The sequence below is a fragment of the Ipomoea nil genome, unplaced genomic scaffold (genome assembly GCF_001879475.1).
Source record: "Ipomoea nil cultivar Tokyo-kokei standard unplaced genomic scaffold, Asagao_1.1 scaffold0211, whole genome shotgun sequence".
Lineage (NCBI taxonomy): Eukaryota > Viridiplantae > Streptophyta > Magnoliopsida > Solanales > Convolvulaceae > Ipomoea > Ipomoea nil.
Window position 1 is genome coordinate 446,492 of NW_017616639.1, and position 72,089 is coordinate 518,580.

The 72,089-nt window shown below is 37.5% G+C and overlaps 5 protein-coding genes and 1 pseudogene across 6 annotated transcripts; 1 reads left to right on the top strand and 5 right to left on the bottom strand.

The window, feature by feature from the left end:
• LOC109192514 overlaps positions 1 to 317 on the bottom strand; it is a 6,231-nt pseudogene extending 5,914 nt beyond the window's left edge.
• An 18,807-nt stretch (positions 318 to 19,124) lies between these two features.
• LOC109192406 (seipin-2-like) lies at positions 19,125 to 22,258 on the top strand. The gene is made up of 2 exons (XM_019343035.1): positions 19,125 to 20,381; positions 21,417 to 22,258. The coding sequence occupies exons 1-2, from the start codon at positions 19,176 to 19,178 to the stop codon at positions 21,900 to 21,902; spliced, it is 1,692 nt and encodes a 563-aa protein (XP_019198580.1). The 5' UTR covers positions 19,125 to 19,175; the 3' UTR covers positions 21,903 to 22,258.
• Positions 22,259 to 22,645: 387 nt separating this feature from the next.
• LOC109192413 (aquaporin NIP1-1-like) lies at positions 22,646 to 25,765 on the bottom strand. Its single transcript, XM_019343044.1, has 5 exons — positions 25,453 to 25,765; positions 25,131 to 25,352; positions 23,547 to 23,744; positions 23,399 to 23,460; positions 22,646 to 23,202 (listed from the first exon to the last, which is right to left on the bottom strand). The coding sequence occupies exons 1-5, from the start codon at positions 25,585 to 25,587 to the stop codon at positions 23,043 to 23,045; spliced, it is 777 nt and encodes a 258-aa protein (XP_019198589.1). The 5' UTR covers positions 25,588 to 25,765; the 3' UTR covers positions 22,646 to 23,042.
• Positions 25,766 to 39,572: 13,807 nt separating this feature from the next.
• On the bottom strand, positions 39,573 to 41,127 carry LOC109192419 (aquaporin NIP1-1-like). The gene is made up of 6 exons (XM_019343057.1): positions 41,008 to 41,127; positions 40,784 to 40,929; positions 40,467 to 40,688; positions 40,142 to 40,339; positions 39,990 to 40,051; positions 39,573 to 39,773 (listed from the first exon to the last, which is right to left on the bottom strand). Exons 2-6 carry the CDS (start codon positions 40,910 to 40,912, stop codon positions 39,614 to 39,616), a joined length of 771 nt encoding a protein of 256 aa, XP_019198602.1. The 5' UTR covers positions 40,913 to 40,929; positions 41,008 to 41,127; the 3' UTR covers positions 39,573 to 39,613.
• A 20,754-nt stretch (positions 41,128 to 61,881) lies between these two features.
• On the bottom strand, positions 61,882 to 67,034 carry LOC109192427 (uncharacterized protein At2g40430-like). 2 transcript variants are annotated; one of them, XM_019343077.1, is made up of 13 exons: positions 66,847 to 67,034; positions 65,331 to 65,505; positions 64,712 to 64,884; positions 64,561 to 64,609; positions 64,443 to 64,468; positions 64,233 to 64,313; positions 64,027 to 64,137; positions 63,833 to 63,915; positions 63,564 to 63,683; positions 63,350 to 63,472; positions 63,112 to 63,178; positions 62,764 to 62,843; positions 61,882 to 62,142 (listed from the first exon to the last, which is right to left on the bottom strand). In XM_019343077.1, exons 2-13 carry the CDS (start codon positions 65,497 to 65,499, stop codon positions 62,136 to 62,138), a joined length of 1,089 nt encoding a protein of 362 aa, XP_019198622.1. In that variant the 5' UTR covers positions 65,500 to 65,505; positions 66,847 to 67,034; the 3' UTR covers positions 61,882 to 62,135. The 2 variants fall into 2 exon arrangements, with proteins under 2 accessions (XP_019198622.1, XP_019198613.1); XM_019343068.1 differs by having other exon boundaries at positions 66,818 to 67,034.
• A 2,190-nt stretch (positions 67,035 to 69,224) lies between these two features.
• Positions 69,225 to 70,544, bottom strand: LOC109192521 (protein FAR1-RELATED SEQUENCE 12-like). The gene is made up of 3 exons (XM_019343204.1): positions 70,487 to 70,544; positions 69,993 to 70,070; positions 69,225 to 69,901 (listed from the first exon to the last, which is right to left on the bottom strand). The coding sequence occupies exons 1-3, from the start codon at positions 70,542 to 70,544 to the stop codon at positions 69,225 to 69,227; spliced, it is 813 nt and encodes a 270-aa protein (XP_019198749.1).
• Between the last annotated feature and the right edge of the window lie 1,545 nt (positions 70,545 to 72,089).

The following is a 72,089-nucleotide window of genomic DNA, read 5'->3' on the forward strand; positions in this document are numbered from 1 at the left end:
AAAAATAAATTAAAATTAAATAAAAACGTTAGTGATTTTTTTCATCTATACTTCAACTAATTTCTTCCAGGAAAAGATCGAAATTCTTAAAAATAAAATAAAAACAGAAAGATGATGAAGAACTAACCTTGTCTTCCTTTCTTACTCTGTGCTTCATATTGGCCAGTCCACCGGTGCCTGAAACCGGCCGGCCCTCAAAACATTACAACAATAAAAATGTGTGCGGAAGAAAAAAAATAAATTAAAAAATATGTAGATAAAAACTGGCAAGACGGACCACCGAGTAGGTCGGCGACGGAGAGAGCTCCGCCGCCGGAAATCGCCGAAGGCGATAAAGAAGAACGGGAGAGTGTCTCCATCTGAGCGTAGATCTGATGAAAAGATATAATATATTGGATTTACAGAAGTTAATAAACCCAGTATTATACCTCTCTTCCATCTGAGCATAGATCTGATGGCCGGATCTTACAGAAGCTAATAAACCAGCGGTGAAGAGAGGAGAGGACATCCGTCTGAGATCTCTGATTCACGAGGCGGAAAAGAAGAGAGGAGCGGAGAGAAGCTATGGAATGAGACTGAGATCTTCGCGATCTGATTTTTAAAAAATTTATTGTTACTTTTCGCGACGCGCCCAGGTTACCGTTGTCGCGTATAGTAATACGAGTATATTATTATTATTATTTTAATTTTAACTAGTATGATGTATGGATAAATTTTTGCTATTATGAATTTAAATTTAAATTAAAAAATAAAAATAAATAAATAAATGTTAAAATGGACAATATAATAATATATTTGAATTTTTATATATTTGATCAAATATCTATTTTCATAACGTATAATATTTAAAATTTATATTTTGTATGGTTGGCTTTTCGCAACACTTCTGGTTAGTAAGTGTAGTGAAAAGTCAACATATTCGCGGAAAGTAATCCCATTCTTTTTAATAAATCGTGACACTTTTTTAAAAAAAAGTGTAATGTTTTCTTATATATTTATTTACAGTTTCATTATTAAAAAGTATAGTGGAAAGTTATATTTATATGTTTATTTTTGTAATGGTGTCTAATAAGAGTTAACAAAGTTATGCTTATAACAAAAATTAAAAAATGTTGATCGGATTGTTTTGTTGAAAATGAATGATTCATATTATTTTGATTGTAGTATTTTGAGTTATATTTGTGTGACACCGTCTCACGAATCCTTACCCGTGAGATAGGTTGGATCGGGTCATGTCAATATACAAATGTAATATTTCAAATGTAATACTAATTAGGAATAAAATGTTTGTCACTTATAAGAGAGAATATAATACTTTTGAAGTAAAATGTAATACTTTTACATTTTGATGTAAAAGTATTACTTTTTTCATCAAAAGTATTATATCTTCCCTTGTAAGTAATTACACATAAAAAATCTTGAAAAGTCATTTTCTTAATTGCATTTAAAAAAAAAAATCTTGGTTAAGTTTTTTTTTTCCGTTTAATTAATTTTATTTTGATTATTTAGAACAAGACTCGATATTTTAATTATATATTTTTTGTGTTATTATTGATGATTTAAGTCATTATCGTATTAATATTTTATGTCAGTATTTTTATAATGATAAAATTATACATTACTTTACAAAATATTGTATTCCCTCGTCTCATTTTATGTGTCTAATTCAGATAAAGAGGCTTGATTGAAGTTATTTTAGTATTAGTATACAAAATTTATATATTTAGAAACTACACTAAAAGTACTATATTAAAAATAAGTAAAAAAAAAATAATAAAGAAAATAAACAAAGAAGAAAGAGTTAGTTTCACTAATGAATATTAAGTATGACAGATAAAATGGGACAGAGAGAGTGCTATTAATTTTTTATGAGACAAAATTATTTTTACATCATTAAAGTTCTATACCTATAGGAGATCGATAAGAGGACAACGGTGAGCATGGCAATGGCCGAGGGCAGTAGTGGCTAAGGGAGCGAGGGTGGTGGTGGCTCAGTGTGGTTGTGACTTCGTTGGAGAGGAGTGAAACCGGAGCTGGGGTTTCAGCTGTGGCTTCGTTGACGTGGGACGGTGGCGTTGTGAATGGGTGGAAGAGATGGAGAGGGAATGAGAATATAAGAGAGGGTCGTTGTTAAAATGTGATGAAATTATCCATTAGATCTGTTATTTGTGCGTCGATTTTTTTTTTTTTTCCAAAAAAGGGTCACAGAAAGATTTTTTATTTTATTTTATTTAGACTGCGTTTCCGCAACTCTGAAAGGATTGTGAAAAGTGGATACATTTTTTTAAAGAAAACACATCCTTTTTGTTTAAAAAGGGTCACATTTTTTTATGAAATTATTTACAAGTTCGCCATTGCAAAATTTTTTAACCATACACTACCATTTTTTTGAAAAAAGATGTGAATAGTCACTTTTATATATCTTCCGTTTTGTACTAGTGAAGGTTGATTCTAAAAAAGTAAAAAGATTACTTTACGGACAACCATCAAAATGTTCACTAGTATTGACAAAATAGTGAACTATCTCAATGATTGACGTCTATAGATAATATATAATAGAAACGTGATCGAGACTCTAAAAAATGTAAAACTCAAACGAAAGCATTTATTTTCAATTGACATTAATAATTTTCTAGAGCCCCCGTGCACCTCATGGCCTGCGAATTTTACTGTTCATCACATGGAGCTTAAGTTGACAATTGTCAAATAATTAAACAGTTACGATTAAGTCAAACACCATTAACTAGCAGTAAATACACAAGTGTCACGCTTTTCAGCCGTTAGAGCCATGTTTTCGATTAGAGATGTTGGACTCAAGTATGACTTATTCACCGCTTACCGCTACAAGTTATAATTAATAGCAAATGCACAATTTTATTTTCTGATACTAACAATTAATGCCATGGATGGTTGATTGACCTAGATCATCTGAGCCGACGTGAAACAACAATTTTTAGTTTTAGTAATATATATATATATATATATGTGTGTGTGTGTGTGTGTGTGTGTGTGTGTGTGTGTGTGTGTGTGTATGTGTGTGTGTGTGTGTGTGTGTGTGTGGGTGGTAGGGAATACCCCGACCGACATACTGTTATCCCGACCGCAATGCCTTCGTCCTTTTCTTCTTGTCTTTGCAGGTTACAGGTCGGGCTGCTTGTGAAGAACCCGGTCGGTTCCCGACCGAGCATTGCCCGATTGGCGTTGCCGACCGCCGAGTGGTAGCCCTTTAGCGTAAGAGCCGGTGAAAGACACGTGGCGACTCTACACGCTGACAGGCAGGGCACTCGGGGAGGCGACACGTGGTTGCTACGTGGGAAGCATGCCGGACGGCCAGATCTGTGTCTCCGGCTCCGCGGCTATAATTACCCGCGGTAGCGACAGTGTGAGGGACTTTTGGACGATCGATAGGTTGTTGTTAGAGGATCCCGACCGCAGTCAGTCGGTACTCAGATCAACCAGTTAGATTGTACTTAGAGCCTTCACTGTGATCAATAAGAGTTGTTTATTTGCTTTAATTGGTCTCGTGCTTATTTTAATTACCGCATTACGTGGCAATTAGTACTATCAATATATATATGTAGACCAATTTCTTGGGTCTAATTTAACTAATTTTGAAATAGTAAATTTGCTTCAAATATCACATTTCACCCTATATATTAGTTATTTTAGAATTGAATGTTATTAATTAAAAAAAATATTGATGGACTTAAAAGTTATGAAAAAATCTAGAGGGGTGAATTAGACATTTAAAAGTTAAAAAAAAAAAAAAAAAAAAAAAAAAAAAAAAAAAAAAAAAACCTTGATTGAAAAGATTTGATTAAATACTACCAAATGTCATTTCTGAGTTCTTCATCATCTTCAGTAACTAGGACTATTGAACCTTTAATTTGTGGTTCCACAGTAATGGAGGGTATAACTTGTTCCTCAACTATGGGTAGTGCAATGTTGGCTTCTTTCACTCTCACTTATTTTTCGAGTCCTTTCCTTCTTTGTCACAACTTGAGAGGTACTTGGGATAATTGAAACTTCATGTATTTCCCCCTTCACCTAGTCAACTGGTACTACAACTGTTGACGAGCTTCCAACTTCAACGACTTTGGGAGGTCTCACCATGGGCGCAAATTATATCGTGCACCGCGATGCATAATCGATTATGCACCGCACATCAAAACGACGTCGTTTTGTTAAATGAAAAGAAACAGCATTGGTTTTCCGTCGTTCCACACCATTCCGCAAAAAGTAACTCTGTTATTTAATTTCATTTTGTATACACTGCACTTTCAGTTCAACACAACTACAGTTTCATTTCGATATAACTACAGTTTTATTCGATATTTATAGACTCAAATATGTGAAAATGTTATTTAATTTTATTTTATATACACTATAGTTTTATTAAAACACAATTACATGATCATTTTGATATAATTACAGCTTCATTGTACAATATAGACTCAAATATGTGAAATGTTATTCAGTTTCATTTTATATACACTGCAGTTTCATTTCACTACAACTACAGTATCATTTTGATATTTGCAGTTTCATTTGATAATATAAAAATAATACGTGAGGCAGTGTCGATTTAGATGTACTATAGTGTCAGTTGGTGTTTAATACACCAAACATGCGGACTCCGTTAACGGTAACGACGGGCCGTTCTTTACTTAAAGAAACAACGTCATTTTATGTACCGCGATCTACGATATAACGACTGCACCATGGGCCATTAGGCCTTATAGTAATCTACTATAGATCTCCTTAGACCCTCATCCAACTCAAACTCCTCAATAGTGAGTTATTATTATTTTTTTTTGAAAGACAATAGTGAGTTATTATAGTTTAACTAAAAATAATCTCGTACTCCTTGAAGCTTCACCTTGCCTTTTTCTAACTTCTAATGCAACTTAGGCTCCGTTTGGAAAGTAGGAAAATGACTTCTGGAAAATGTTTTCGAGTCATTTTCCAGAAAACATTTTTCTTCTAGTGTTTGGCTACACAACGGAAAACTGTCTTAGCTTTGTGTGTTTGGTTCATTTTCCAGAAAATGAGTAGGAAAATGAAAAGAATTGAATATTTCAAAATTTTAATTGTTTGATACTTTTGATAAAATCCTTTTGTGAATAGCACTTTTTTGATATATATATATATATATATATATATATATATATATATATATATATATATATATATATATATATATATATATATATAACATTTTAAAATATGTAATTTTTTTTTTTAATTTTTAAATACGAAAAAATTAATATTATTTGTAGACTTTGTTTATTTTTTTGAACTTTGAATTCAAAAAAAAAAAAAAAAGACCGAGGACTGACCCGTGGGGCCCGCCAACCCGCATGGAGCAGGCTTTGGTTGCATGAACCCTAGCTTGCGGGTTTGGTGGGCCGACTCGCAAAAGCCTGCAAAAAATTAGGCTCGAAAAATTTTGCATGTGCATCCTTTGCCCGCAAAAAAGGAGAAGTCATTTTTCCCCAAAACATACATATTTTCCTTTGACTAATGCATCATTTTCCATTGACTAATGCATCATTTTCTATTTACCTTATTTTTCCTCCTCTTGCCAAACACTGAAAACTCGAAAAACATTTTTCGGAAGTCATTTTCTGAGTTTCCAAACGCACCCTTACTAAAGTATGCTTCGTTGATGATCAATATTCATGTGAAAGATTATGGTACAACGGTAGTGGGTGTTGTGTTGGATGGGATCCTCACACAATGATATTCTCCTTAGTGAATGTGCTATGTGTAATTGACCAGCGCGCAACTAAGTACAAGGGCGTAGGAGTGCTAGAAAACTAAGTCTAAAAAATTCATGAGAACACATTGAAAAATAGCAACACAATACAATGACAAGCAAATGCAAACCAATGTAAACAAGCAACACAAGACAATTGGTAAACAATAGCTATTACACTTAATAAAATAAAAAGGTTATGTTATTAATATTTAATAAAATAAAAATTTTGAAAAATAAATCTGAAGTAATAAAAATTACCTTATGCTCAACTTTTTAAAAATTGAGAGCAGAAAGAAGTCAATAGTTTTTAATTAAAAAAAAAAAGGAAAGTGAAAATAATGCATTTACCCTCTTTCTGGACATTTGAAAATTTGGAAAAAAATGTAATGACATTAGAATTTTTCACAAAATTGTAGAGTTTTAATATACACAAATTTGTCCCAACCTTGTTAAATTTACACATTATTGACTTTGCTTTATATCAGAAATAAAAATTGTGAATCCAAATTGATGATGCCATATTTGGTAAAATAGTCAGCCTATCAGCCAATTTTGACTTATTTGACCACTATTAATTATTTGACTTGGTTAAACAATCAAGAGTTAATTACCGAAATGGTCCCTTGACTATAGCGAAATTACCAATTTGGTCCTTGACTATTTTTTTGACCAATTAAGTCCCTCAACTTTAAAAATCTTAACCAATTTGGTCCTCCGTTTGTTTGACCGTTAGTCAACCGTTAACTTGGGACAAAATTGGTAATTCGCTATAGTCAAGGGACCATTTTGGTAATTAACTTTAAGGGTCGGCAATTCGGTTCAGTTTTTTCGAACCGAACCGTACCAAACTAGTTAGATTCGGTAATATACCGAACAATCGAACGGTAATAGATTCTTGTATACCGAACAACCGAATTGTTTGGTAAAAACTGAACCGAACCGAATACCGTTTGAACTTTGGATTGCTATTTTGTTATGTATTAGACTTTGGATATGGATTATGTAAACAACATAACACATAATATATAACTTTTGATAGCAAACCATAAAGAAATCAAATAAAACATTTACGAGAGATACCCGTGAGAATATGAGCTGAACGGCAGAGCAAGCAGCAAGTGACTTGGATTTATTTATTTATTTATTTATTTATTTATTATTATTATTATTATTATTATTATTATTATTATTATTATTATTATTATTATTATTATTATATATTTTTTTTTTAAAATCAAACGGTATTTGATTCAGTTCAATTTTTTACCGAACAATTCGGATCGGATCGAATCGAATTTTTTATCGAACCGTTCGGTATACAAGAATCCAATATTGATACTGCTAATTCTACGCAAGTAATAGAAAATAAACCCGAGACCAATTAAAGCAAGTAAAAGACTTTATTGATCACGGTAAAGGCCCTAAGTACAATCTACTTGGTTGCTCTGAGTACCGACTGACTGCGGTCGGGATTCTCTAATAACAACCTATCGATCGTCCAAAAGTCCCCTACACTGTAGCTACCGTGGGTATTTATAGCCGCTGCGCCGGGGACAAGAATCCGGTCATTCGGCATGTTCTCCACGTAGCCACCACGTGTCATCCTCCCGGGTGCCCTGTCTGTCGTCGTAAAGAGCTGCCACGTGTCCTTTGTCAGCTCTCTCGCCAAAGGGCTACCGCTCGGTGGTCGACACTACTGCTCGGGCAACTCCCGGTCAGATCCCGACCGGGTTCCTCGTATGAAGCCCGACCTGTTACCTGCAAAGACAAAGAGAGAAAAACAGAGGCAAATCGGTCGTGGTGAAGGTTATGTCGGTCGGGATATTCCCTACCAAAAGCCCCCCAGCCCAGGCCTTTTTGACCATCCGGGAAAAAACGGGACGGGATGAAGAAGCCCAAACGTCGGCCAACAAACCGACCGACCAGCTGTCATTCCTTCCCTCGCCACGTGTCGGCCACTGCTGGCCTCGACGACTGCAACGGTCGCCTCGGAATCAGTGCGGGTCGTGTCACGCAAGTGGATTGGTTTCCCGCCTAAATTCTCTCCTATAAATAGGCCCTTGAGGCCTTCAAATGAACTTTCCTCAATCTTCTGATCCAATCGGCACCCTCTAAGAGTACCGAGCGAGCTACTCAGCAGATCAACCGAGCAACTTCTCAACCAGCTTCAGCCAAGTTTCTCCAATCGGTAAACTCTCTACTCTTTTAGCTTTTACTTAGCTTTTAACTTTGCGTAGGAGTAGGATAGAACTAACTTCGAACTAACTTCCCGAACCCTGTACTAACCCCGACCGACCTTTAGGTAGAACTAAATATGTCGGACTCGGATAGCCAGAACGCTTCAGTCGCAGACTACGACAACACGGTCGAGCAGAGCAGCGAGGAGGTGGACATCATGTCCTACTCTCCAGAGGTCGAGCAACGACCACAGCACATACCCGACCGAGCCCCCGAGCCAGAAGGGTCATCGAGCTCGTCGGGGACATCCGGGTCGAGCTCCAGCGGGTCGGGGAGCGATGAGACGTCCACGAGCGGACGAAATTCCCCGGATGCGGGCGTTAGGGAAACGCCTACGAGGGTAATAGGGAATTACCCTCAAGCTGAGCCCGAGGTGGAACACCGGGCACACGAAGCGGAAGCAGTCGAGGAAGACTCGGCTGGGCCGGCGACGCCAAACTGGGACGGATTTGAGTTCCTCAACAGCGAGAGCGTCGAGGGTCAGATGAGCTTGCTGACGAAAGGAGAGGCGAGCAGAATCGCAGCAACTCTCGCTGGTCGGGTCGAGTTCGACACCAGCAGGCAGCTCGGGAACATCATCGAGCGGCATCAGGGGAAGTGGATCGGGATGCATTACGATTCGCTGATGGCCCCGATCACGTTCCCCTTTTCTAGCCTCCTCACCGCATTCCTGGGCTACTACCAGGTTATGCCCGGGCAGATTTGCCCGAATGCGCACCGTATGATCGCCTGTTTCCCCCAGATCTGCAGTCGGCACCAATTAGCCTGCACCATGGAGCTCTTCAACTACGTCTACCAAGTGAAGGTGCTGGCGGCTGCGTACAGGGGTGGGTTCTTGATGACCCAGTCCCGAGCGGATAAATGCTCGATCGAGGGGCTGCCCGGGAACAACCGGGGGTGGAAGAACCGGATCTTTTCAGTGAAATATGATCCGTGGATCCTCCCGGTCGAGAGGGTCTGGAACCAGCATTTTCGAAGACAAGTCGTTCCAGTCGAGACCCAGGCCCTCATAGATGCTGTGACCAAGATCTCGAGCGAGATCTACGAGTATCGCATCTTCAAGTCGCCCGAGTGCTATGAGGCGGCCCAACTCCCCGATCCGGTCTACGATCTGACCGAAAAGTACAAACCCGAGCCGGCGGGTGCGACAATTGCAAGGATGCCCACTCGGGGCAAGAGGAAGGGTAAAAGCTCGAGGCTAACCATTTTCCCCGACCCTTAACATCCCGACTGATCTTTTATCTTCTCGACCTAACTGTCTTTTTTATTTTGCAGAAATGGCCGAATTTGGGGATGACGACACTTCCCTTCCCCCACCCGTCAAGATTTCCCTTGGCGGTAAGAAGAAAGCGAAGGGGAAGCCAACCGGGCAGAAGGAGATTCCGGTAGCCCGACCCCTGGGGACCTCGACCATCACGACGGCCGAGGGTTTTGTGGTTGAGCCCAGCGACGTGCTGGTCACCCGGGTGGAAGTCGCCCGGGGCAAAGAAAAAGCGCCCGAGCGGGGCGTTACCGAGGTGGGCGGTATGAAACGCCGCCGGGAGCAGCATAGCCCGAGCCCGTCGACCGGGCGAAACCAGGACGAGTCGTCCATACTGGCCCGGATCGGGAACGCCGGGCCAGTTAAAGAAGATTTGGGGAAGATGACCCCCATTCAAGTGGCCGAACGGATTGGCCACGACCTGGCCGAGGTAAGCACCTTTCTCTCTAAACATTTTTCAAGTGCTTCCGGTCGAGCTGACTAATATTTTTCCATTGCAGATCTCCCGAGCGGCTCAAGTTCTCCAAGGTCGGGCAATGCTAGCCGAGGAAGCCGACCGACACAAGAAGATGGCTGCTCGGCGTCTTCAGGAGGTTAAGGACGTCCAGGCCGAGCTGGAGAAAGTCCAGAAGGCCCTGAAGAAGAGTGAGGAGGACCGGGTCCTGGCGGAGAAGGTCGCCCAACGGGCGATCGGGGAGAACAAGGAGCTGAAGACCCGCCTGGAGAGTCCGGGTGAGCTGGCTCAATCGGCCTTCAAGGATGATAAGATAGGCTCGGCCTTCCTCACAGCCGCTCGACGGACCAAGGTCGGGGAGGACCTTATTCTATCCTTTGGTCGGTGGGCCTTCAAGGCCTGCCAAAGGAAGATGCTGGAGAAAGCCCAAAAACGGTTGGGGCAAGCTCTCGAAGGAGACGACCTCCAACTCGTACTGTCTGCACTCCCTCCCGACTTGGCTGATCCCGGTCCTTCCCCTTTCGCCTTAAAGGAGATCACTGCCAACCCGACCACGTCAACGGGAGCCACCCCGAGCGAGGCGGGTACTTCTAGGAAGGAGGAAGCGAAGGAGACGAAGAAGTAGAATAGATTTAAACTCTGCTTCCTTGTACAAGTGATGCTAATTGGGAGCCCGGTCCCGAGCTGTACCGGGCACGTTCTTTTGATTAATAAATTTCCTTTTGATTAATAACTTGTACCGTTCATTTTTTATATCTTTGTTTTCAATCGTGCGTTCGCTTTTTATATCTTTGTTTTCAACGTGCGCACACCGGTCGTAGGTGCTCGACCTTACAGCCTTTAAGCCCGGTCATGCACCATTCCTACTCACTCGACATCCGACCTTGTGGCCTTATGGCCCAGTCGTACACCCCAGATTTCGACGTCTCATTGGCCTACCCAACCGAGTTTACCCGATCCTAAGGCCTTGAGAATAAGTAAGCCTCAACGTTCGGGATATCTCCGAACAACGGGCTCATGTCAACGTCGTATTGGCCAACCCGATCAGGTTTACCCGATCTACAGGCCTTGACGAAATTTTGAAAATGGGTAAGCCCCCACGGTCGAGTTTTTCCCGAGCGATGGGCCTACAGACACTTCTTTATCCCAGCCCCCACACTATTGTGCTCTCGAGGCACGAGTGAGTGCGATAGTGGAAAGAAGTTGCTTAGATCGGGGAATTATGCTGTATGCTCCTGGCTTCCCCGATCAAATGGCGTGACCCGAATGTCCGCCGAAGAGGAGCGTATTTGACCGGTCGATAAAGTCGCTTTGGTCGATGGAACTTGATCTACATTCACCAAAAGGTATAGAAAATAATCGACCGGGTCACCATATACAAACGATCAAGCAATTACCGATCGTATGTACATTAGACATTCCCGCTCGCAGGCGGTTCGGAAATATTTACAATAATAAATTTAATTACAAATGACGACCGGGACCAACTCGTAGGTCGAGCCCCCACTTCGTCCAAAGATTACAAAAAATAGGCTAGTGCCTAAACATAACGAGGTGCTCGGAATTCCAAGTCCCCTCGATTACCCGACCGGTTGTCGTCTCCAGTCGGTATGTACCCGGCCGTATGATAGCGCTGATGATGTACGGCCCTTCCCAATTTTGAGCTAGCTTTCCGCCTTCCAAAGGTTGACTGGCCTCCCTTCGTCGTAGAACATAATCTCCCACCTGGAAATAACGAGGATTGACCCGAACGTCCTTCGAACTTTTGACTCGTTTTTGATACTCAGCCATACGCCGAGCGGCTAGCTCTCTTTTTTCCTCGACCCCGTCGAGATCCACGACCATCGCATGTTCGTTCTCCTTCGCATTGTAGGTTCTTTCTCGATCGGTCGGAATCCAAGCCTCGATCGGGAGTCGGGCCTCTGCTCCATAAACCAGGGCGAAAGGGGTCTCCAAAGTAGCTTCCCTCGGGGTCGTCCGATAAGTCCACAACACATATGGCAACTCATCGGCCCAACTACGACCGGCCGAGTGTAGCTTCTTTTTTAGGCCTTCCAAAATCGTCCGGTTAACGTTTTCCATTTGTCCGTTTCCCTGCGGGTAAGCCACTGACGACCGGACATGAGTCGTCCCGATCGTGGCCAAGAAATTTTGAAAATATTGGCTTACAAATTGGCGGTCGTTGTCGCTGATGAGATGCACGGGCACACCAAAGCGGGAAATCACATTGCGCCAAAGGAACCGAGCACACTGCTGAGAAGTGATCGTGGCTAAGGGCTCGGCTTCGATCCATTTAGAAAAGTAATCGATGGCGTCAATTACAAACTTTCTCCGACTGGAGAGCTGAGGGAAGGGGCCCAAGATGTCTACCCCCCACCTAGCGAAGGGAATTGCAATCGTAACCGGCTGATAGAAAGTTGCCGGTCGTCCAGGCATCCGGGCAAACAGTTGGCACGTCTCACATTCCCGAGCTAACTTCTCACAGTCTAGCTGGAGGGACGGCCAATAGTACCCGATCAGCATGATACGACGGGCTAACGATCGGCCTCCTTGATGTGAAGAACAAATTCCCGAATGCAATTCCTTCATGACTAGATCAGCCTCAAATGCGGTCAAGCAACGCATAAGAGGTCCTCCGTACGATCGCCTGTAGAGACGACCGTCCAAGATTTGGAACCTTGGGGCTCTAAGCTTGGCCTTTCGAGCACGATGTGGGTCGTCTGGGAGTCGACCGTGCTCGAGGTATTCCTTTAGATCGGTGATCCAATTGTCTTCCACCGGTTGGATCGGATTGACCGGTAGACGATGGATGCTATGTCTCGGGATCACCAAAATTCGTGCTATCTTCGACATATGTTCCGGGGCGTCTTGAGCCAACTTTGACAAGATGTCCGCGTCGGCATTATCCAGTCGGGGTATGTGCCGGACGGTATACCCCCGGAACTGAGCAAGCTTCTCCATGGCCAGGTCTCGGTATAGCTGTAGACGCTCTCCATTGACTTCATAATCTCCGAGAACCTGCCCGACCACGAGGGCAGAATCTGTTTGAGCTCGGATGTATTCAGCCCCCAAGTCCCGAGCACATTGTAAACCATTAACAAAGGCTTCGTACTCGGCTTCATTATTGGTCGGATGGAACTGATACATGAGAGCAAAATAGACTTTGAATCCCTCCGGGCTCGTGACCACCACTCCTCCTCCTGCCCCTTTCTTGCTACTTGACCCGTCAGTAGCCAACGACCACCACTCAGCCTCGGGATTCGCAACCTCGGGGGGGGGGGGGGGGGGGGGGGGGGGGGGGTCGGGTATCCCGGGCGGTGCACTCAACCAAGAAATCAGCTAAAGCTTGACCTTTGATAGCTGGTCTCGGTCGGTATTCGATCGCGTACTGGGTCAGCATCAACGCCCACTTGACTAGGCGACCAGACGATGAAGCAGTTCGGAGGACTAGCCCGATCGGTTGATCGGTCAACACGCGAATTGTTCGACCCTGGAAATAGGGAGCCAACTTCTTCGCGGCAATGTATAAGGCGTAGACGACCTTCTCTAACCGGGAGTACCGGAGCTCAGGACCATGTAGCGCGTGGCTTACATAGTACACCGGTCGCTGGACCCCTTCCGGATCGGTTCGGCACAATACTGCGCTTACTGCACGATCGGAGACGGCGAGGTATACGTCTAGCTCTTCTCCGAGCTCGAGCTTTGATAGTACGATTGGTGACATGAGATACTCCTTCAGCTCATCGAAAGCCGCTCGGCATTCTTCGTCCCAGACGAATCCATTAACCTTTCGCAATACCTTGAAGAAAGGTAAAGCGCGCTCGGCTAACTTGGAAAGGAATCGGCTGAGGGCTGCCAACCGACCGGTCAATTGCTGGACTTCCCGAACGGTAGAAGGTGGTTGCATGTCCAGAATCGCTTTCACTTTGGCCGGGTTGGGCTCAATTCCTCTCTTAGTCATCATATAGCCGAGGAACTTGCCGGTCTGAACCGCAAATGTACACTTGGTCGGGTTCAGCTGCAGCTGGTACTTCCTCATGATCTGGAAGCACTCCCGGAGATCCCGAGTGTGGTCGGATCGGTCCCGACTCTTGACCAGCATGTCATCAATATAAGATTCCATCGTTCGGCCCAGCAAATCGGTAAAGAGCATATTGACCATTCTCTGGTAGGTCGCTCCTGCGTTACGGAGGCCGAACGGCATCACTCGGTAACAGTACAGCCCGTCCGGGGTCACGAAGGCTGTCTTGCTCTCATCTTCATGGTGCATCATGATTTGATGATAACCCTTGAATGCATCCATGAAACTCATTAACTCGGCCCCGGCTATCTCGTCGACCATCTGGTGGATACTCGGTAGAGGATACGGGTCGAGCGGACAGGCCTTATTGAGGTCGGTAAAATCAATGCACATCCTCCACGCTGGGGGCTTAGGAACAAGGACTATATTAGCCACCCACTCGGGATAGATCACTGGTCGGATGTGCTCGATCGCCGCCATCTTCTTGACTTCTTCTCTAACAAACTCGCGGCGATCGGAAGAAAGGTGCCGGATTTTTTGCACTACCGGCTTTGCTGCGGGATCGACGGCTAACTTGTGGCAAATTACCGATCGGTCGATCCCGGGCATGTCTTCAGGCCCCCAGGCGAAGATATCGGCATACTCCCGGAGTATGGCTAAAATTTCTGCTCGGAGCTCGAGGGTGAGGGCCCGGCCAATCTTAATTTTCCTATCCGGTCGGTCCTCGGATAGGGGGGCTTCTTCTATCTCCTCGGAAGGCTCTGGCTGTTCCTTCCAATCTTTAGCCTCCTCTTTGGCTATGGTGTTCACCCGGGAAGACGAACCGGAATCGCGTCTGTTAACCGCTCGGGTGTAACACTTCCGGGCGGATTGGACATCGCCACGGACTACACCGACCCCATTGGGGGTGGGGAATTTCATGCACAGGTGAGGCATTGAAATTATCCCACCGATCTTCATAATGGCGGGTCGGCCCAAGATGATGTTGTGGACGCAATGGAGGTTGACCACAACGAATTCTAACTCCGTCTTGATCGACTTCGGGGCCGTGCCGATCTCGACCGGGAGCGTTATCTTTCCCTCGGGGTAAATAAGAGCCCCGGTAAAGCCAGACAGTGGTACACCGACCGGAGTCAGCTCCTTCCTGTCCAGTCCAAGCTTTTCAAATACGTCCAAATAAAGGACGTTCACACTGCTGCCAGTGTCGACCATAACCCTCTGGACATCCGTCCCTTTCACATCAATTGTGACCACGAGCGCCTCCATGCCGTGGTCACCGCTGCTGGGTTGGTCTTCCAGGGTGAAGGTTATGGGCTCCATCTTTTGCCTCTTCCCGGTTTCCCGGGAATCCACTATAGCGACCGGGCAATTACTTCGCGGTCGGGAAGTGTCTTCCAATCCACCGAAAATAACGTGGATGGTCGGCTTTCCTGCTGGTCGGCTGCTAGACGGAGGGTCAGGGTCCCGTCGGTCATCGCGACGATCATCTCTTCGATCGTCTCTTCGGTCCTGACCTGACCGATCGGAGTGGTGATGAGAGCGCCGTTGTTCCCTCCGATCGGTATTCCTCTTGGGGTCCTCTCTCCTCCCCACACACTTGTCCAACTTCCCTAGATTGAGCAAATCTTCCAACAGTTGGAGCAAGTGGGTACACTCTTCAGTGTCATGCCCAGCACACCGGTGGTAAGCGCAATGCTTACTCTTGTCAGGACCATCTCGATCGGGATGGGGAAGCTTGATGAGGTTGCAAGACTGAGCATACTGCATGGCCTCCGCTGCAGATCGGTTCAAGGCCGTAAACTCACCAGTCCTGGTGCGGGATCGGGGATGGTCATCACCTGATCGGTGTTCCGCCCGGCCGGCCGGTTTACGGGATGAAGACTCGACCTCCTGCGAGCGCTTTACGGCGTTCGCCTCGCCAGCATTGGCATAATCTGTGACCCTTCGAAGGGCCTCCTCATACGTGGCCGGGGGGTGTAGAATGAAGTCCTGATATAAATACCCCGCCCGGAGAGAGATGTGCAACATGTGGGTGGCGGTGGCATCATCCATGGGCTCGACCTCCCCGACCGCCGCCTTCCATTTGGTGAGGAAGTCGGTCAAGCTCTCGCCTTCAAGTTGCTTGGCCTTCTCCAGATACATATAAGGCTTCCTCACCACTTTGGAAGTGATAAACTTCCTCACAAACTTGACCGCCAGGGTGTCAAACCTGTCAATCGAACCCGGCTGCAAAGTTCGGAACCACTCCGCCGCTCGACCGGTAAGCGTGGAATAAAAAGCCCTGCACATTACGGCGTCTGACACACCCTTCAACGTCATATTGCTGTAGAAATCGTTGACGTGAGCCTCAGGGTCTGTCCGGCCATCATAACTCTTCTCTCCAGAGACCTTTAAATCGAGCGGGTAAGGCTGAGCCATTATCGCCGCTGTGAAAGGCGTCTGGTGCAGGGTCGGTTGTCCAACCGGGGTTGCTGCAGGGTGCGCGTTTCTGAATTGCGCAAATTCCGCCTGGAGGTTATAGAGTAATCCTCGGGTCTCGTTGAGCTCGGCGGCTTGAGCAGCTTGGGCTGTATCCCGAGCGCGTCGCCGTCGGTGAGATCTCGACCCGCTATACCCAGATGAGGCCTCCTGGCTGGCCTCCTGCATCTGCACGTCTTCTTGCTGGCGGTTCGGGTCTTGGGGTCCCAAACGCTGGCGCATCTCCGGTCGAAGACGACCAAAAGCTGCCGCTCGGGCAGTTTCTTCGGGGTCCTCCGCTTGGACGGGAACCTCGACCGCTTGCTGGCCCTGCCCTGGTGCCTCCATCGCATCAGCACCCCCCGACCCCAACCGCGAATGAGCCGAGCGTCGAGCCTGGGAAACGGACTGACGCTGCGGCTCTACCTGTGCGGTCGGTTGTACTGGAGGGGCGGCGGCTGGAGCCGTGTAAGCAGGCGTATATGGTGGATATCCAACCGGGGGAGTGTAGTACATCGGTTGGCCAGGCCAATACCCGTACGGCGGAGGTGGGACCGGGTACGGATATTGGCTGGGATACATCACCGGCTGCTGCTGATATGGCTGACCGGGTGTTGGGTATCCCGGTTGTATGTAGTTCACCGGTTGTTGGGCAACCAGGTATGTGTTAGACGGATGCGGTGGTGAGAGATTAAGATTCAACTCTACCGTCTGACCTTGTTGTTGGGTGGCGTGGTGCCCAGATGAACTCGCTGCGTCCGCCTGGTCGTCGGCGAAGTTGTTGTGAGCCCACGGATACATGATTGGAAAGGGAGCGGGTACTCGTCAAGACGTTGCTTTCTCGCACGGGTCCCCCCAGACGGCGCCAAAATGATACTGCTAATTCTACACAAGTAATAGAAAATAAACCCGAGACCAATTAAAGCAAGTAAAAGACTTTATTGATCACGGTAAAGGCCCTAAGTACAATCTACTTGGTTGCTCTGAGTACCGACTGACTGCGGTCGGGATTCTCTAATAACAACCTATCGATCGTCCAAAAGTCCCCTACACTGTAGCTACCGTGGGTATTTATAGCCGCTGCGCCGGGGACAAGAATCCGGTCGTTCGGCATGTTCTCCACGTAGCCACCACGTGTCATCCTCCCGGGTGCCCTGTCTGTCGTCGTAAAGAGCTGCCACGTGTCCTTTGTCAGCTCTCTCGCCAAAGGGCTACCGCTCGGTGGTCGACACTACTGCTCGGGCAACTCCCGGTCAGATCCCGACCGGGTTCTTCGTATGAAGCCCGACCTGTTACCTGCAAAGACAAAGAGAGAAAAACAGAGGCAAATCGGTCGTGGTGAAGCTTATGTCGGTCGGGATATTCCCTACCAAATATCGTTTGGTTGTTCGGTATATTACTTCGGTTCGATTCGAGAAAACTAAACCGAATTACCCACCCCTAAAGTTAATTTCCAAAATGGTCCCTTAACTATAGCGAAATTACGAATTTGGTCCCAAGTTAACGGTTGACTAACGGTCAAACTAACGGAGGACCAAATTGGTTAAAATTTTTAAAGGTGAGGGACTTAATTGGTTAAAAAAAATAGTCAAGGACCAAATTGTTAATTGGCGCTATAGTCAAGGGACCATTTTGGTGATTAACTCAACAATCAATATGAATGTTTGATTATTAGTTTTTGTAATAGTTTATTGTTCCAAAATGCTAAAATTCAAAAAGCTACTGAAAGTAATTTTTTCAATTAACTTTTTAAGAAAGTATTTTGTATGTAATAAGCAAACAACTAATTACTAAACACTTTTCTACAATCAGTTATACTATCAACTAATCAAACATACTAACTAAATCAGCTAACCGCTATCAACTAAGAGCCATTTACTAAACACCTCCTAAAACTCTAATGACACGTTTGGTTGCGAAATAGACCTGAAATAAAATAACATTTTCAATAATAGGCATATTCTTTTATTTGGCAAGGATTTCTATTCCCAAAAACAATGTTCCTGAAGTTGACCTATTCCCTCTACAAGAGGAATAGCTATTGAGTTAATACCCAAAATCGTCCTCGACTATAGTGGTTTTTCTCAATTTCGTCCTAAACGACTTTGATGACCTAATATCGTCCCTGACTTTTGTGTTTCGCTCAATTTAGTCCCAGACTTTTGTGTTTTTGCTCAATTTAGTCCTTCATTTGTTATTTTGTCTATTTGGTGTTAAATAAATAGACAATTCAGTAATTTTAATATTGGCATCTCTTTACTCATAGACATGTGAATTGCGAAATCTTTTTTTTTTTTTTATGAATTACTCCCAGAATTACTCCTAAAACTGCGAATATAAAATTTGATTTGCAGGTCCGGGAGTAATTCTGGGTGTAATTCATACAAAAAAGAGGAATTTCGCACTTCATAAGTTGAAAGTAAAGAGAGATCAATATTGACATATTGAATTGTCCCTTTATTTAACACCAATTTGACGGAATAACAAATGGAGGACTAAATTGAGCGAAACACAAAAGTCTGGGACGATATTAGGTCACCCAAAGTCGTTTAGGACGAAATTGAGAAAAACCACTATAGTCGAGGACGATTTTGGGTATTAACTCAATAGCTATTACTAGATCCCTGATATTAAGTTATTCCCAGTCCTCATTAAATTCAGTTAATACCAAAGCCCATACGATTTTGTGACTTGTGAGACAGTTTTCAAGCTGCAATCCTACGTAACTACTACTCCTATAAATAGATAACGCAGATCGGTTAAGCAGAATGTACATCCATATAAAGCGCCGGTTCCTATCGGAACACCTTAACAGTATACTCTCGCGCCTATGTAATCCCAATTTCCATTATCTTCTTCCTTTCGCCATTTCAATCTTTCCATCTTCTCAAATTATCCAAATAACTTAACCAACGCTAGGTATAAGTTTCGTATCTGTACTGTACATACGCATATACTTACAATTATACGCCTCTATTAGCGTATGGATTTGATGGAGGAGGATGCGGCGGCGACGATGACGACGAACAATCCCGATGACGAGACGGAATTCCACGACGCGGCCGATGAATTCCCGTTCGACGATTGCTGCGACGTGTTTTCGGATGCAGAACCGGAACCGGAACCGACGGAAACGGATCCTAGCGGGTCGGTAACCTACCCGGAGCCGGAAGTGTTGATCGAAAATCAAGATTCTCATCCACCGGCGACGAATCTCCGGCGTCGACGAACGGTTTCCCGCGGTGCATCCAGCTTAGACGCTCCGGATCCTAGTTCATCGGTGAGTTTAGAAAACGGTTCGAATTTGAGCGAAACGAGCATGGTAGTTTCCAAGGAAATGAAGGAAAACGAGAGCCTGGAGAATTTGGAATTGGAATCCAATAAAATGAACGAAACTGAGATGCCGGGAAATTTGGATCCTGTTGAGCTCAGTGTGAGCTCAGGGAGTGTAGAAAGTAGCTTGAGCGAAGAAAGGAAACCGAGTTCCGTCATTCCGGATGGACAATATGATGGACTAAATAACTTTCAGCGAGTTGATTTACATACAAGAGAAACTGATGATTCCAATATTCTGGTAATTTTAGCTGACCTAGTGATAAAGGCTATAGCATTTCAAGTTAATTTGCTTATAAGCTTTATAAGTTTGAGCATGAAGTTGTTTTTATTCCCAATACGAACAGTTTACTCCACCTATACGCTTGTGATGGATCCATTTCGTGTTGTGAGGTGTGGGAAACGGTATTTACTTCAAAAGAGTGTTAGACTTTTCAGTTATGTATTTGGAAATGCTTTGTCTTTTGTTTCTGAATGGTTTAAAGAAAATAAATCAGTGTGGAGATTTGGGCTGAAATGTGGGTGGGGATTCTTGTGGTCAGTATATGTTGCCGTTGTTTTGGTAGGGTTGCTGGTGTTGGCCTTTATTACAGGTGGTGTCTTGTTAAGTTATTTGGTGGAAGAACCAATAAAGATGGTGGAGAATTTAAATTTTGATTATACAGAGAAAAGCCCTCTGGCATTTGTGCCAATTATGGGATGCCAGGGGGTGAATGGGCTAATTGATTTTAGGGGTCAGGTGGATGCTGGCAAGGGTTATGGGGTGCATGTTATCCCTCCTAAGCATAAGTTGCAGGCCACTATTAAATTGACACTTCCTGAGTCAGATTACAACAGAAATCTTGGAGTTTTTCAGGTATGCTATCTCCAACCGTTGAGGTTGAATGCTCGAAGTTCTTCATTTTTTAAATCCATTTTATTGTCCTGGATGGTGCTAGGAATGCCCAAAATGTTAGTCCTTTATTGCTTTTTCTCTAACATAGATGAGAGCAAGTGTTCATTGAATACAGAGATAGATTGATCATAAAAAACAATTTTTGGAGGAGTATAATTATAAGCCTGGTGCAAAGCATTACACTTTCACTTGTTTCTTTCAAATTCACTTGTCTAGACTCTTGACCATTGCATAGATTCTGGTCTGTGTTTTTCTGATGAACAGTTGAACACTGCTAAATATGGGGAGAAAGAATATACTAAGTGGAGTATAAAAAAATGACATTGCTTGTGCAACAGTTTGAGTCATTGGGTGTAGGTTTTCAGGTTGACGGTGGTTAGATATATTGGAAGCTGGCTTAAATAAGTTCTTGCATCAATTATATCTTCTGAGGTGTCTTCTCTCAAGATTGATTTAGCAGTATGACATTCTGTCTGTTTCTTTCAACACAATTATGAAACCCTTTGCATAATCTGCAAGCACTTTTACTTTACATAATCCTCTTGCAGATCAAGCTGCATAAACCATTCCGGGATTATGTTACATTTTTTTTTTTTAAAAAATATGTCTATGGTTGGGATCAACTGGTCAGAATATGATGAGCTTATGTGACATAAACACAAACACACAGATGTGATGAGCTCACGTGGCAATTTTAAATCATCAAATTCATGGCTAGCTTTTGTGTTTCTTCCAATCCTTATAAACTGTATTATCTATTTATCTACCCCAAGTGAATTTTTTCTTATTTCTTTTACCATATCTATTGTTTGCTAAATCTTGGAAGGGCCTTGGACTAGATTAGTTGCTTTATGAGTTATCTATACTCTGAGATGTTTGCACTTGAGACATGGTAGCTTTGCCAATGCAGGATTCATATAACACTAGTTTTTATAGTTTCTATTGTTTCTTTATGATTCCTCTAGTTACTCATTCCATATGTATGTGTTTTTAAAGGTTAGGATTGATCTCATCGGATCCAATGGTATGGTACTTGCAAGCTCAAGGCGTCCATGCATGCTGCACTTCAAAAGCTTGCCTATACGCCTTTTGTTAACATTCCTCAAGGCTGCTCCTCTAATTACAGGCTACTCATCAGAATCCCAATATTTGGACATAGAGTTTAAAGGCTTCACCGAAGGTGATATGCCTACCTCCTGCATCCGGGTAGTCATAGAGCAACGAGCTGAATTTCATCCAGGAGGTGGAATTCCTCAACTATATTCCGCTAATCTAATTCTGGAGTCTGAACTCCCTCTACACAAAAAGATTATATGGTATTGGAAGACAACTCTGTTCGTATGGATTAGCATGACATTGTTTACAGTGGAGTTGTTGTTTGCTCTACTCTGCTGCAAACCACTCGTCATCCCAAGAATACGATTGGTGCAATCTCCTCCTACTAATCACGCTTCAAGGAACAATCCTTCAACCCAAGGTTAGCAGTTCACACCCTTTCACCTGATTAAGCGTTCTCGCATGGTTTGATCTCTTGTCGATGCACTTACCATTTTCTCCTACCCTTGTAAAGAATAGCCATATAAACAAGAATTACAATCCCCTTTATTCTTTCTTCAAACCCAGAAAGCATCATCTTTATCAAACCATAGATGAATAGATACCTCTCTTAGTTTCTGATGTTCAAAACTGTCTGTAACTCTGTATATTGTAATTTTCCCAAGTTTTAGTTTTCGAACGACTCAAAAGATAATACATAATAGACAACTCTCTCTTAGGCTCTTGTACTTTAGCCTTCTCATTCAGTGCATGAAATGTGTAATATTGAAATAGTTTCCATTACTACCTGGTTGTACCTGGTACCATTGAAAATCATTATTTATAATACCTGTTTTCATAATACCTTATACAATCATAGACTGTATTATTTGAAGTTTCAATAATACTAAAGTATAATTCATTATTGTACCTGATATTATTAAAATCGTTTTATATGGTTCTTAGATTGAAATTATTCCACATAATATTAGGCACAATCAGATATTGTACTTGAAAATGGTTTTCATTTTTCAATGGTATTAGGTACAATCAAGTCTATTGGAAACCATTTCAATTGTAGTGTGCTTTGTTGCTGATCAGCAGGATAGAATTTCTTTGTTGTTATTTTCTGTGTGTCCAGCAAATACATGCAGAATTATTTTCAGGAATTTAATTCACCAAATAGCCTCTAAAGGAAATACAATTTTTTTGCTCAAATATTAATTCATTTCTAGAAAGGAGTACAAAAGAATAGCAACTTTCTATGCTACATTGGGCTCTACAAAGAGAAGCTGCAATTGTATTTAAAGCATATTTATTTCTATACCGCTTTAAGAAATGAAATAAAGCATCATGAACACCTATACCTTTTAGTGTGACACACTATAAAACTTTCCCATAACAAGTTATCATGGAAAACCATAACCCAGCCAAGTTGACTAAAGATACAAAATTGTAATCACAATGTTACGAGTTTGAATCTCAGTCTTCTTGGTTTTAACCGGTTTGTTATAGGAAATCTGGATTTACTCAGTGCACTATGTATCAAATAGTGATTGCGAGTTTCTCTCGTCGCCCCAAAAGAAATTATTGTTTGTTTTTGAGCCTGAGGATGTTGTAGACCCATGCACCTGCAATGGCCCCTGCAGTTGGACCCAACATATATATCCATATTCCTCTGTATCTATTTGATACTATTGCTGGACCCAAACTCCTTGCTGGATTCATTGATGCCCCTGTTATTGGCCTGCACCAAGGTACACTACTCATTTACAATTTAATTTGCGGTTTGATATCCGTATCAGTGTTGATAGTATCTAGTACAATTTTTTTTTTTTTTTTGAAAATCTAGTACAATTAGTTATACTTGATTATTTATATAGGTGTACAAAGTGCAACATGACACCATAAAACAAAACAAAACAAAACAAAAATAGTTGTACCCGGTGAACATGACATTGAGCAAAATGGTAGCTCCAATAACCACGCCCGCAAGTTCTCCGACCTGAAATAACAAAGTACTATATTTGTTAGGAAATTTTTATTCTCGAGAAGAATATGATGGCACCATAAAATTATTTTCTAACTTACCGCTCGAGTATCAGTAGCAACACTTGAAATGACGAACACGAGGTAGAATGTTATTATGAACTCGATGATAAGAGATTGCAAATTCGATCCCGCTGGAGCTGTTCCGACGAAGTGATCATGTTCTCCGTTAAATATTAGCCGTAAGGTTCCACTTGCTGCGGTTGCTCCGATCATCTGAGCTAGTATATAAGCAGGTACCTTAAAACACACAAAATTAAACAACGTTTTCAGTTAGGAGTTAGGACAATAAAAGGTAACATTTAGCATGGCCAGCAAATTCTGCAAATTACTTCATGCAAGATAATAACACTCACTACCATTATATCGTGATATCCTAAACACTAGTGTTTCATCAAAAAAAAAAAAAAAAAAAAAAAAACAATGATGAATTATGAGAACGGTGGTCGGTATATATATTACAAATTTTAGAAATTTTTCTTATACACAATTTTCATATTTCAAAGTAAAATAACACTTTTAATCTTGAATTATACAAAAATATATATCATTTTTCCTCCCTCGGTTTTACTGTCACCACTTTTCGTCCCTTAATAGTTTGCAAAGTGACTTATTTGGTCCCTCATCAACGTTTGCGAAATAACTTTTTTAGCACAATTCCCATAGAACTCAAGGCCTATAAAAGTCACTTTGTAGACAATTAAGTCACTTTGTAGACAATTTCCTAATACTTGATAGTTGAAGGATGGAAAATGTTATTTTTTAAGACTTTTTTGTTTAAACAATCTCATGATTTTTACGAGGTAAAATATCTGTTCTATATTTTATATGGAAAATCATCTTATAATCACCTATTTAGAATAGTAAGAGGTGCCATCACACATTCACACCACATAATGGTTGGTTTATTTCCTAATAATTTAGAAACAAAAAAATCTAACTTTCCGTATTAGGAAATGAACCCATTTATTATAAAAAGAGTTAATACCCAAAATGGTCCCTCGACTATGCCATAATTATCAATTTGGTCCTCAACTACCATTCTTACCCAATTAAGTCCTCAACTATGTAACTTTTACTCAATTAAGTCCTCAACTATACAATTCTTACCAAATTTAGTCCTCAACTATACAATTCTTACCCAATTTAGTCCTCTGTATTAATTTGACTGTTTGTTGACTGTCAAAAGTCGGGATAAAATTATAATTTTACAAGATTTCTCCTTCATCTCCATTTAGCAGCGCCAAACCATGCAGCAATACACTCCGATCAGATTTCGATCGTCAAAAAATTGTTGGAAATCAAATTCATGGGCTATCCGATGCATAACCACTACTTCGATACTGACAAGTTTAGAACCCAACCGGAGCTTATTGCTACATGGTTTGGCGCTGCTAAATGAGGAGGAAGGAGAAAACTTGTAAAATTACAACTTTATTTCCACTTTTGACAGTCAACAAACAGTCAAATTGACAAAGAACTAAATTGGGTAAAAATTGTATAGTTGAGGACTTAATTGGGTAAGAATGATAGTCGAGGACCAAATTGGTAATCAATTACGACATAGTCGAGGGACTATTTTGGGTATTAACTCTTATAAAAATATAGCGTATTCTTAAATCTTACTTGTGCACAGGGGAACCTTCTGCAGGTGGCAAAAGCAATGGTGACGGCGGGGTTGAAATGCGCGCCGGAGATATGGCCGACGGAGTAGATCATGGCAACCGCCGCCAGCCCCCACACGATGGCTACTCCGGGGAACGTCACCGTCCCCTTGTCGGCGTTCACCGCCGCCGCCCCACACCCGGCGAAAATCAAGAAATACGTCCCAAAAATCTCCGCAATCACCTGCACACACAAATTAAAGAATTAGCAAACCACAAAAACCAAACCTCAAAATTAAACACCTACAGTATACCCAGAAATCTCAGGAAGATATAAACCAAACCTTCTGGATAAAGGGAAGAGTGAAAATGAAGTTATTATTGCAGGTTGTTTCAGATGCATCATCTGCAGTATGATGATGATGATGATCATCGCTGATATCCAAAGCCACTGAATGCTCTCCATGATTCCCTGCCATCTCTGATATATATATCTCTCCTATATATCCAATTCAAAAAATTATATAAATCTGATATATAGAGGAATTGATAGTTGGTGAGTGAATGAAGTTAGTTGTAGGAAATATGGGTATTTATAGAGGCATATAGGCACAGGGTTTTCCTGGAAAGAGAGTGTGTTGAACTGGGCAAACTTGATGAACAGTACACCTTCCATGCATATACTATACAGTGGACTTGACCTAGCTAGCTAAGCTAAACTATATTTTCTTACTATATTTTAATTGAGAGTCGCAATCATAAGAGTATTCATATTTATTAGGAATTGAGACTTTGAGAGTCTATAACAACAATTTTTCTCTACCAAATGGTCTTACATGGTGACTTTATGCAAAATATATATTTTGTCCATCCCGGCATTTTATGTGTGAAATTTTATTATTTGTGTTTGACTCAAGCTATTTATTATTCAATTTTTATAATATTTTGTTGGACATTAACTTGAAAAGTCAAGTTCAGTATCATATCATCGAAACATAACAGCTACTACCCAACTATAAGAAAATAAAATTGTATTTTTATTACTAGCTATAAATTTTGGTGTAATGATAAACGCTTGATCTGACAATTGAATTAAATTATTTTTTCATTACTAGTAGCTATAACTTTAATTTGGCCGGTGTGCTTTCGCTACTTACTAGTGTTTGATCCAAACATATTTAGTAGTAAGTATTTTAGCCACTAATAATTTGTTATGATGTTAAAAGTAAAACAGTAAGGGGTGTGATTATTATTAACTAATTTTTTTTTTAATAAATGAAAAAACTTGTGAAAAAAAAAAGGAGAAGCCAACAGAATAAAAACTGGAAAATTGAAATAAATGTAGACATGTAGTTGATCTAAAATCTCGATTGTGTCCTTACAGGATTCAAAGTAAAATTAGTGTCATTAGGTCAGAATTTGAACCAAATCAAAAAAAAAAAAAAAGGTCAGAATTTGAACATGCATGCACATGCAACAACACCTTTAAGATAGCTATATATCCTCCAACAACACCTTTAAGATAGCTATATATCCTCCAATGTGACTCATCTTGTAAATTCGATTTTTTAAAGTAAAATTAGTGGGATCCACTTAATTGGACTTAACTTGGAGGGGTCAATTGATCATTTGGCTTAGATGACCATTGCATAAATAATATTGGTGCATAAGCCAAAGGTTCAACCAAGGACGCCGTCATCGCCGGCGGCCACCACGCAGTGCATTATGCATGGACTACTTCATAAAATATCTTGTCGTCTAAGAGGGTTTCCCTCAAAACAAGGCTTATTGACGATTGGTTAGGGGTGTAGCATTTAATGTGATAAAAGGGACATGTGTGAATTGGTCTATTTGGATACATATATATAAAGAAATTTTCTAAACTTGACCCCATTACATACTTTTGTTTACACATTCCAAATATTCATTAATTCCACCCAATTTAATTAAAATATACTGTCAAGCCACCTTGTGCTCAGATGACATATATTCACATCTCCTATGTAGGAGATCATGAGATCAAGCCTCAATGGAGGCGTTGTTGACTTTGTGTACTTCATTAGGTTAGGTTGAGAAAGTATGTTTGAACATATACTACAATGTAATAGAGTCAGTAGCATTTTTTTGCGAGTGGAAAATTATTAGTTCACACAGTGTTGTATGGACCATAACAAAAAGTATATTTTTAATATACTAAAAGTACATTATTCGTGTATTGAATGTACATTATACAAAATAATATATTTTCAGTACTCAAATAATGTACTTTTCTCAAATATAATGTACATTTTTAATATACTAAAAAAATATTATTTGTGTAATGAATACACATTATTTGATAGTATGATCCACAAAGTTGTGTAGATCATGATTCGCACAATAATGATTGCTTCCGAGCCATCACTTTGGAAAGAATTGTAAAGTTAATTTTTTTTTCTAATAATAAGTGGGAATATTTAATTTATTAATGATATCTAAAATAAAAAAAATACCAATTTTTGTCCGAAGAGTATTAACAAAATGACGGTTTTGGTTCACATGTTTAATTTATATATATCAATTTTCATCCACGACTATTGTTTTAGTACCAAAATTCATCACGCCGGTCACCCATCCATTTAAGAAATGCCAAAATGCCCGCATGGGCAGCTCAACTGGTCATAGAGGTGAAAGTTGGAAAGAATGACCAGGGATCGAGTCTCACCATCGGCGTTGTGAGAGCACCCTCTCAAAGTGAGGGGGGCTCCTTGTGCGCAGTAAGACAAGGTCTAGCCTCTGTGGTTCATGTTCAGTTGAGTTACCATGATTTACATCCTCCCAGATGCTCTGTCGGGCCGGGGTGCCTCTGTGGTTCATGTTCAGTTGAATTACCATGATTTACATCTTCCCAGATGCTCTGTCGGGTGGGGTGTGGGGGGCCCTTAGGGTTGGGGTTCAACCTTTAGAAAGAAGAAATGTTGAAATCTAAAAATTTTAAGGGCGTTTTCATCATTTTCAACTTAAGATTCCAATTTGAGCATGAATATATAAAGGGATTTAAGCCCTTAGATCGATCCTAATTCGCAGGTTTTCTCCTCATCCTACCTTAATTTGATGAGGAGAATTGCGAATTGGGATAGATATTAGGGCTTAAACTCTTTTATTCATACGTACTCAAATTGAGATCTTAATTTAAAAATGGTGAAAATACCCTTAATAATTTCATATTTCGACATATCATAAACGAAGAGGTGACCGACATAATGAATTTTGTCACTAAAACAAAAGTCATATATAAAAGTTGATACTAAAACAATGGCAAATTATGTTGTGGACTCGTGTCCACTATGCATTGTGGACACGAGTCCAAAACGACGTCATTTTCAGGGAAAGCGACAGCATTCCAATTATTATTATTTTTTAAAAATTTTGTCCACTGTTGCAAAATCGCGCCTGGCCTCCTAGGCGACCTAGGCGCCCCCGCCTAGGCGCTCTAGGCGCCCGCCTAGGCGTTATAGGCGCCCGCCTAGGCGCTCTAGCACCCTAGGCGGTCCCCAGGCGCCTAGCGATTTTTTCAACATTGATTTTGTCTCGCCGTTAAGGCGTTAATGGCGTTATTCGTTTGTGGAATTATGAATGAACATTTATGAAATTATGAATGTACAGTTATGAAATTATGAATGTACAGTTATGGAATTATGAACACAGAGCTCTGACATTATAAACTTATAATTATGAACATATAGTGATAAAATTATGAACATTGAGCTCTAAAATTGTGAACATAGAGCTTCGAAAATTATGAATGTACAGTTATTGAATTATGAATGTACAGTTATGGAATTATGAATGTACAGTTATGAAATTATAAACACAGAGCTCTAACATTATGAACTTACAATTATGAACATATAGTAATAAAATTATGAACATAGAGCTCTAAAATTGTGAACATAGAGCTTCAAAAATTATGAATTTACAGTTATTGAACTATGAATGTACAATTACAGAATTATGAATGTACTGTTATGAAATTATGAATATACTGTTATGAAATTATGAATACAGAGCTCTAACATTATGAACTTACAATTATAACATATAGTGATAAAATTATCAACATATGCTCCTATAACGAAGCAGTCTGAAATTAAAAAAAAAATGGTGGAAGATAACGGTGCCACTTACGACACTGTTCCGTGTTCACAATGTATGCTGGACACGAGTCCATAGCATAATGATTGCTAAAATAGTAATCGTGGATGAAAATTGGTAGAAATTAAATATATGGACCAAAATTATCTTCTTGCTAATAATCATGGGACCAAAATTGATTTTTGCTCTAAAAAATTTATAAGTGTGTTCTCAAGAGTCAAGAAGTAAACCCCACGGCACATGCAATGTTATGGTTTTATTAGGTCTAGGGAAAAAAGAAGAAATAAATAACTCATTGTTTAAAATTATATTAATTAGAGCATGTCATGTGAATATGGTAAAAATTAATTAGGAGTATGTGTAGAAATATGTTGCAAAAAAAATCTCAATTAGTGTATTCAAATTTTAGGAATGTTTCCTCATCACAAATTTACTGAAACTTTATAAAATGTTTCAGTATTGTTTTTGGGCCGTAATTTAAAAATTATATATGCTTTTTCTAAAGAAAGTAATAAAGATGAGGATTGTATTATTGAATAGAATCACCGTAACAAAGTCTGTACAATAGTGATATAGAAAGATAGACAGAGACCCCTAACAGGCTATAAATATAGGAGTCCTAATAGGCTAATACTCTCCCTCAAATTCAAGGTAGAGCAGCTAAAACATTGAGTTTGCCTCGTAGATAAGAAAACCGAGCAGATGGAAGAACTTTGGTAAAAATGTCAGCCAACTGATCCTTCGTAGAGATACACTACTGGAAATTATTGAATTTCCGACCACCTGAATGTGATCTTAAATCAAGTTGAAACCAAAAAGTGGTCGGAAATAGCAACAAGGGTTTTTCCGGATACTAAAAGTGGTCGGAACAAGGCTTTCGACTTGATTTAAGATAACTTTCAGGTGGTCGGAAATTTCAAAATTTCCAGTAGTGATAAAACGAACCTGAATCTCTTTCTTGGACACTTTGTCACGAACGAAGTGGTAATCAATCTCCACATGCTTCGTTCGGGCATGAAACACCGGGTTTGAACAGAGATAGGTGACACCCAAGTTGTCACACCAGAGAGTAGGAGCAGTAGCCGGTGGAAACCCAATATCCCGAAGGCCGAAGCAGTGAAACAAGCCACGTAACCTCAGCCGAGACATCAGCCAAGGCTTTGTACTCAGCCTCAGTAGAAGAACGCGCCACAGTGCGCTGTTTCCGACATGACCAAGAAACCAGATTGTTACCCACATAGACCGCAAAACCACTCGTGGACTTCCTGTCATCCGGATTGCCAGCCCAATTCGAATCGGAGAAAGCATGAATAGTAGTAGACAAGGACTTGCGAACACAAAGCCCCAAATCAAGTGTACCTTTGACGTACCGCAAGACCCGTTTCATCAGACTCCAATCTGCCGTGGTAGGAGACTGCATACGCTGACAAAGCCGATTAACCGCATAAGATAAGTCCGGACGAGTCACAGTCAAGTACTGTAAGGCACCAGCCAAACTACGGTAGTGAGTAGGATCCGCGTAAGGAGTGGCATCGTCATCAACACAACGAACAACCGAGACCGAAGTAGAGACGGGTTTATAGTCCACCATCCCAGCACGCTTAAGAATGTCCTGAACATAGCGTCGCTGAGAGAGCAGAACCCCATCAGGTAGCGGCATAGTCTCAATGCCAAGAAAGAAGGACGGAGCCCCCATATCACGAATCTTGAACTCCTGAGCCAACTTAGCCACAAGACCTGCGACACGACTCGAATCCGAGCCCATAACCAGGATGTCATCGACATACACCAAAAAATACAGCTGTGCATCACCATCAGAATAGACAAACAAGGAAACATCAGTTTTAGAAGGAACAAAGCCAACATAAAGCAGAAAATTGTGCAACCGAGTAAACCTTGCACGAGGATCTTGCTTCAACCCATACAAAGAGCGCTGAAGAAAGCACACATGATCAACCTTCGACTTGTCTTCATAACCGGGCGGCTGGCGCATATAACACAGTCTCAGCCAGAGAGCCATTCAGAAACGCACTGTGGACATCTAACTGCCGGATGGACCAACCGCATGAATGAGCCAAAGAGAGTAGGAGTCGAACTGTGGTAGGCTTAACAACCGGACTGAAGGTCACAAAGAAATCCTTCCCTGCCACCTAATTGAAGCCCTTAGCAACCAGCCAGGCCTTGTACCGCTCAACAGAGCCATCAACATTCCTCTTGACCCGAAACACCCACTTACACCCCACAACATTCATACCCGGGGTATAAGGAACAAGCCGCCACGTGTGATTCTGAAGCATGGCATTAAACTCCACATCCATGGCCTCACGCCACTCGGGATGTCACACTGCCTGTGAATAGCAAGTGGGCTCAAGCAAATCAGCAGCAGTCAGCAAAGCCACATGCTCCTTAAGACCCATACTCCGCGTGCCCATCACATGAGATCGTGGCGCAACTAGGGGTGTGCAAACTTCGGATAATTTTCGGTTAACCGACCGAACCGACAAAGTTCGGTTAACCGTTTTCGAACCGCACTTTTTCGGTTCGGTTAATGGTTAAAGGAATTTTAAAACTTCGGTTAACGGTTAATTCGGTTCGAAAGGTCGGTTAACCGAAGTTTTTAATATACATAAAAATAATAATATAAATATAAAATACTAATTTGAAATTATAGATGTTTGGAGTTTCTAATTAATGTTTTTGTATATTTTGTTATGAATTTATTATGATATGTATTTTATTTTAATTAGATTTATTATTTTAGGTGTTATTTTTAGAATTTTAAATTTTAGCTTTAAAAAGTTCGGTTAATCGACCGATTAACCGAAAAAAATTTCGGTTCGGTGAATTTGGTAGAGCAAACTTCGGTTCAGTTAACGGTTAAAGGAAAAAAAACTTCGGTTAATTCGGTTCGGTTAAAACGGTTCGGTTAACCGAACGATTAACCGATTGAACACCCCTAGGCGCAACCACCTTGGCACCACGACGAGGCCGACCACCACGAATGGGCTTCACACAGTCAGAAACCGTCCGTTCACTAGAGTCCGAGTCAGGCAGGACTGGAGGAGGATTCGGAGGAGCCTCCCTAGCGGGCAACACTGGGGTAGAAACCGAGACAACTGGAGCAACACCCCATGGCACCAACCGGGGCTTGTCAACAACCTGCGAAGAAACACAACTAGCAAACGGAAAAACAGACTCATCGAATCGCACATGGCGACAGATAAAGACCTTATTAGTGTTAGTATCTAAGCAACGATAGCCACGAAAAGAGTCAGGGTACCCTAGGAAAACACACGGGGATGAACGATATTGCAGCTTATTCCGATTATACGGACGCAACAGAGGAAAACAAAGACACCCAAAAACACGCAAAAAAAGAATAAGACGGAGAAGAACGATGCAAACGATAGTGAGGAGACTCATTATCCAAAACTCGAGTAGGCATCTTGTTGATTAAGTAGACCGCAGTCTCGAATGCATAGTCCCAATAACGAGAGGGGACAGACGCCTGGGCCACTAAGGCTAACCCAGTCTCAACTATATGTCTATGGCGACGCTCTACCCGACCATTCTGCTCATGCGTATACGCACAGGACTGCCTGTGACTGATACCAAGAGACGCAAGAGTAGAGTGGAGCTTTTTGTATTATCCCCCTAAATCGGACTGAATAGAGACAATTTTATGAGAAAAAGAACGCTCAACAAGTGACCAAAACTGTTCAAAGATCGAGTAAATATCGGTTTTTGCACACATAGGATAAAACCATACAAAACGCGTATAATCATCCATAAATAAAACAAAGTAAAGAAAACCATTCACAGAGTGTATTGGTGCAGGGTCCCAAATATCAGTGTAAATAAGTTCTAACACACGAGTACTAGAAGTAGTAATACGAGGTAAAGGAAAACGGGAAGATTTCCCTAACTGACACGAAGAACAGACATTTGACAATTCACTAGAATTAAATTGACCAACACCAGACAACTGTAATATTTGACGCAAAACTCGTATGTGTGAATGACTAAGTCGCTTGTGCCAAGTAGACGACGACACACGCGCAACAACATGAGCAGACGGACTATGACAAGAAGCAGGCCAAGTATACAAACCGCCCGAAGTACCCCCCTTAAAAAGCACCTCCTTGGTCAAGATATCCTTCACAAGAAAATACGCAGCATGAAACTCAAAAAAGACACGATTATCCCTAGCAAAACGCTGAACAGAAAGCAAAGAAGACGACAAGCCAGGGACATGCAAGACATCATTTAATTTGAACAGTTTAGCAGAAGAGGCTATCGAAGCAGAACCAACACTAAGTATAGGTATACATGCACCATTGCCAACCCATAGAGTGTCAGGACCGTCATAGCCAGCAGCGGAAGTGAGCACCGAGGAGTCGGGAGTGGCGTGATTAGTGGCATCCGTGTCAGGGAACCACTGATGAGAATCAATAGGACCACCCACATCCCCGGAATAGGCCATATGCACATGTGGACCAGGCGACTCAGAATACCTCCTGTAGCAATTCAAAGCAGAATGCCCATATTTATCACAAATCTGACAACGAACATCAGACCGACCACGACCACGGCCACGACCACCTCGACCACGACCGCCCGAACCACCACGACCCGAGCCACCACTGCCCGAGCCGCCACTGCCCGAGCCACCACGCGACTGCCCACTGCCCGTGCGACCGCCACGACCACGGTGAACCGCCAACGCCGCCGGCGAACCAGAGTCACCACCAGCCGCACAAATCCACTCCAGAGACGTTAAATAATCCGAAAGCTCAGTCAACGTGACCGGAGAACCGCGTGTCAGTGGAGCAACGAAAGGGCGAAGCTCCGGTCGCAACCCACGGAACACAAATATTCTGATCGTCTAGGGTAATCGGACGACCGGCCAAGGCTAAATCCTCCACAAGCATTCTTGCACGACCGAGATAAGCAGCAACGGACGAGCTGCCCTGCGACAACGCCTGTAACTCGCCAAGAAACCGGAGTGCACGAGACCTCGTCGCCGACCCCAGTTCCTGCTCGACAACCAACCACAAGGCTCGCGACATCGACCGGCCAACAGCCATGTGCAGCATCTCATCAGACAGTGACGGGATCAGGAGAGACAAAATAGCTTTGTCCTGGCGACGCCACTGATCGGAAGCAGACACGGTCGAATTAGTAGCCGCGACGCCCGCCACTCTCCGCCGTGGACTCCACCGGCGCAACCGCCGTCGCACAAGACAAGGAACCATCGACGAAGCCAAGTAACCCCTGGCCTTCCAAGAACGGAAGCATTTGCGTCCGCCAAAACAGATAATTATGGGCAGTAAGTTTGATTGATACAAAATGGTGAGCCGGAGAAAGGCTAGGGTTCGGGTAAATAGGCGTGGGAGCAACCTCTGACACAGTCCATTCAGAAGAGTCACGAACAGAACCGCCATTATCGTCTCCCAAGGTTGCCATGGAACAGACCTGAATACTGATACCAAATGAGAATTGTATTATTAAATAGAATCACCGTAACAAAGTCTTTACAATAGTGATATAGAAAGATAGACAGAGACTCCTAACATGCTACAAATATAAGAGTAAAATTAACTATCACGTTCTTTTTTGTTTATTTTCTTTAGTATTTTCTTTTTATTGTTTTTTTTTTTGTTTATTAGTATTTTTCATGTAATTTCTAAATATATAAGTTTTATAGACTAATACTAAAATTAATATTATGACAAATTAAATTGTAAACAACTTAAAAGAAATTATTTCTCATTAACGATCAAGATCAATCGCTTACTAGTACTATACGCCAAAATCCATAGTAATATCCTCAACCAAACTAAATACATAAAATGGTCGGGACGAATCAAATGAGTAATATTTATACATATTTAAACACAAAATATTTACAAATACACCCATATTTTGTTATATATTAAATCTGACACGCCATCATTTTTAAACATGTTTTATCTTAGGTTTAATAGATATATAGGCTCTGTTTGGCAGAGCTTATAGCTTATTTTAAGCTACTAATAAGCTATAAACTCTGTTTGGTAATGTTCCCAAAATAAGTTCCTAGCTTAAAATAAGAGCTTATTTTTGAACGCTACGAAAAGGTAGCGTTTCAAAATAAGCTCATAGCTTCCTAACTTTTTTTTCCATCTTTATCTTTATTATTTTAAAGAAATGACATAATTTACCCTTCTTAATTAAAACACTTTTCTCTTCTCATTTATTCGCAACTTTCCCTGTAAATATTATTATTATTATTATTATTATTATTATTATTATTATTATTATTATTATTATTATTATTATTATTATTATTATTATATTTGCAAAAATATTGTTAATTCATTATGAGATGCTAGATCATGATTATGCTAATAGTTTTATTTCAAAATGTTGATTTTTTAAAAGACAAAATGTTAAATTTTAATATGTAAACAAACTAATTTAAATTTTATGAAGATGTCATTTTTAGTCTTTTTACATTTATAAGCTTATCAAAAAGCTAATTTTACCAAACACTTTCAATCATAACAGCTAGCTTAACAGCTCTTCAATTTTCAGCTCCGAACTTATAGCTTTTCAGCTTTCAGCCCCTTTTCAGCTTTCAGCTCCTAGCCAGTGGCGGATCCAGAAAATAATGTGAATGGGGGCGTATTTAACTCCAGATCTCACTTCCAAGAAAAAATTGCATCTTTCACAATTCTGTCTGAAGATTTCGCCACGATTTTAAAATTGTCAATGATAAAATATCAAACATCTATAATATGGTCCAAATACATTATAAATTATAATACAATATTTATGATAGACTACAAGATAGTTAATGGCCTAGCCAAAACTATACTTGGATAGGATGAAATTTTAAAACACTTTGAAATGTTATAAAAATATTTATGATAAAATATAAAGCATAATAATTAGATAAAATAGTTTGAATAGAAAAGACATTATATTCATAAATACTTTAATTTTATTTTAATTAGATTAACTTTAAATTATTCTAAATTAATTTGAATATGATGAAGTATAATATAAACTTGTTGACTACATTAAGTAAATGATTCACAAAAAAAGTAGACTTAAAAAATATTTAATTTATTGAATGGTAAGAAGAGCTAAAATAAAGAAAAGAAGCTAAAATATACATGCAAAACAAGTAGAATTAAAAAGAATACATTTAATTTATTGAAGAGTTAGAATAATGATAAGAAGCTAAAAGCCTAAAAGATATAAAAATGCTATTGGTAGGTTTCAAACTTGAGACACTCCACAACATATTCAAGGTGCAATCCACTAATCTATTGAACACTTTTGTCATTTATACATATACTTACATATTAGAACTAAGGGTTGAGGGAGGGCAGTGGGTGGCTCCGTCACTGCTCCTAGCTTATAGCTTTTCAGCTAGGTTTGCCAAATAGAGCCATAGTTGACTTAATTGTAAGAAGTTGACAATTTATCAATTTAATTACATCAAATTGATGAGTTGATATATTTAGTTGCAACTTAATTTAAAATTTAAGGGCTTAATTTTTGTATAATGTTTGGAGTCTAGCTATTTGACTATAGATTTTGTTATTTGGTTACCATATTGTGTAGATGAACTAAGGGCTGAAATATAAGATTACATGCTATTATATATGCCACAAATTAAAATGCAGGGCCGTCCCTGGGCATGTCTGCCCAGGGCAGGCGCACAGGGCCCCCAAAATTTTGGGGGGCCCTTAATTAAAAAAAAAAAATAGCATATATACACACTGTAACCAAAGCCCACAGTGGCAAAGTTCATGAACCTTTCTTTTAAAAACCAAAGCCCACATACACACCGTAACCAAAGCCCACATACACACCGTAACCTTTCTTTTAACACACGAAATACCTATAACCTATTAAATATTACTATATAACCTATATTAGCCTAATCTAAATTCTAAAGTACACAAACAGAAAGTCGGAAAGACCAACTGCGGAAGAGACGAGACTCACAACAGACTAAACTACAACATTGCCTAGCAGCTTAGGTATTTGACATTTTATTCTTTTAATTTGAGGGTGCTATTTGTGAATTCTAGGTATTTGAATTAATTCAAATATTGATTTTTTTTTTTAAATTTGAATGTTTGTGTATTTGAACTAGATTAGGTAATTCAAATTTGGGAAAGACGACAGATTCTACTCGTGTGATACTGATTCTCCAATTCTCAAACTCTCAAGTTCTTCAATTCTCTTGATAGGTAATTAAAATTACGTATTATTTTACAGTTCTTGTTTATTATTTTATTTACATGACTTAATAATTCTGATTTCATAATAATATATTCAAGAATTTGTTTCTTGATTAATTATTTATTCATAAAGTTTCTAAATAAATTTTTATTTTTTCCTTAGGATTTTATGTCTTCTAGAAAATATTCATTTGGGTTTGAGAAGCGTAAAAAGAAAAGAAGAATTGAACAACTAACTCAATCTCAAAAGGGGACTCTTGAAAAATTTATTACAAAAAAAACTCAAATAGATGAGCAAAAAGATGATGTCAAGGAAAAATTGTTAGATGCTAATCTTCATATAGAAGATCAAGATGATTGTGAGATTGGAAAGAATTTAAATGATAATGTGCACAACGATGACAGGTATCACTTTGACAATGAAAATAATAAGAATGTTGATAATTGTTTAGATGATGTTGGTCACAGTGATAAACCAAATGATTTGCTTTTATTTGACATATACGATCAAGTATGTTACAAGAGAGACTGAATGGATTAGCTTTAATCTCTATTGAAAATGACATTTTGGAAGAAGTTGATATCAAAAGCTTGGTGGATGATTTTGCGTCTAAATGTGCACGACGCATGTCACTTTTTAAATGAAATTTTAGATGTATTTTTTTATACAATATTTATATTTTAAATTTTTGAAGACAACTTTTTGAACAATTATTATTTATATATAAAAATTAATTGAAAAAGGGGTCCAAATTAAAATATTGCACAGGACCCCAATTTTTATTGAAACGGCCCTGTTAAAATGGTTTGAGTTAATACATTAAAAAAAAGGTTTCAACTAGCTTTTAACTTTAAAGTATTTAAATTGGTAACTTGGAAAGGATTTGAGGTTGTGATATATGCTATACTTGAAGTTAAGCAATATAATGTGGAGTGTACGTGTTGGCGGCAACTTCTACTTTGGATACTGAATCTCTTATTTGGAGTAGACTACTTGAAGAGAAATTTGTCTGAATATATCTCTCAATGAGTGGAAGTGACTTGTGGTCCACTGGTATCTGGTTGTTCCCTTATGTGAGAGGTTTAGGTTTCAAGTCTCAGTGTAGGCATAATTGTTTGGAAGGAAGAGTTTGTTGTGTATTTTCAAACGCCTTATAAATATTACATTTTAAACGTAAATGTAAAATCGGCAAAAACGACTATGATCGTCCACAAATAAAAAATATTTGAACTAGAGGAATCTACTTTATCTAAAGGGCCCACGAAACAGTTCAAACACCTTATAAATATTAGATTTTAAACGTAAAGGGTAACATCGGCAAAAACGACTATGATCGTCCACAAATAAAAAATATTTGAACTAGAGGAATCTACTTTATCTAAAGGGAAACGAGGAGATTTGTCAAGTTGGCAAGCAGAACATAACCCTGACGAACCATATTTATCAGGAACAACTGGATAGGACACGCTGGAGAACACGAGCATGCGGATGGCCCAACCGATGATGCCAAACCACGGACGAAGCATGGGCAATCAAAATGACAAGGTGAGAACGTGGAACTGACAGTGTGTATAAGCCACACGAACTGGGACCGCTAAAGAGCACCGCCTTGGTGTTGCAATCCTTCACAGCAAAAAACGAAGGATGGAATTCGAAAAACACATTATTATCATTAGTGAATCGATGCACAGACAAGAGAGAAACAGACAGATCAGGAACATGTAAGATATTTGACATATGCAGAGATTTAGAAACAGAGGGATCGGAATTGTAGCATGACCAATACGCGAAATAGCCTCTAAATTAAAGGAAATACAATTTTTTTTGCTCAAATATTATTTCATTATTTACTAGAAGGGAGTAAAAAGAATAGCAACATAATTTCGATCTATGCTACATTGCGCTTTACAAAGAGAAGCTGCAATTGTATTTAAAGAATATTTATTTGTTTTTAAAGAATATTGACACACCATCAAACTTTCCCATAACAAGATGTCATGGTTTTTTGGTAACCCTAACCAATTTGACTAAAGACACAAAAGTGTAACCACAATTTATGCGTGAGTTCGAATCCCAAGCTTCATGGTTCGAGTTTCTTCCGTCACAATAAAAAAAAAAAAAAAAAAGATATTATGGTTTGTTTTTGAGCCTGAGGATGTTGTAGACCCATGCACCTGCAATGGCCCCTGCAGTTGGACCCAACATATATATCCATATTCCTCTGTATCTATTTGATACTATTGCTGGACCCAAACTCCTTGCTGGATTCATTGATGCCCCTGTTATTGGCCTGCACCAAGGTATACTACTCATTTAGAATTTAATTTGCGGTTCAATATCAGTATCGTGTTGTATATGATACAATTATACAAGTGTAATTGATTATACTCGATACTATTAGTATCAATAGTGACTAGTACAACCAGTTATACTTGATTACTTATTATATAGATATACAAAGTGCAACATGATACCAGAAAACAAAATAAAACAAAAATAGTTGTACCCGGTGAACATAACGTTGAGCAAAATGGTAGCTCCAATAACCAGGCCCGCAAGTTCTCCGACCTGGAATAACAAAGTACGGAGTACTATATTTTTTATGGAGTTTTTATTCTCGAAAATATGATGACACTATAAAATTATTTTCTTACTTACCGCTCGAGTATCAGTGACAACACTTGAAATGACGAACATGAGGTAGAATGTTATTATGAACTCGATCACGAGAGATTGCAAATCCGATCCCGCCGGAGCTGTTCCGACGAAGTGATCATGTTCTCCGTTAAATATTAGCCGTAAGGTTCCACTTGCTGCGGTTGCTCCGATCATCTGAGCTAGTATATAGGCAGGTACCTTAAAACACACAAAATTAAACAACGTTTTCCATATTAATTTAGAAAGAAAAAAAAAAACACGTAACTTTCCCTATTAGGAATGGAACCCATTTATTATAAAAATATATCGTATATTTAAATCTTACTTGTGCACAGGGGAACCTTTTGCAAGTGGCAAAAGCAATGGTGACGGCGGGGTTGAAATGCGCGCCGGAGATATGGCCGACGGAGTAGATCATGGCAACCGCCGCCAGCCCCCACACGATGGCTACTCCGGGGAACGTCACCGTTCCCTTGTCGGCGTTCACCGCCGCCGCCCCACACCCGGCGAAAATCAAGAAATACGTCCCAAAAATCTCCGCAATCACCTGCACACACAAACATACAAACAATTAGCAAACCACAAAAACCAAACCTCAAAATTAAACACGTACAGTATACCCAGAAATCTTTAATTTTAAACCTTCTGGATAAAGGGCAGAGTGAAAATGAAGTTATTATTGCAGGTTGTTTCAGATGCATCATCTACAGTGTGATGATGATCATCGCTGATATCCAAAGCCACTGAATGATCTCCATGATTCCTTGCCATCTCTGATATATCTCTCCGGCGGCCTATATATATATATATATATATATATATATATATATATATATATATATATATATATATATATATATCCGGCCAATTCAAAAAATTATATTATATAAATCTGATAAAGGGAATTGAGTTGGTGAGTGAATTGAATGAAGTTCGTTGTAGGAAATATGGGTATTTATAAGCACAAGGTTTTCCTGGAAATAGAGTGTGTTGAACTGGGCAATCATTACAGTACAGTGAACTTGACCTAGCTACGCTTCTTACTATATTCTAACTGAGAGTCGCAATCATTACACTATTACAGTATTCATATTAATTAGGAAGTTATATATCGCTATAACATCAATTTTTCTCTACTTGGTGACTTTATGCAAAATATTTTGTCCATCCGGGCATTTTATGTGTAAAATTTTACTATTTATGTTTGACTCATCAAGCTATTTATTATTCAATTTCTATAACATTTTGTTGGACGTCAGCTTAGTTTGAAGAGTCAAGTTCAGCATTATATCAGTAAAACGTAACATCTACTACGCAGCTATAAGGAAATAAAATTATATTTCGTAACTAGCTATAAATTTTGGTGTAATGATAAAACGTATAGTACGTTTGATCTGACAATTGAATTAAATTGTTTTTTCGTTACTAGCTATAGCTTTTGGCTGGTATGCTTTTGTTACTAGCTAGTTTTTGATCCTAACATATTTAGTAGTAAATATTTTAGCCACTAATAATTTGTTATGATGTTAAAAGTAAAAAAGTAAGGGGTGTGATTATTATTAACTGAATTTTTTATTTTTTTTTAATAAATGAAAAAACTTGAGAAAAAAAATAGGGGAAACTAACGGAAAAAAAAAAAAAAACTAGAAAATTGAAATAAATGTAGTTGATTTAAAATCTCGAGTTGTGTCCTTACTGGATAAGTTAGTGTCATTAGGTCAGAATTCGAACATGCATGAATATGCAACAACAACTTTAGGAGAGCTATATATCCTAGAATGTACGTGGCTATACTATCATCTTGTAAATCCAAATAAATAAATAAGTAAAATTAGTGGGATCCACTTAATTGGACTTAGCTTGGAGGGGTCAATTCATTTGACTTAGATGACCATTGCATAAATAATATTGGTGCATAAAGCAAGGGTTCAACCAAGGACGCCATCATCGCCGGCGGCCACCACGCAGTGTATTATGCATGGACTACTTCATAAAATATATTGTCGACTAAGAGGGTTTCCCTCAAAACAAGGCTTATGGAAGATTGGTTAGTGGTGTAGTATTTAATGTGATAAAAGAGACATGTGTGAATTGGTCTATTTGGATACATATATAAAGAAATTTTCTAATAACTTGACCCCATTACATACTTCATTTTGTTTACTCATTCCAAATATTCATTAACTCCACCGTACCCAATTTAATTAAAATATACTATGAGTCTTTGCAGAGCTTATACCTTATTTTAAGCTACTAATAAGCTATAAGTTCTATTTAGTAAAGTTTTCAAAATAAGCTCGTAGTTTAAAATAATAGCTTATTTTAAGGTAGAATTTCAAAATAAACTAGTAGTTTTCTAAAAAAAATTTCATCTTTGTCATTATTATTTAAAAAAATGACATCATTTATGTTAGGAACATTGTATTAGGATTTTGATGATACCAATGTAATGTAGAAAAGTAGACCCCTAACCATTAGCTGTTTTTGTTTCGCTACTTTCGTCCTAGACGAGAGTTGCCATAACTCTTTTGTAATTCGTGTTAAGCTAGACAAACACACGAAAATGAGTTATGACTAGATGTTAGGATCTCCAAGGCGAAAGAAGACACGAGACATGAAGAACAACAACGAGAGTCAAGCAGGAGTTGTCAACAAACACGAAAGGACAGCGTTTGTAAAAGACGATCTTTATTAAACATTACTTCTCTTCAACAACGAGAAGAATGTTTCACCTGTCTGATTTGACAACATCCTAGGACAATAAGGACTTCATTTTATGGGACTCACTTTTCAAGAAGCATTAAATGAAGATGTACTATCTCTTGGAGCTAAAGGACAAAACCCTAATGCTTTCCATACCTTCAACGGCTACATGGTACAACCTCATTAATGGAGCATTTAATGCATGAAGCTCCCCGGTCCTTGTCCAATGGTTAAAAGGTTCGAAAATTTCATCTCCCTCCAACGGATGGATTTTCATCACCTATATAAACTCACCTTCATCAACTAAGAAGGTGTTGGTTCTTTATCACTCGACTTACTCACTTACAAAAGCTCTTGAAACGTCTACGATTTACAAAAAGTTTTTGTGAACCAGTTTTTGAGGTGTTAAGTTACTTGGAGAATCACTTGTCTTACGCCTCAAGGAAGTCTTGACATCAGTTTGAAGCTATCATATCTCAGAGTCAAGATCTCTTCGTTGGAGAATTCAAGAAATCATTTTCTACCAACCTCAACTCAGGAGAAGAAGTTGATAGAGGCAGAGTAAACTCGAGGAGTTGAAAAACCTACGAAGGCTGTCCGGTTTAGTGATCAAGGAAGTCTTTGTGTAATTGTACTAAGAGTGATAGTGCAATCCTTCCAACAGTTGTGGAAGAAGAGTGGAGTAGGCAACATTGGCCGAACCACTATAAAATCTCGTGTCCTCCTTATCTCCTTACTTACGCTTTTTATTTTGCTCTCATATCATTTCTTCATTATCATTACCGAAAGTTTGTCTAATTACGCAAACTCGTGCAAAGTATTTTAAAACGAATCTATCTTATCCGCTGCGCCAAGACACCGAAAGGTGACGTTTAGGGCTTCTAACGAAAAGAGTCTATTCACCCCCCCCCCCCCCCTCTAGACTCTCATCTCATTCTATCGGGACCAACAATTTACCCTTCCTAATTAAAACATTTTTCTCTTCTCCTTTATCCGCAACTTTCACCGCAAATGTTATTATTAGGAAAAATTGTAATTTATATGTCTCTCTATAATATATCAATTATCAATGTCACTCCTGAATGATTAGTGGTGTAAATGTTTCCCTTCAATTTTCAAAACGGTACATATAGTGCCCTCCCGTAGTGTAAATGTTGCCACTCATATCTCAAAACGGTACATATATTGCCACTCTCGTACCATACGAGAGAGGCAATATATGTACCGTTTTGAAAATTGAGGGGCAACATTTACACCACTAATAATTCAGTGGTGACATTAATAATTGACATATTATGGAGGAGCATAAATTACAATTTTCCATTATTATTGTTATTGTTATTGTTATTGTTATTGTTATTGTTGTTATTATTATTAATATTATTATTATTATTATTGTTATTATTATTGTTATTATTAATATTATTATTATTGTTATTATTATTGTTATTATTATTACTATTATTATTATTATTATTATTATTATTATTATTATTATTATTATTATTATTATTATTATTATTATATGAAGAAGAATCGCAACAATATTGCTACTTCATTATGGGATGCTAGATCATGATTGTGCTAATAGTTTTACTTCAAAATGTTAATTTTTTTTGAAGACAGAATGTTAAAGTTTAATATATAAACAAACTAATTTAAATTTTATGAAGATGTCATTTTTGTCTTTTTATATTTATCAGCTTATCAAAAAACTAATTTTACCAAACACTTTCAAGCATAACAGTTAGCTTAACAACTCTTCAGTTTTCAGCTCCTAGCTTATAGCTTTTCAACTTTCAACTCCTTTTCAGCTTTCGGCTAGATTTGCCAAACCCATAGCCTATGTTTAGCCATGCATGCAACTTGCGCAATCGTTATACCGTGCACCACGACGCACATAGAAATGTGCGCCCCACGCCTCCCAAACCGATGTCGTTTTATTAAGTTGTGTGGGGAGTTGACGCAACAGAGTGTATGTGTATTCTGTTATATAATTATGTACATTATGTTATACCATTATGTACATTATGTTATACAATTATGTACATTTTTTATACAATTATGTACATTTTTTTTATATAATTATGTACATCCGAAAAAGGAAATTTATGTGTATTATGTTAAGAGTTTATGTGTATTATGTATTATGTTAGATTACGTGCATTATCTTTTCAAAAAAGAGTATGTGTATGTGTTATACAAATTATGTACATTTTTGAAACATGAGATTTTTTTTAAGAAGTTAACAATTGACACACGGAAAGCGGAATTCTAAAAAAAAAACAATACAAAACGACGTCGTTTTGCACCAGGGCGCACAATGCAATGTGCGCCCTGGTGCACGATATAAATTGCTGCAACTTGCGACTTTATTCCTTATTATTGTTATCACATTTTTCCGTATAAGTATTACATTTTTATTTTGATCGGACTTATCTCACGGACAAGAATCCGTAAGACCGTCTCACATCAATTTCTGCCTTTGATAAGAGTTACAAATTTAGTTTTTTTTATCACTAATTTGTTCTCAATTTCTCAAAATTTAAGGACTGAAAGATAAAGGAATAAGGTTCAAATTGGCCTCTCGATCAACGTAACCTGAAAAATACAATTAGGCCATTGAACGAAAAAAAAAAAAAAGTACAATTAGACCACTAAACACTCCAAATATATGCAATTTCACCTGATAGTAGGTTACCATCAATTTTAGCTGGTTATTTGTTTACGTGGCAGCTGAGTTGTAATTTTTAATAAATTTTAAATAATTTTTAATAAATTTTAATAATATTTTTTTTTTAAAAAAAAAAAAAAGAAAAGAAAAAGACCCCCCTCTTCCTTCATCTCCGGCGGAGACGAAGGAGGGGGGAAGGGGGTGGCCGGCAACCACCATGTCGTTTTATTTTATTTATTTTTATTTTTTAAAAAATTAAATTATTTAAAAATTATTTAAAAATTATTAAAAATGCCAACTCAGCTACCACATAAGCAGGTAACCTGCTATCTGGTGAATTTGCATACATTTGGAGTGTTCAGTGGCCTAATTGCATTTTTTTGAGTGTTGAGTGGCTTAATTGCACATTTTTGGAGTGTTCAGTGACTTAATTGCATGTTCTTTTTCGTTCAGTAGCTTAATTGCATTTTAAGGTTACATTCAATGGCCAATTTGAACATTATTCCAAAGATAAATTATTATTTTATGAATTGTAAAGTTATATTTATCGATCGGGAGTGTTGCTCTAGTAGCTATATTCAAACATAATGCTTGGCACACAAATTCTCACTAAACTAGTTAAGTACATTGAAAAAATTTTAATAGAATCAATTAAGAAATTTAGTAATATAAAAAATATATTCAAAAATAGTCATTTAGATTGTAACCTTCAAATTTTATAACGATAGCTAGATGAAACAAAATTGATAACAAAAGATATAAATTTGAAAATATCATTAGTTAAAGTCAAAATATTATTAAATTCATTAAAGTTAAAAGCAAAATATTACTAAATTATTAATTGAGCAATAAATTTTAAAATGTTATCATAGACAAATACACAACAACCAAATATGAAATTAACTCAATTTCTTTTTTAAATTTTCCTTTTTGAATTGTACTATGTATTATTTCTACTTTGAAGTGTCAATTTTCTAAGATACAAGTATATAATGGATTATCGATATATATATATATATATATATATATATATATATATATATATATATATATATATATATATATTGAGCACTCAAATATATCATTTTTAGTGAACTTAAACAAATAAACATTTTGAAAATTATAAGTGTGTTTTGGCAGAACTTTAGAGGGAATTAAGAGAGTACATAGGGATGAAAATCATAGGTTTTTTTATGGCATTTTACCCAACAAAGGATATTTATAAGAAATTTAGAATTCATTAGCATTCATGGCATTAATTAATTAGTATTAATATGAACAAATTTTTATATAAAAATATTAATGTAGTTTATGTATGATGTGTTAGATAATAAATTTAGTCTAACATGAACGGTAGTAAACGAGTAATCTGCCTCGTTACAGCGGAAGCTTTAGGATCGCCCGGATATCCCCAGCCATAGTCGTTGGTATTGCCACGAGATGGTAAACCTGCAGAATAAAGGTTAGTGTCGTTTTGTCTACCACTTCTCTCCCGAATACGTGATGGTACGTGTCCTGAACTCGGGAGCTGTGGGAGGACTATTTTGCTTAGAAGCCTACATGCCATCAACACAGGCAGATATTCAGTTAAAGCTTAACTGAATATCCTGAGTTGCATAACAGATTAAGTCACTAATTGACTCAATCTCCTACTTGCACCACAGCCACCCAATAATACAATATATTATAATATATTGTATTTAGGGAAAATACTTACATTCTCCCACTTGGTGCAAGTACTGGCACAACCTTCATTAAAGAACAAAATACAAGAACCATAGTAATACGTCATCTACTAATCAAGTGAGTAGTATCTACTATGATCACATGCATTTAAATTCTCTAACTTAGGTTCTTTATGAACAAACCCTACGTTTATTCTTAGTCCCTTAATGGATGTTTCTCAAAATATATTATGTGCACAACTGAAGGAAGAAACCATCCAAATTCACTGTATGATCTCCAAAATCTTAGAAGCATGCCTTAAGTAGAGATCTTTTAATGTTAGCATAATGCTAACTATATTCTATGACTTGTTTATAAGTTAACATAAACACTACCTCTAACGGCTAAGAGCTTGGAGTTGACACGTCTGTCACTCCCACTCATTAAGATAGCCCAAAAGATAGTCAAGTCACAGAAACATTCCAATAACATAAACCATAAGGTCTAAGTCAATAATTTGGAATCTTAAACAGACACCAACTTCCCAAATAATCTCAAGGTCCACCTCGAAATTAATTGAACATTACGAGTCTTATTATGTCTTACAAAATTGTTTTTGAGCCTTACAAACCAAAAATGGCCCAGGATCAATTTTGAAGAAACTAAAGACTATGTTAATTGCTACTAAAGAATTTATTAATTGGCAGTGCACCACAAGTTAAATGTTTTCATTCTAATAAATTCATTAATATTGTTACAACATTTTCATAAATATGTTGTACAACCAAACGTTCAATGAAATGTTAGATAATAAATTTAGTCTAACATGAACGGTAGTAAACGAGTAACCTGCCTCGTTACAGCGGAAGCTTTAGGATCGCCCGGATATCCCCAGCCATAGTCGTTGGTATTGCCACGAGATGGTAAACCTGCAGAATAAAGGTTAGTGTCGTTTTGTCTACCACTTCTCTCCCGAATACGTGATGGTACGTGTCCTGAACTCGGGAGCTGTGGGAGGACTATTTTGCTTAGAAGCCTACATGCCATCAACATAGGCAGATATTCAGTTAAAGCTTAACTGAATATCTTGAGTTGCATAACAGATTAAGTCACTAATTGACTCAATCTCCTACTTGCACCACAGCCACCCAATAATACAATATATTATAATATATTGTATTTAGGGAAAATACTTACATGATGCGTTGCAGAAAATAGTGCAAATTGGAAAGAAAAACAAATATTCAAAGCTTGATAAAGAATTTGAGGAAGAAGAAAATGGTAACAATCAATCTAAGAAAAAAATATTAAAAGTTCAATTTGAAAGTTTTTAAAAATTGTAACTTGATGTTTAATTTTGTTTTTGTTTTTTTTTTTTTTTTTTTTTGTTGTTGTTTAATATATATATATATATATATATATATATATATATATATATATATATATATATATATATATATGGTCACGTTCTGGTGCGAATGTTCGCCCAGGTGCGAAATGCGAATCAATCAGCGCGCGTCATGTGTCAGCATTCATTGATCGGGTGTATCTACTTTCACCTATAAGTGCACCTACTTTCGTCTGCAAGTGCATGTAGTTTTTGCCTGCATTCATTGATCGACTGCACCTATTTTCACATACAAGTGCACCTACTTTCGTCTCCAAGTGCATGTAATTTTGCCTTGTTAACATTCATTGATCTGAATTCGTTCTGTTTGGCATCGTTTTTGTTCTTGCGAGTAGTAGTACCCGTGAAATCACTCGCAAACATTCATGCACCTAGGTGCAACTACTTATAAACTATAGGTGCACTTAGTATTGATGCTCAGTGTAAATTTTACTTGCACCTATAATATATTTTACATGCACTTGTAATACATTTTACTTGCACTTCGATGTTCAATTATTTATGAAATTGTGACCGAGTTTTTTTTTTTAAAATCAATGTTTCTCATCCATTAGATCTGGACACGTGGAAGGATATCAGGCATTCACATATTCGCACCGGGGCGCTCCATTCGCACCAGGATATCAGGCATTCGCACCAGATCATTAGGGTCCAGACCACATTCCGGCGATTTTTCCGGCAAAAAAAAGTGACTAGCAACCGACCCAGATTTGCCGAAAATTTCGCCAATCATTTTTTTTTTTTTTTTACCGAAAAATTCGCCGGAAGGTGGCCTGAACCCTAATGACCTGTCATTAATTTGTTTTTGGACTTCATTGCACTTAAATGAATTGTTAAGGGGTGTAATTACACCTTTAAAAAATTTAGGGGCCTAATTGACTTTTAAGCTAAAATTCAAGGGCCTATTTGACCCTTTTTCCCGATTTTATATATATATATATATATATATATATATATATATATATATATATAAGGCCAATAGTCCAGAATTCAAAAGTGCTCCAATTGAACATCACTGATTCACTGCACCAGAATTCTATAAACTAAATTTGCTCCAATTGAATCACTTTGAGATCAAAAGAGTTAATTCTACCATTGGTCCTCTAACTATATTGATTTTTTTAAAATTAGTCATCGTATTTTAATTTAGACAATTTAAATGCTTGACTATAAAAAACTTTCCAATCTTAATCCTTCCGTTCTCTTAGTGTTAAGTTGACGTTAAAAGCAGGGCTATTAGTGTCTTTTTACCTTCATAGGGTATAGTACTTCAGTTTTCCCTCCATATACGCTCTTAATAAGAGTGGAATAATGCAATGAATTAAAGAGATGGAGCAGTCAACGAAGACTTCACTCGCGGGTTTTGTCCTTTTGGTTCATGGAAAGGCATGTATATTACCCAGGCATGTATATTACTCTACAGCGCAAATTATGCCCTGGAAACGTGAATGGTGAACACGGGTCTAAACGATGTCTTTTTTACGAGGAAAAAAAAATTAGTTAATGTGTTGTTAACGGCGCGCGTTTGTTCAGATTACGAATTTTCTGTTATGAGATTATGAATTTACAGTTATGTAATTATGAATTTTCTGTAAAATTCATAATTTCATAACTGAAAATTCATAATTTCATAATAGAAAATTTATAATCGCATATCAGAAAATTCATAATCTCATAACAGAAAATTCATAATTTCATAACAGAAAATTCATAATTTTATAGAAGAAAATTCATAATTTCATAACTGCACATTCATAAATTCATGCCTGCACATTCATAATTTATGAATGTTGAAGAAACTTGCGCGAAGAGGAAGTGAAACTGCGAAATGTGAAAATGAAGAAGAAAAGTCGCGCGGTTAATTAAGAATTTCTTTTAAAAAAAAAAAAGAGAAAAAAAATAAAAGATAACGGTGTATCGTTACCGTTGCGGTTCCATGGCATAACAATTGTACTATACAGGGTGTTTTGGCTCTCTTGAAATCGCGCACTGCATCGAGATGGAGTTCCACGCATCTCTGAAACTGGAAGCCAAGGTTTTGCACCAAAAATTTGTCACTTTGGGCTTGCAAAGGAGCATTCCCCTATCCAAGGGCCTTATAGACTTGTATATGGAGCGTTATGCCATGGAACCGTGTTCACCATTCATAGTGAACACGGTTCCAACGGTGTTAGTATATCGTTTTCTTTTTTTTTTTTTCTTAATTAATTGCGTGACTTTTCTTCTTCATTTTCACATTTTGCGGTTTCACTTTAATTTGAGGTGAACAATGATTTCGGACATTCATAAATTATGAATTCATGCCTGCACATTCACTTTGGAACCATGTCTACACATTCTCGTCCGAAATCACAGACATTCATAAATTATGAATCCATGCCTGCACATTCACTTTGGAACCATGCCTACACATTCACTTTGGAACCATGAGATTATGAATTTTCAGTTATAAGATTATGAATTTTCAGTTATGAGATTATGAATTTTCTGTTATGCGATTATGAATTTTCTGTTATGAGATTATGAATTTTATGAAAATTCATAATCTCATAACAGAAAATTCATAATTTGATCAACCCGCGCCGTTAACTTCACATCCACGATTTTTTTTTTTTAACCTAAAAATGATGTCGTTTAGCCTTGTGTTCACCATTCTCGGTGAACACGTTTTCAGGGCATAATTTGCCCATAAATCTTGCCAAGATTTCCAATCCTCCAAGCTGGTTTTCCATAATCTGTAGAATCCTCTTGACATCACTCTATGGAATGGCCTCATGGCGGCATATACAGGCAACTCTGTGTTCAACGAAGCTCTTGAGCTCTTCTAGAGGCTACTACTCTTGTCCCCTTTGTAAACACAAAAAGTAAAACTTTGTATATATTCTACAAAATTTCTTATACAGTGTATGTATAATTCAATGCAGGTACAAAATCTCTGTCTAGTCCTCTGATTCTTCACTGACGTTATCTATTGAAGTGCCTCGGGATTCAAATAGCGTAGTCTCCGGGATTCAATTGGCGCGTGCCTTCAGGATTCAAGTGGCGTAGCTTTCGGAATTCAATTGGCGTGACTTTCAACAACGAACGTCAAGCTCCGAAGCAATCAACTCTGCAAAACATCAAATTAAAGCGCCTGCAATGATTTCAAGTTGCCTTGAAAAGGCTCCAAAATCTTCAAAGTACCTACAGAAAGGCTTCAAGATCTTTAAAACCTGCAAAAAATGCCTTCAATGCGTTTAATTCTTCAAGATCTTCAAATGCCTTCAAAAGAGCTCTCAAATCTTCAAGACTTCAAGTTGTCAAGCGTTCTTCAATGCCTTCAAGCTCTCAAGTCTTCAAGTTGTTCTCAATGTATTTAAGGTGTGATTTGAAGAATGAAATTGAGGCTCTATTTATAATGAAGTTTGTAACTAAAATCCCTCAACAAACTCCACTAATATTTATTAAATTAAATTAATTAATTATCTACTAAAATGAACCTTGCCAAAATCAAGTCTAGGTTCATTATTCTATCATCTAATTCAAATTCAAATTAATTATAATTATCTAATTCAAATATAATAAAATCATATTATATTTAAATTATAATTATAATTACAATTCAATTATGAAATGGACTTGGACCATTTAATTAAATTAATTAATTCAATAGCCCAAATCAAATTTACTTGGACTAATTAAATTAATTTAATTATCATAGCCCAATTAATTAAATTGGACTAATGATCAACCCCGAAATTGGGCTCGATAATAATTTAATCGGTCCACTTGTCGGCTTCAAATTTTCTGTGTCTACAAATTGCCCCCTCGAGACTTTCTTGGACATGCCCCTTGAGAGCATGCACTGTTTGAAAGTATGTAGTGCATGGAAGTCTCGAAACTATCATTTCAACTCGTGCCAAGGAGCCTTGTGGTATATGAGGTAGTTTCGACTCGTGCTGGGGAGCCTTGAAGTAATATGAGGCAGTTTCGACTCATGAAGGGGAGTCTTGAAGGAATATGAGGCAGTTTCGACTCGTGCCGGGAAGTCTTGAATATGATGCATTTTCAATAAACATTGAGGAAGCTTGAAGAATATTTCCCCCATCACATATTGTGGTATAATGTGTTGAGGCACATTCTTCTCTAGCATATAGGTTGATTTGAGGAATTTTTATCTTCATTCCTTAGTTAGTTGGAGTAATATGAAACCACTTTGGCACGTTATCCTGTGAGAGATGTGGCTTACTGGAACACTCTTATTTCTTCCTATTATCAGAGAGGAGAATGTGCCAAGACCTTGGAATTGTTTGGGAAGATGAAGGAGTCCGGGTACATGCCAAACTCTGTGTCTTACACTGCTGCTATATCTTCTTGTGCAAGGCTGTTGGATTTGGATAGAGGGGAGAGGATCTATGAGGAGCTGGTGAGAAATGGGATTGTTCTGGATAGTTTTCTTCGTGCTGCTCTTGTGGACATGTATGGGAAATAATATGGCCATGTAGAGAAAGCAAAAGAGGTCTTTGAGCGTATCCCACACAAGAGCTTGGTCAATTGGATAAAAAGACACTAATAGCCTTACGTTTAACGTCAACTTAATACCAAGGGAACGGAAGGACTGAGATTGAATTGGAAAGTTTTTATAGTCGAGAGTTTAAATTGTCCAAATTAAAAGTTGAGGATCAATTTTGAAAAATCAACATAGTCGAAGGACTAATGGTGGAATTAACTCAGATCAAAATAACACAATCATAATAAAAGCCCAAATAATAATTAAATTAAAGTATAAATATATTTAAAACTTTTGAGAGTTAACAATTTCGACAGTAGTTGGCAGTGAACTATGTTACAATAATTGCTAGTGACTTCCTTGTAAACAAAATTGAGTTAACACCCTAATTGCATAAGTTAAGTAATAAACTAATACAGCAATCATTAATATATTAATGTTTTTCTTTAAAAAAACTTGTATGCACATCTGCAATAATTGGGATAGGTGGTGATAAACTTGAAATGTAATTGCTCATATAGAGAAAGTAAGACTGTGTGAGAAAGTAAGACTGTGTGTGGCATGTTATTGTGAAACTTTTATTTATATTTATATTTAAAGACAAGGAGATATGAGTATATGACAACTTTTGTTTAAACAATTAATTGAAACGAAGGGATTATATTGGACCATTAAAACTATGATCTATTAGTTCAATTTCAACCTGTTTTTTGAATGTAGTATATCTGTTCATAAACTACTTTCTCAAATTAATAAAACACAAAGAGTCAATATCACCTCTACGAAAGCTCGAACTCACGACCTCCCATATGGGAGTCTAACCTTAGTGCTATTAAATCATGCATTATTTGGTTTAAACTTTTTCTCCAAACCACTCCTAACATTTCTCTATTTAAGCGCATAACTTTATAACCTCTTTTGTCTTTTTCTTTTTTCCCTTATAATTTTTACTTTTTTAGCTTAATTATTCCTACTTGGTATTATTGGAAATTTGTAGTAAAATTGGTATTTTAAGTGACTATTTTTTCATACAAATATATATATATATATATATATATATATATATATATATATATATATATATATATATATATATATATAATTTTTACCTTAATACACTTTAGTTTTTTTTTTTTTTTTTTTTTTTTGTTTCAGCTTTGTGTTTTTTTTTCCTTTTCTTTTTTTTTTTTTCCACACATTTCCCTCTCTCATCTCTCCTATTTTTTTTTTTTTAATTTTGAGCAAAAAATGAAAATAGTTGATAACACAACTGTTGATGATGCATGCATATAGAAGGAGTCTCAGCTCAGGGCAGACCCGAATTTTGGGCTGTGTAAGTTGGGCTACCGCACAGGGCCCCAAATTTTAGAGGGCCCAAATTTTAAAAGCTCAATACTTTATTTTTACTTACTTAGTTTAGAAATAAAATTTAAAATTTTTTATTTAAATTTAAAAGGCTATATAAAGAAATGGTAGAAATATGTATTTATTGTATTTTAACTTTGAGGTCTAAGGTTCAAAACTTGTGCACACTATTATTATTATTCCATAATATATCTATTTTCACCTGTGCGTTGCACGGAAAACATTTGTTATAATCTTTAAATTATAACAACGAATATTATATAGTGCAATTGATGAAATGAGTTGTATTGATTATGTTTTTTTATGTTATCCTTGCTTGAATTCGAGCAAATAATTGCACAATTATCCATACAGTGCGCGTGCAATGTACGTGTAATGCACGGATATTTTTTTTTGTTATATATTTAGATAATAAAACTACGTACGGTATTAATTTTAAAGATTTTAATTTTGGTAGGGTCTTATTTATTTATCCGGACAAGGCCACAAAAATCTAAAATCCGACCCTGCAGCTCAGCCCAATAGAGGGTTAAAGAACTCTGGTAAATCCATAGTAACACCATAAACAATACTTTGGAAAGAAAAGATAAACCACTCAAATTAAAAGAACTCTCATCATCTTCTTCTTCTTCACATATTACATTTTTTTTTGCCATTCGCCATATGTGTAGACTTTTGTCATTGGCTGCACTGGCGATAGCCATGAGAAGTCTGTAATGCTATCCCGGTGGGCAAAGTGAAGAAAGGCAAACTCCGGGGGTCCTCCTTTAGCCTGGCAAATTATGCCCTGGACCCGTGTCCACAATGAATTGTGGACACGGGCCCAAAACGATATCGTTTTTAAAAAAAAACGCGTCATTTAGTTAAAAAAAAAAAAATTCGCGCGCGTTTTGCCGTTAACAGCATTATTTTCTTTTTTTTTTGATTATGAATGTACAGTTATGCCATTATGAATGTATAGTTATGCAATTATGAAATTATGAACACAGAGCTCTAACATTATGAACTTACAATTATGAACATATATAGTGATAAAATTATGACCATGGAGCTTTAAAATTGTGAATATAGAGATTCGAAGATTATGAATGTACAGTTATAGAGTTATGAATCTACAGTTATGGAGTTATGAATCTACAGTTATGAGATTATGAATCTACAGTTATGGAATTATGAATGTACAGTTATTGATCAAATTATGATCAAAGAGCTCTAACATTATGAACTTACAATTATGAACATATAGTGATAAAATTATGAACATAGAGCTCTAAAATTGTGAACATAGAGCTTCGAAAATTATGAATGTACAATTATGGAGTTATGAATGTACAGTTATGACGTTATGAATGTACAGTTATAGAGTTATGAATGTACAGTTATAGAGTTATGAACGTACAGTTATGGAGTTATGAATGTATAGTTATTAACATATAGTAATAAAATTATGAACATATACTTCTATAACAAAGTGATCTGAAATTTAAAAAAAAAAAAAAAAGGAGATAACAGTGCCTAACGGCACTGTTACCCGTGTCCAGCAAGCATGCTGGACACCGGTCCAAGGCATAACGATTGCTTTAGCCTCCTCACTGGTTTGGAAGCGCCCGATCCAGGCCCGGATTTTGGGCTATGCAAGCTGGGCTATCGCACAGGGTCCCAAATTTTAGAAGTTCAATATTTTATTTTTACTTAGTTAGTTTAGAAATAAAAATTAAAAGTTTTTAATTAAATTTAAAAGGCTTTATAAAGAAAAGGTAGAAACATGTATTTATTGTATATTAACTTTGAGGTCTAAGGAACGAATATTATATAGTGCAATTGATGAAATGGGTTGTATTAATTATGTTTTTTTATGTTATCCTTGCTTAAATTCGAGCAAATAATTGCCCAATTATTCGTGCAGTGCGTGTGCAATGTACGTGCGATGCAAGATAATTTTTTTTTTGTTATATATTTAAATAATAAAATTACTTACGGTATTAGTTTTAAAGATTTTAATTTTGATAGGACCTTATTTATTTACTCGAACAGGGCCACAAAAATCTAAAAACCGGTCATGACCCGATCCTGTTAATATCCCAAACAAGAATATTTCTGCCAGAACTTGAAGCTAAAAATATTCTTATGCTTGTGATTCCACTTAACATTGTTAACCTCCCCTGCAATGACCATTCCAAGGTATGGAGGAAAGAAGACATCCTGCGCAGATCAAACACTATGACTTTCCTATCAGAAGATCCAGTTGCTACAACATATCCATTAATAGGATTAAATATATCCCATGCATATACGTAGATATTTATCTTCTCCAACTGAGCCAAATAAGTTCTCATTCTTCATATGCCATGCGGAATATCAAATATACGCATAGCCTCGAGTGTCTTATCCGTTGGAGTGGCATTAACATCCCACAAGCAAACTTGACCATCCTCTAAGCCACTTAACAAATGACGTACCCTTCTTAAATGAATTAATAAAGCTTTATTGGTAGCAAAATGTTACATGAAAATTAACTAATATCTATTAATTGATAATATATAATATGAAAATTTATCCGTGCATCACACACCTGTTGCACATGCATCGCACAAGTGATTGTGCAATTATTTGCTCGAATTCAAGCAAGGATAACATCAGAAAACATAATCGATACAACTCATTTACTTGATTGTTGAAAGTTGGCATTGAAATTAAGGTTTAGTGTACCAAGAACTTGAATACCAACTCTTGCTGACATAAACCAGCTCTTGCTGGTCAAAACTTTTCCAAAAAAACACATCCTTACATCATCAGTGTTGAACTTGAACATGTGATTTTTTCACTTTTTTTGGAAAACCTTAGCATGTGAATTATTTAGTGTACCAAGAACTTGAATACCAACACCCCCATTGTGAGATTAATTTTTTGAGGATATACAACCTATTAAATCTCATTTCAGGTGATTACTTACAAGTTACAACCCAATACTGATGGGGTTTTATTCAGGAGGAAGATAGAAAAAAGATACATGAGCTTAAGAAGATTATTCATCTGTTACAGATCATGATACACAGTATGTAACTACTCACAAGCTAAGGTAATATTATTGTGTATGAGAAAAACTATCAGAATATGGAAAAGAAGCATGTGCAAATAAAGATCACCAAGGGCATTAGATTAAAAAGGCTTTTAGCACTTCTGTTGTAACGTCCTTGACTGCTCTTTTCTTGTTGTAGCTTCTTGGTTGGTCAATGAAACACTTTACCAAAATATGAATCCAGTTCATTTCCTTACTCTTCATCTTCCTTCTAATCTGTGATCGTGAATCTGTTAAAAACAGAAGTGGAGAGACTTACAAGCTTGGTGAGAAGTAGGCTACTTGATTATATTGTGGATTCAAGTGAGTTTTGCTCAGCTTCACGTGTTAAACTTGAATACCAGACACCCCCATTGTTGGATTACACCTGCTCGTACAGTAGAAGGTGCTCCAGCCATTGCTGATTCCCCTAACCTTCCTCTTCCCGATGTAAGTTCCATGGGTTTTTATATTTTCAGTTACTGACCTTGTTTCTTGATTACTATACATTATGCGGGTTTGAATATATAGCCAATCTTAATCTTTTATGCGTGTGAATGTTCCTTGTTACTTCAGGATACTATATGTGCCGGGGATACCCTAATGCTTTCGTTTTTTGTATAGAGTGTCTGGAATTTCGGCGTCGTTTTACTTTTTTTAAAAAAATCATTTTCGATTGCCGTTAGTTACGCAAACATATGTTCATAATTTTATAATTTCACATTCTGAATGTATAGTTATGAAGTTATGAATGTGTAATTATGCAATTCTGAATGTATAGTTATGAAGTTAATGGATGTGTAGTTATGCAATTATGAATGTATAGTTATGAAGTTATGGATGTGTAGTTATGCAATTCTGAATGTATAGTTATGAAGTTATGGATGTGTAGTTATGCAATTCTGAATGTATAGTTATGAAGTTATGGATGTATAGTTCAAATTATGCACAACATAACGTCATTAACGACAATCGAAACTGATTTTTTTTTTTAAAAAGTCGGACGTCAAAACGACGTCGTTTTTGCAACCGCTGCACAGCATAACGACTCAGTGAACTATGTTACAATAATTGCTAGTGACTTCCTTGTAAACAAAATTGGGTTAACATCCTAATTGCATAAGTTTAAGAGAATGAGAATTGACGAAACCTATGATTACGCTTGCCTGATTCACTAATGACATTATCAGGAGTTATTTTGGGGAGAATGTCAGATCAAATAGCTTTTGTTCAAGATAATTGTTAATGTGGGGATAAATTAGGGTCCGTTTGGAAAGCAGGAAAATGACTTCTGAAAAATGATTTTTGAAAAATGAGTCATTTTCCAGAAGTCATTTTTCTTTTCTGTGGCTGCACAATGGAAAACTGTCTTTTGGTGTTTGGTTCATTTTCTGGAAATGATGTAGAATTGTATAATTAAACTTTTTATATAATTAATTATTTTATTTAAAATATATAAAATTTAAAATAATATTATAAATAATAATATTTATTTTTAAAATTAAATAATATTATTTATTAAAAATTAAAAAAAAAAAATCATTGATTTCCGGCGGCCGCCGGAAACCATGTCTGGTTTTCGCCGGAAACCATGTCATGGTTTCCGCGCAGGAAACCATGTCTGGTTTCCGGGGAAACCAGATATTCTTTGGTTTCCGGCGAAAACCAATATCTGGTTTCCGCTGGAAACCATGACTTCCGCACATGAAATCATCTGGTTTCCGCGCCGGAAACTAAGATCTGGTTTCTGCGCGGAAACCGGATGGACTGTTTATTATTATTTATTTTATTTAAAAAAAAAAAAAAAAAAACCCTTTGGTAACCGGTGCTCAGATTTTCGGCCAAAATCTACCGGAAACCAGTGAGCCCAAAAGCCAGAGGATGAAGAAGTCAATGAAGATGAAGAAAGTCAACTGTTTTTGACGTGAAGAAATGAAGAAGTCAACATCTGGAAAATGATTTCCCCTTTTTTAAAGGGGAAGTTGTTTTCCTTAAAAATATGCTCATTTTTCATTGACCAATACCTCATTTTCAGTTGACTTCAAATTTTCCTTCTTTCCAGACACGGAAAACCAGGAAAATGATTTCCAGAAATCATTTTCCGGGTTTCCAAACACACCCTAATTGAAAAAGAATTGACACACCCTAGTTTCATGTGTTAGCAATATTATTATTGTTTCTATTATTAGTTTGTTATTATTATTCTTATGTTGACTAGTCTTGTAATAGGCTTAGTCTTCCTAGTTGTTAGGAGTTACTTAGAGTTGTTACAGTATTTGAGTTGTAATCTTTATCGTTGTCACTGTTGAATGAAAACTGATTTATCTCATCTGGTATCAGTTAGACCAGGGAATTAATTTTTCACTACAGTCCGACTCCTGTTTTCACTAGCTGTATCCCGGAATTGGACACTGAGACAGCTTGATGTCCATAATGCCTTTCTAAATGGGCACTTGGCTGAAACCGTCTACATGAAGCAACCCCCGGGTTATGAAGACCCGACACACCCAGATCACGTGTGTCACTTACAGCGGTCTCTATATGGGCTCAAGCAAGCTCCCCGAGCCTGGTTCAAGAGACTGCATGACTATCTAACCTCTGCAGGGTTTTCATCATCGAAGACAGATGTATCCCTATTCCATTACGCTTCTGCTGACTCCCGCGTATATTTGCTGGTGTACGTTGACGACATTATTATGATGGGGAATGACTCGTCACTTATTCAATCTCTTCTGCATCGGCTTTCGTTGGTTTTTAAAATCCGAGATCTTGGAACAGCTGGGTTCTTCCTCGGCATTGAAACAATAAAAACTGACACGGGGCTCATGTTGTCCCAACGCAGGTATATGAAAGATATTTTGGCCCGAGCAGGCATGACTGACTGCAAACCGCTAGCTACCCCGGCTGCGGTTTCTCATTCTATCTCATCGACTACTGCCGCACATGACAACCTGACTCAGTACCGGCGTGTAGTTGGAGCACTTCAGTACTTGACCATCACTCGCCCCGACCTGTCTTACGCTGTGAATCGGCTGTGCCAGTTTATGCACTCGCCAACAGCTGAACACTGGATTCTGGCAAAGAGGGTACTACGCTACATTAAGGGTACCCTAGACTATGGATTGCAGCTCACGGTGTCTGAGTCATCTGCCATTCATGCATACTCTGACTCAGATTAGGCGGGGTGTCCGCTAGACAGGAAGAGCACCGGCGGGTACGCGGTGTTTCTTGGGGACAATCTCATCTCATGGCTTTCTAGAAAGCAGCGCACAGTAGCACGCTCGTCGACTGAAGCTGAGTATAAAGCCCTTGCTGATGTTGCAGCTGAGGTTACCTGGGTTGTGTCGTTATTACGGGAACTAGGGCTTCACACTGGTACCCCACCGACGTTATGGTGTAACAACCTAGGGGCCACTTACATGTGTGCAAATCCAGTCTTCCACGCCAGGACGAAGCACGTGGAAATCGACTTTCATTTTGTCCGCAACAAGGTCACAGCCGGTGATCTAAAGGTCAGCTATGTTTCGACGAGGGATCAGTTAGCGGATATCTTCACAAAGCCGCTACCGGGGCTCCGCTTCGCGATTCTACGTAGCAAGCTCAATGTTGTGGCATGCCACCCTTGTGCTTGAGGGGGTGTGTTAGCAATATTATTATTGTTTCTATTATTAGTTTGTTATTATTATTCTTATGTTGACTAGTCTTGTAATAGGCTTAGTCTTCCTAGTTGTTAGGAGTTACTTAGAGTTGTTACAGTATTTGAGTTGTAATCTTTATCGTTGTCACTGTTGAATGAAAATTGATTTATCTCATCTCATGCACCTCGCGCCCGCTGGGCAAGTCAGAGTGGCCACCGGCTAGTGGCCTGGCAGCCACTCACTTTTTTTAATTTTTTACTCTCTTTTTTTTTTTCAAATGTCAATTTTTTTTTTTAATTTTTACTTTTTCTTTTTTTACCTACATTTTTTCTCTTTCCTAATAACACTTACAAAAATCGCACCGTAATTAAACTAATGTAGATGCTCTAAGTAATAAACTAATATAGCAATCATTAATATATTAATGTTTTTCTTTAATAAAACTTGTATGCACATCTGCAATGACGACTTAGATATTTGATTTGATAAGGACATAAAATTACCATATTTTGATATCAAAGACTAAAAATTACGGAGTATCATATTTTACTACTAAGAATTTCGAAGCACCATTTTGAATACTAAGAATTTCGAAGCACCATTTTGAATTAGTAGCCTACACATTTCAAAATGTTATTCCGTATAAGATAACTCCATTTTATGATAAATAAAAACAAAAATGTAGAATAGATAGAGTGATAAGACCACCAAATAAATATATTGAATTTTATCCAATTTGATGAACTAACTAGTAGCCTAGACATTTCTATTATATTTCAACTAAACATTGTATTATGGAATTAAGAAATTTGACAAACAAAAATAACTAGAACCCAGGTTTGAGTTCCAGTTAGTATACTTTTAAGCAATACCACATAAACTTTTAAGTAAATATTGTCAAAATTTTCAGCTTCATAAAATCTCCTTCAAATACATGGGAAGCTCACTGCTGAGGACTTCAAACAACCTACCAATGTAGTCCATGACTTCCCAATCACTTCCTGAACATTTAATTTGAATTCCAAAAAGTTAGCAAGCTGCATGCCTATTTACCATACATACATCAAAAAACAAAGAACATACACACATCCTAGGCTCACAAGTAGACTAGTGAATAGGATTCATGGCAGTAATCGTGGTAAATGGAGGCCTCTAATTGTAGTAATATGTAAAGTACAATGGATGTGGAGGAATGTTCAAAGACAATTGGTGGGAAGGATGGTCAAATCTGTTAAACTCGATAAAAATGCTAGAACTCATGCCAAGAAAATGATGGATAGGCCTGCACGGGCTTAGCTAACTGGTTCAGTAGAAAAAATGCAAAACTCATGACAAGAAAATGATGATAGGCCGGCACAGGCTGGTTTAGTAAGCAGTATTTGGGAAGAGAGACCAAGGTTCGAAACTCAACCGCGGCAATATAGTGTTTATGGCAATATAGTGGGCAGATCCCTAGTGTGCACAGGCGTTTGGCTCTATCTACTAAGCCATTGAGTTACTGTAATTTACATGGTCTGTCGGGCGGGAGCGTGGGGGCCTTTGGGATTGGGGATTCAACCTTTTGAGAGAAGAAGAAAATGATGGATAGACACAAATATGACTAATCAACAAAGTCAATTCACCTGGAGGTCTTCTTTGATGGGACAACCAGTCCTCTTTTCTCCAGGCTCTTGAATCGATCCCTTGCAAGGGTGCTACATCCCTGTTTGCAACAGAATAAAACAAAAAGCAAGTGTTGAAATTTGTTGCCTTCAGTCTAAACTAAATGACGAAGTTTCAATAAATTTCAAATAAATCAAATATCTGACAACTTGTGAAGTATAATGTGAATAGTACTGTCAAAGTGGGCCGAAACCCGTGGGGCAGGTTAGGGTCATGGAAAAATAGGCCCGCAAAAGCCCTCCAGAAATTAGGCCCGCAGTGGGGCGGGGCGGCCCGCTTTGACAGTACTAAATGGGAATCAAAAGCACCTTTAGTTGACGAAGGGAACCGGTAATCTCTTCTGATAATAATACTTGAACAGGAGCAGGTTGAAATCTGAGATTGAGACGTAGCAATTAGATTATATATATACTGTGGAAAGAATGAAAGAAGGTAGAAAGTGAAAAGAAGAGAAATGTATGGTTTGATTATCATTTTTGAATGCCTAAGCTAAGACACAGAACTCCCAACACAATTAAATGTGTCATGAACATAAAAACACCATACTTGCGCTTCCCTAGACGTGGTGGACAAGATTTTAGTCTTTCTTGTTTAGCAACAACACGGCGGAGATGTCTTTTCTGTTTCTCTTCATCCTCTTTTGCTATTTCTTGAATGATATCTGACAAGCTGCACAAGAAAATCTTCTTAGAGACAATAAGATCATGTGTACAAGAAATCAATCACTAAGAGAGATTTGCAGGAACCAGCTGAAATATACCTGTCAATTTCTTTTGAAAGGTTTTCCACTTTTTTGGCTTCGGCTTCAGTTTTTAACTGTTCTTTGCGTCTAGCCCTCCTGTTCTTCTCAACTTTGGTCACCACTTTGGTCTTTTGCAGCCTTCAGAATTGTGATCAAAAATTGAATTTCATCTTTGTAGCATGTGAATAAATTCTTTATAGATCATGTTATGTTACGAGAAAATAACAGTATAACATTTCATTAACAATCGTATAGTAGACATGTGTAAGCAATCGAATGAAGCAAACCTCTTCTCCACATCCAGGTTTCCATCTTCAATCAGATTTTCATCGTCATCATCACTCCCGTCATCCGCATCAAGGAAGTAAATCTGAAATAATGGCTTGTTAGACAGTTTTGTAAAGGATACCGAGGGAAGTGAGCAATTGCAAATTGCAGATGCTAAATTCCAATAAACAGGAAATACAATAAATGCACTAACATTTTCTTCATCAACTACTTCTCCAGGAACAGTTAGAGGAATAGGCTCGGGCCCCAACTCATCCCGATAAACTTTCTGCATTTCATCTGCAACGGCAGAGGCTAATGCATCCTGGGAACACAAAGAGATGAATTCATAATGTAATAATGTACCATAAATAAAACCATTGTCAGAGAAAAATGTGATTATCAGATATCAAAAGTAACCTGGTGGCTTTCAGAGGGAGGATTGAATGAGCATCCTGGTGGATCAACTTCCACAGCAGGTATAATAGAAGTCACTGATTTCTGCAATAAGAAAAGAACAAAAAAAAAAAAAAAAAAAAAAAAGAGGAAAATAATTTTCGGAATGAACATCAATCTTCAAAATCAAAAGTATTTCTCTAAAAGTAATGTAAAAATGAAATCATTATTTACCCTTTTTGTTTTAACAGTCTTTTCACCTACAACAATACAATGCAAGTCTCAGTCTCGAAAGACATATTAGGATGAAAATAACAAATCATACATGGGATTTCTAGTTAAAGATGGATACCTGTTTCATTCCATATGTCAACAAGGCCAGAACCTGTGGCAGCAGCATCCTAAATCACATAAAAAAGCAGGTCAATAAAGATCATAGAGGTACAGCATCTGATGGGATTGAGGTCTATAAATCCAGCAAAATCAGTTCTTGAAGTTCCTACCTTTTGACACTCTTCAGCAGCATCTTTGGCCTTTCTAGCATCTTTACTTTTCTTCTTTGACTTCTTTGTAGTTGAAGATGGTACTGGTTGAACAAAAGCATTTTTCTGCAGCAAACTCTCAAAATGAAGTACTTTGTCCCTCTTTTTTTCAATTTTGCGCTTGGCTGAAAGATCTGAAGTGTAAACATAGACATATTCAATTCACCACCACCAAAGAGAGGGAGAATGTTAAGGCAAAAAGTTCACTCTTTAGCAGTGCCATACTTCAGTTAAGAGCCAAACTTCAAGTAGTACTTTAAGGACCAAGACTGAAAATCAAGGATTACTTAGCATCATATCTTTCAATTTAAAAACCACCCATCTAGTTGAGCTCAAAAATCTAGTAATTCTAGAAAAATCATAGCTTTACAGAATTAAAGAACCTCAAAGTCAGCCATTTTACTCCCTCCCACATAAAAATTGTAGGTTGTAATTTATTCAGTCATTAACATAGTTTAAAGAAAAAATACCAAATTTCAAACATAATCAATCAGTTTTGTAATACAAATTCTTGCGGACATATGTCAACATATAGATTGAAAGCTTTCCGGAAATCTGAAAATAAAAGAAATAAAAATACCTCTGGACTTGTCAACATAAAAGAGGGATTCACTAGGAACATCAGCCAGAGAGCCGCCAGAAAGAGCATCTTTTATGGAATTGTCGAAGAAGTCTTCAATATCTTCGGTGCTTATGTTGGCTCTCCAAGCCTTCTTTCCCTTTCTGGAACTCTTGGCTCTTTTCCCCATTGGTTGCTGCAAGAGGCCTACTTGTTATAGCCTTTTAATGGATACGTAATTTTAAAAAAAAAAAATTAAAAATATACCTAATCTAATCTAATCTAATATAAAAATGCTTATTAAGAGTAACATTGTTTTCATCATTAAATTTTAAACAAATCAATCTGTTTTGCTATTGTATAGGGTACATACATACAGCAAAAGCAAGGAATGCATCTGAAATATCATCTGTTTATTTTTTTATATATGTATTCCCGATTTCTATTTTCCTACACAAAGTTGCAGGTAATTATAGCAAGACATTGCAATCTGGATATTCACAAGTGGCAAGGAATGCAAAGCAGGAAATCAAGTAAACAGATGCAGCATGGATGGTTTATTTAGCTGTACTTATAACAAACAAATGAATACATGTACATTTTTACCAGGTATTTCTAATGAATTTGTAATCCTATATAAAGTAAGATAATAAAACTTAGCTATTCTATCAAAATAGTACAGTTTGACTGCTTCAATTGTAGTAATAGGTATTTATTTACACTACCTAAGTACTGTAATTGTAGTAAAAAAATGTATACATAAGATAGTAATAGTTGTGTAAAGAAATCAACTTTCCTTTGTTTTATACTATGTTGTTGGAAAAAAACCAGTCTATTGTCCTGAGAAAAAAAAAAACTACTAAGGGTGTGTTTGGTTGGTGGGTTTTGCCCATAGGAATGGGTATGAAAGTGATTGTTGTTGTTTGGTTAATAGGTTTTTAGAACACTACTATGGGTTTCGAATACCCCATCAATTGAAAAACCCATACCCAAATACAATAAGGGTTTCATTCCCTTATTCATTCTTAATCACTACTATTAGTAACCATTCCCATTCCACCCTACTACCAAACATGTTAAATACTTTCACCAAAACTCATTACCATTACCAACTATTTGATACCCATTCCGATTCCAATTCCTATGTGCGAACCAAACACACCCTAATTTTTTCCGGACCAAATTGTTTTTCAAATTAAACATTTTACAGGCTGAAACAGATACAAGCAAATTTTCAACCCATCAAAATCTGCTGTTCATCATCTGTAATGATTTTTAAAAAAAAAGAAAATTTGGAAACATGATTTACTGTTAAGTATAAATGAATGCACATAGATCATTCAACTATAAGATATTGCATTTGAAACACTAGAATTTACAATATTGGAAAAGTAATTTGCTAAACAGGAAGAAGAATTGATAGATGAAGGGAGAAAAGAGAGAAATTGAAAGGTGAAACCCTAACCCTAATTCTAAGTCTACAAGCATTTTGGAGTAAAAGCACGTACTTTACAATAAAGCTGTTCAAACACACCACCTGTTCGATGGTTTGCCTAGCAGGTATGCTGAGAGAGGGGATTCGAACTCGAAAGCACTGAGGGCAAAGAGACGTTGAGAGCGCCGAGGCTGCGACTTGCAAGACAGAGGCGATGAGAGAAGTGAGAAGCTGAGACTGTGCGACGGGTGAGGCGGCGGAGAAGATGGGTAGGCTTAGGTTGTGTCTGGCCGTGTATTTTAATTTGTTTTTAGAAAAAAATAGGATAAATATTGTTATCATACATTTACTTTAGATTAAGTATTGTTAAGTAATAATATTATAATAATAATGTGTTTAAATTATTTTTTGAATGATTTTTAAAAGTGTAAATTTATATAAATATAAGATAGAATTTAATTATTTGTATTATGTTAGAATAGTTTGATTTTATTTTAATTTATTATTATTCATTGTTCATAGGGACGCACAGATTTTGGTTAAAGTTTGATTAATTGATTAAATCAATGAATTTGATTAACTATTCTTTAAATGAAAAATTTTGATTCGATTTGTTTAAATGATTTTTAAATTTTGGATTAACAATTATATATATAATTAAATGTATATAGATGTTTTGACTTTATAATTTGTGATTTTATATTTTTAATGTTGTTATGGTGTTGTTTTTGTATATATTCTTATAAATTTATATTATTACATATATTATTTTAATTTAATTTACTATTATAGGTATTATTTTAAATATATATACACACACTCAAGTATTTACGAATAACATACATTTAATATTTATTTTAGTAATTATTCTTATCAAATCAACATAATAATTATTAAATTACAAAATCATATATATGAATGAATAAAGCCTATATAACATTTTATATATATATATATATATATATATATATATATATATATATATATATATATATATATATATATAATTTAATAATATTAATAGTTTGTATAACATTGTATAATTTAATATTTTAAATTTTTAGTATATGCATCACATAAATGTTATTGTAACACCCCCTAAAACAGGCTAGTTAAAAACCTTAAAACATGCAGATAACACAACTAAACAGCAAGCACAGCGGAAGACTAAAGGATAACTGGATAAATAAAAATCCAAGTCATGGGGTGTTATGCCACGTTTACCAACAGAGATGAACGCTACGGCAGAATCTGCATTGTTTACAACTATCCAAAAGATCTCAACAGTCTACAACTAGGTAGGCACACAGACCATAACCCAACGGGAGAGCTATGCTAACAGGCACTAGACTGCGCACTCGCCTAGACATCACCTGAAAGAACACAATAAAACATGGGACGACGCCCGGTCAGCGAATAATGCTGGTAACCCACCAATACATGTGGAATAACATACATAAGTAAGATATAAGTTGTAAAGCCATTTTCGAAACGGAATACATAAGTATATAAGTCAAAACCAAGATCAATAGTCAACACAAGACTCAACACTCTCAACCAAGAATACGGGAACACATCCCAAAACCACAAAGGATACCCACAACGCAAAAGATAAGACAAGACCGATGGCAACACGTGCCCTTGTGACTACACACGTCACAAGAAAGAGAACTCATAACCACGGCTACACAAGCCCTCGTGACATCACCCATCACGAGTTGATATGCCTTCCTTATGTCCGGTTTCAACCTTATGGCTACCCCCAACCTTGTATCTTCTTTCCAACCATTACCTCCAGGACCCCTGTACTTCTTAGTCCAACCTTTTCCCTCCTGGGACCGTCGTCCCCCACCAACAAACCACCAACAAGACCACCAATTTCATAGTACACGAGGGTACCGTACACACACAGGACCATAATTACTATACTATACATCCATAATTGTTAAACTATACATCCATAATTCATATACATCTGTAATAAATATACTAAATGATCAGAAAGCCTAATACTATATACATATGAAATATAATCCAATAATACTATACATATGCACTATAATTCAATAAAAACGATTAATTACTAACATACCTTGTCCAATAAAATTGAAATTCAGCTTCGGTCTCTGTGTATTTCAACACGTAGTTAAACATATCCAAGAAATCCTTATTATTCCTTAACGTCTTGATATGCTTCTTTGAATTCTCACCAATATGCCATATGCAAAGACGGTGACGTGATGTTGGAAACACTTTAGATATAGTAGCAGCCATAGCTGCACATTGATTAGTCATAATAGACTGTGGACTCTTGCCACCCATAGATCTTAAAAACGCTTTAAACAACCACACAAACGATTCTGTCCTCTCGTTCATCAAAAACCTGCATCCAAACATTACGTTCATGCAATGATGATTCATCCCTACGAAAGGGCCACAAATCATATCATATTTGTTTGTGCGATATGTCGTATCATGCACTAACAAATCTCCAACACCTCATAATCTCGTCTCATTTGACCATCCCTAAAAAAAAAACTGCACAATCTTGCATCCAAATCAAGTTCAAAATCAAAGAAAAAATCAAACTCGGTAGACTGCCTCCTCCAAAAAATTTCAATTAAAGAGTTAAAATATGTTCCATCCAATCGCTTGACTGTATCAGCAGCCATTGAATTATAAGCATCTCTATTGGTGAAACCAACTAATGGGGACCCCCCTGATTGGTGTTTTAGGAACCTAATACCATCCGCCAGTGCAACTCCACTGTCCTTCAAACCTTGTAAATATAAGAGCTGATTATCTCCGACACTCCTATGTGAACGAAGTAGATGACTCTTGTTGAACACACATAACTCGTGATTGTGCACTTTCTCGTGTTTTGTAACTATCCACAACCCATCATCACCCACGTCAAACTGAACAAATGCTTCACACCCTGTCCTTGTGTCAATTTTGGAATAAGCCTTAACCCCACTGTTTGCCTTATAACCAGTCTTAGAACAACAAAAGTTCTTCATTTGAATTGTGTTAGTAGATACCTTGTAGCGTTGATGACCCTTCCTCACACTAAAACCAAGTCTATATGCATAATTGTTATACAACTCAAAAGGCTCATCAACATTACTTACTACCAAACCAACCAAATATTGATCAACTGCAAATATAACACAATAATAACCATTTCCATTAAAATATAATTCCTAAGCAGAATTTGTTAATTAAAAGGTAAACCACTATGAATAAACCTAGAATTGATGAAGATCCATCAATGTCTACATCTGCTTGATCTGAACTCACTGAACCATCCACAATGCCTTCACTAACTACATTATATAGACGTGGTGAACATTATTTCAAATAGTTCATCAAACAGCAAAAACAGAGTACCCACAAATTCTGGATATATAGGTATGTTATTATGGAAATATAGTTATACTATTCTGGATACACAGACGCAACAAACTGCCAAAACAGAGTACCCGCGAATTCTGAATATATAGATATGCAATTCTGGAAATATAGTTATGAAATTATGGAATTATTGTTTTGAAATTCTGTAATTGTTGTTATACAATTATGGATATATACTTATGTGATTTTGTATAAATATTTACAAAACTAAATGGCAGATTCTAAACACAAACATCACTGCTAAAAACAATTGTATCACAATGAATCACTAAATCATACAAAAAAGCAAAAGGAACAAATGCAAAAACAATAGCAAGATGCAAAACACCTTGAATCGAATGCCTAGCACCAACTGCAGAATTTGTCTGCTCTGTTCCATCCTCCATCTAACAATCAATATGTATTCCGATACCGATTGCGATTGCGATTGCGATTGCGGCGATATCGAATGCCAATTCCACAGTGAATAACTGCCAACGATCGAATTGGAAACTTGGAAACGAAACCAAAAGGAAACAAACGCCGTTAACGGATTTTTTAAAAATAAAATACCGCGTCCTTACTCTAAAACGACGTCGTGTGCATCGGTATGCACCATACCGATGCACAGCATAATTTGCCTAAAATACTAAAACATTTAGAAACTGGATATAACAGATTAGATATGTTATATTTGGATTAAACTATAAGCAGATAAATGTTTAAAAGTCCAAAAATAAAACATGGTAAGAATTGAGTACTCTAGAGGCTGATTTACAGAACTCATTTAACAAAGAAAGATGTTCAATGCATATTCATTTTGAAAGAGAATTTTTTTGAGGTTAATAATTAACAGATGAAAGAATAATGAAAAAGATGAAGGGGTCAACTACCAATGGGAGCAAGAGAAAGCACACTGTTGAAGATAAATGTGCCATGAAATAATACCTGATGTGTTAGCTTTAAATTTCTTATAATGCATTGACTTATAATCTTTTTTTTTTTTTTCTAGATTTTGTGCATTGTTTTCCGTCTGCAGTACATTCATAAAAAAAAAAAAAAAAAAAAAAAAAAAAAAAAAGGTTAAGACTTCAAAATAGAGTCGGTGGGAATAAAAATCTCAAGTTGAATTCGATCATGTTTATTTTCCTCATTCTATGGATTTCACATTTAAAAAAAATATTAATATTTTATTTATCAATATTTTCCACAATTATAATATAATGTTATTAGCCATAATATAGAATACTTATTATTTACTGTAAATATTATTGGTTGAAAAAAATTAAAAGCTAAACATGTATTAATATTTGAATAACTTTTAACATTTAAACCTACTTAATCAAATAATACAAATTATATAAAGGGAATGAAGAAACCAACTACTAGAAGGGAAATGATGATTTGAAAGCTGCAACACTTCAATACATTGAACTTAAGATTAACTCATAGATAAAGGTAATTATTTGGAATCTAAAAGTAGTCAGAATGGGAAAAAACTACAGACCAACTTATACTCTCTCTCTCTCTCTCTCTCTCTCTCTCTCTATATATATATATATATATATATATATATATATATATATATATATATATTTTTTTTTTTTTTTCCCCTGAATCAAGAATCAATCGTCCACCACATCTGATGAAACTACATCTCAAGAAGAAATAATTACCAAAAACTGAATCTTCCATTCCTTAAAAAAAGGAAAAGATTGAATCATTATGCCCATTTCCAGAAACTCAATACCCAGAAAGGACACAGAACCAATGGAAATCAACGTAATTGAGAAAAAAACACACACACTTACTGTCACAACTCAAAAATAATTTTCCTAAATTCTATTTTACAAAATTACCAAATATTTATTTTTCACTCTTCCAATTTTTTTTTTTTTTTGAAAATGTTGTATGAATTAAATATTTTTAAATCGGGTTTTAAATAAATTCAA

Coding starts and splice junctions, on each gene's coding strand:
- LOC109192406 (XM_019343035.1), top strand. CDS start 19,176: ATGGATTTGATGGAGGAGGATGCGGCGGCGACGATGACGACGAACAAT. Junction 20,382..21,416: donor GAAATCTTGGAGTTTTTCAG/GTATGCTATCTC, acceptor GTGTTTTTAAAG/GTTAGGATTGATCTCATCGG.
- LOC109192413 (XM_019343044.1), bottom strand. CDS start 25,587: ATGGCAGGGAATCATGGAGAGCATTCAGTGGCTTTGGATATCAGCGAT. Junction 25,353..25,452: donor CTCTTCCCTTTATCCAGAAG/GTTTGGTTTATA, acceptor TTGTGTGTGCAG/GTGATTGCGGAGATTTTTGG. Junction 23,745..25,130: donor GAAGGTTCCCCTGTGCACAA/GTAAGATTTAAG, acceptor GTGTGTTTTAAG/GTACCTGCTTATATACTAGC.
- LOC109192419 (XM_019343057.1), bottom strand. CDS start 40,912: ATGGCAAGGAATCATGGAGATCATTCAGTGGCTTTGGATATCAGCGAT. Junction 40,052..40,141: donor TTGTCACTGATACTCGAGCG/GTAAGTAAGAAA, acceptor TTGTTATTCCAG/GTCGGAGAACTTGCGGGCCT. Junction 39,774..39,989: donor CTCAACGTTATGTTCACCGG/GTACAACTATTT, acceptor ACCTTGGTGCAG/GCCAATAACAGGGGCATCAA.
- LOC109192427 (XM_019343077.1), bottom strand. CDS start 65,499: ATGGGGAAAAGAGCCAAGAGTTCCAGAAAGGGAAAGAAGGCTTGGAGA. Junction 64,469..64,560: donor TGACATATGGAATGAAACAG/GTATCCATCTTT, acceptor GTATTGTTGTAG/GTGAAAAGACTGTTAAAACA. Junction 62,844..63,111: donor GTTCCCTTCGTCAACTAAAG/GTGCTTTTGATT, acceptor TGTTGCAAACAG/GGATGTAGCACCCTTGCAAG.
- LOC109192521 (XM_019343204.1), bottom strand. CDS start 70,544: ATGGAGGATGGAACAGAGCAGACAAATTCTGCAGTTGGTGCTAGGCAT. Junction 70,071..70,486: donor TGCTAGGCATTCGATTCAAG/GTGTTTTGCATC, acceptor TATATAATGTAG/TTAGTGAAGGCATTGTGGAT. Junction 69,902..69,992: donor TGGATCTTCATCAATTCTAG/GTTTATTCATAG, acceptor TTATATTTGCAG/TTGATCAATATTTGGTTGGT.